Source organism: Zea mays, chromosome 6 (assembly GCF_902167145.1).
Source record: "Zea mays cultivar B73 chromosome 6, Zm-B73-REFERENCE-NAM-5.0, whole genome shotgun sequence".
NCBI lineage: Eukaryota > Viridiplantae > Streptophyta > Magnoliopsida > Poales > Poaceae > Zea > Zea mays.
This window is the reverse complement of record NC_050101.1, coordinates 68,364,276-68,436,364: the sequence shown is the minus strand read 5'-3', so window position 1 is coordinate 68,436,364 and position 72,089 is coordinate 68,364,276. Positions and strand designations below refer to the sequence as shown.

The 72,089-nt window shown below is 48.4% G+C and overlaps 1 protein-coding gene across 1 annotated transcript; it reads right to left on the bottom strand.

Moving 5' to 3' along the window:
• Window positions 1-15,968: 15,968 nt before the first annotated feature.
• Window positions 15,969-71,671, bottom strand: LOC103629388 (uncharacterized). The gene is made up of 13 exons (XM_008650525.4): window positions 71,136-71,671; window positions 66,463-66,531; window positions 66,258-66,359; window positions 57,402-57,467; window positions 56,604-56,747; window positions 56,045-56,092; window positions 55,324-55,430; window positions 52,281-52,355; window positions 18,174-18,225; window positions 17,468-18,045; window positions 16,993-17,199; window positions 16,777-16,897; window positions 15,969-16,419 (listed from the first exon to the last, which is right to left on the bottom strand). Exons 1-13 carry the CDS (start codon window positions 71,529-71,531, stop codon window positions 16,351-16,353), a joined length of 2,034 nt encoding a protein of 677 aa, XP_008648747.1. The 5' UTR covers window positions 71,532-71,671; the 3' UTR covers window positions 15,969-16,350.
• Window positions 71,672-72,089: the final 418 nt, after the last annotated feature.

The window sequence follows — 72,089 nt, the reverse complement described above, 5'->3', positions numbered from 1 at the left end:
AGTCTGGTGGACCAAGACAGAGCTGACTTAGGCTGAACAAAGCCATCTTTAATTCCAACTTGATTTTTCCTGTTTCCAGCACTTAGACACAATACATTAGTCTCTAAATAATGTACTAAGTCTGAGAAACATACCTTTATACTTGATTTGTACTTTGTCCATCTTTTAACACTAGGCACTTGTGTTGGACACTAAATCACCAAAATACTTAGAAATGGCCCAAGGGCACATTTCCCTTTCAGAGGAGGGCGCGGGCGTGCCTGGGCTGGAAACAACCTGGGCCAGGGGGGAGAGAAGTTTTTATTTTTCTTTTTTTCCTTTCTATAATCTCTTTTCTCAAGGAAGTGATGACCTTGCGCGTGGATGGGCTGCAGATGGGCGGAGTGTATCTACATGTGATTTTCTAGGTGCAAAATAAATTATTTTTATTTGCTACTAGGTGAAAGTAATTATGTGAGGTGCTTCTAACAATCATCAACCATGCATATGAGCAAGTTTCAAAAAAAGAATGACATGATGCTAGGGTTTAAGGGGTTAGGCAACTAGGGTTCCTATACTAACCTTGGTAGTAAAAATCAGGGTGCTACATCCATAGTAGGAATGTGCATTTGGCATAGTTCCTACCCGAAATTCATCGAGGTGTCGCGGACGATCCGCTAGGAGGGTCCAGACAGTTGGCCGGGAGGGTTCGAACGGTCCGTAGGCATGTGGTATTTTCAAAAAAAACTCTTGTCCTGGATATGCCATTTTGAGGGTTGATCTTCCTTGAAGAAATTCTAAGTACCTAAATTCATAACTTATCAAACTAGTTAGCTTGATTGGTTGTGTTGGTCATCAATTACCAAAACAAGTGTGGAAATGCTTTTTGGGTCTATTTTCCTTTCAATCTCCCCCTTTTTGGTGATTGATGGCAACACAACCAAATCAAATATGAAGTAAGGAATTTTAACTAGTTTGCAGTTTAGACAAGTGTTCATAAGTTACTGAAATGAAAGCAGTTCTAAGACAGTATCTGGGTATAGTTAAAATTTTGGACCACATTTGTACCACATAGTTCATTTTTGCAAATATTTTGATAAAATCTTTTAAAATTCATTTGCATATGGTTAAAGGTATAAGTACAAAATTTTCAAAAGCTTTTCTAAGTTTGAAAGATTCTTCCCCTTTTCAAATGCTTTTCCTTTGGCCAAATAAAAGCTCCCCCTGAATAAATTCTCCTCCTTTGGCATAAATAGCTTTTCTCCTCTTAGCTATCAAGAGGGTTTTCGCAAATGCAATAGTACCAATTTGGAAGATTAAAAAGTTTTAAAAACAGGGTGGTGGTGCGGTTCGTTTGATTTGGCCCTAGTAATTTCTCCACCTTCGGCATTAAGCACCAAAAATGAAGAAATCTAGAGGCCTTTAACAAGAAATATATGAATGTAAGTACATGAGTTGGGCAAAGAGTGTTTGATATCAAACAAATATGCAGTGGAAGTGCTCCCTTTGCCTACAACTCCTATTTCCCTTTCAATCTAAGACTAGGTACATAAATAGACTTGGAGACACATTAGTCTTAGCTTTGGCACAAGAAGAATAGGAAATATGCATTTGTACCAAATGAAAGAGATAAACAAGATCAAAGGCATAATGAATAAGCATAGTGTGCAATTGAAAGGGAATTAGGCTTACACCTAGTCCCTAATTAATTTTGGTGGTTGAATTGCCCAACACAAACAATTGGACTAACTAAGTTTGCCCAAGTTTATAGATTACACAGGTGTAAAAGGTTCACACTCAGCCAATAAAAAGACCAAGTTTTGGATTCAACAAAGGAGCATAGTGGGAACCGAAGGCCCTCTGGTCTAAGAGCACCGGACTGTCCGGTGTACACCGGACAGTGTCCGGTGCACCAGAGGACTCCAGCTCCAACTCGCCACCTTCGGGAATTTGCAGAGGCGCTCGCGCTATAATTCACCGGACTGTCCGGTGTACACCGGACAGTGTCCGGTGCGCCAAGGAGGAGCAGCCTCAGGAACTCGCCAGCTTCGGGAAACTCCAACGGCTAGTCCGCTATAATTCACCGGACTGTCCGGTGTGCACCGGACTGTCCGGTGCGACTCCGGAGCAACGGTCGTCTCCGCGCCAACGGCTACCTGCGGCGCATTAAATGCGCGCGCAGCGCGCGCAGGTGTCAGGCGCGCCCATTCCGGCACACCGGACAAGGAACAGTAGGTGTCCGGTGTGCACCGGACACCCAGGCGGGCCCACAAGTCAGAAGCTCCAACGGCTAGAATCCAACGGCAGTGATGACGTGGCAGGGGCACCGGACTGTCCGGTGTGCACCGGACTGTCCGGTGCGCCATCGAACAGACAGCCTCCCAACGGCCACATTTGGTGGTTGGGGCTATAAATACCCCAACCACCCCACCATTCATTGCATCCAAGTTTTCCACTTCCCAACTACTACAAGAGCTCTAGCATTCAATTCTAGACACACCAAAGAGATCAAATCCTCTCCAATTTCCACACAACGCCATAGTGACTAGAGAAAGTGATTTGCTTGTGTTCTTTCGAGCTCTTGCGCTTGGATTGCTTTCTTCTTTCTTGATCCTTCTTTGCAATCAAACTCACTTGTAATTGAGGCAAGAGACACCAATCTTGTGGTGGTCCTTGCGGGAACTTTGTGTTCCAAGTGATTGAGAAGAGAAAGCTCACTCGATCCGTGGATCGTTTGAGAGAGGGAAGGGTTGAAAGAGACCCGGCCTTTGTGGCCTCCTCAACGGGGAGTAGGTTTGCAAGAACCGAACCTCGGTAAAACAAATCTCCGTGTCTCACTTACTTATTCGCTTGGGATTTGTTTTGCGCCCTCTCTCGCGGACTCGTTTCTTTACTACTAACGCTAACCCGGCTTGTAGTTGTGTTTATATTTGTAAATTTCAGTTTCGCCCTATTCACCCCCCCCCCCCCCTCTAGGCGACTATCAGCAATATTTCAATCTAGGTTCTGAAAATCTAAGACATTCAGTTCAGTCCTAAGCTCATAAAACTCTTTTCATCTAGGGGCTTGGTGAAGATATTGGATAATTGTTTGTGGGTGCTAACATGGTCAATAACGATATCTCCCCTTTGCGAGTGGTCTCTCAGAAAGTGGTACTGGACGTCTATGTGCTTAGTGTGGTTGTGTTCAATGAGATTATCCGCCATGCGGATAGCACTCTCATTATCACATAGGAGAGGGACTTTGCTCAATTTATAGCCATAGTCCATAAGAGTTTGCTTCATCTAGAGTAGTTGTGCACAATAATGCCCTGTAACAATGTATTTGGCCTTGACGGTGGATAGAGCTACTGAGTTTTGTTTCTTTGAAGCCCAAGACACTATGACTCTCTTTCGACACTAACAAGTCCCTGATGTGCTCTTTCTGTCTACTTTGCATCCTACATAAACAATATCCTAATACCCAATTAGATCAAAGGTAGATCCCTTAGGGTACCATAGCCCAAAGTTAGTAGGATGAACTAAGTATCTTAAGATTCTCTTCATGGCCCTTAGGTGGCATTCTTTAGGGTTGGCTTAGAATCTTGCAGACATGCATACAGAAAGCATAATATCTGATCTAGAGGCACATAAGCAAAGTTGTTAATCAAGCCAATTGGTTGATGATCCTTAACAGTAGCAGCATCCAATTTCTTTACTACTAACGCTAACCCAGCTTGTAGTTGTGTTTATATTTGTAAATTTCAGTTTCGCCCTATTCACCCCCCCCCCCTCTAGGCGACTATCAATTGGTATCGGAGCCCGGTGCTTCATTAGAGCCTAACCGCTCGAAGTGATGTCGGGAGATCACGCCAAGAAGGAGATGGAGACCGGCGAAAAGCCCACTACAAGCAACGGGAGCACTTCATCGGAAGAGTCCCGCACCAAACGGAGGGAGAAGAAGAAGAGCTCCTCCAACAAAGGGAAGGAGAAGAAATCTTCTTCTCACCACAAAGAGAAGAAGGAAAAATCCTCTTCTCACAAGCCGCATCGGAGTGGGGACCAACAAAAGAGGATGAGGAAAGTGGTCTACTACGAGACCGACACTTCATCAACATCAACCTCCGGCTCCGACGCACCCTCCGTAACTTCTAAACGCCAAGAGCGTAAGAAGTTTAGTAAGATCCCCCTACACTACCCTCACATTTCTAAACATGCACCTTTACTTTCCGTCCCATTAGGCAAACCACCAACTTTTGATGGTGAAGATTATGCTAGGTGGAGTGATTTAATGCGATTTCATCTAACCTCACTCCACAAAAGTATATGGGATGTTGTTGAGTTTGGTGCACAGGTACCATCGGTAGGGGATAAGGACTATGATGAGGATGAGGTGGCCCAAATCGAGCACTTCAACTCTCAAGCGACAACGATACTCCTCGCCTCTTTAAGTAGAGAGGAGTATAACAAAGTGCAAGGGTTGAAAAGAGCCAAGGAAGTTTGGGATGTGCTCAAAACCGCGCACGAGGGAGATGAGCTCACCAAGATCACCAAGCGGGAAACGATCGAGGGGGAGCTCGGTCGGTTCCGGCTTCGCAAAGGGGAGGAGCCACAACACATGTACAACCGGCTTAAGACCTTGGTGAACCAAGTGCGCAACCTCGGGAGCATAAAGTGGGACGACCATGAGGTGGTTAAGGTTATTCTAAGATCACTTATTTTCCTTAACCCTACTCAAGTTCAATTAATTCGTGGTAATCCTAGATATACAAAAATGACCCCCGAGGAAGTTATCGGGCATTTTGTAAGTTTTGAGTGCATGATCGAAGGCTCGAGAAAGATCAACGAGCTTGACGAACCCACCACATCCGAAGCTCAACCCGTCGCATTCAAGGCGACGGAAGAAAAGAAGGAGGAGGCTACACCAAGTCGACAACCAATAGACGCCTCCAAGCTCGACAATGAGGAAATGGCGCTCGTCATCAAGAGCTTCCGCCAAATCCTCAAGCAAAGGAGGGGGAAAGACTACAAGTCCCGCTCCAAGAAGGTTTGCTACAAATGTGGTAAGCCCGGTCATTTTATTGCTAAATGTCCCATATCTAGTGACAGTGACCGAGGCGACGACAAGAAGGGGAGAAGAAAGGAGAAGAAGAAGTACTACAAGAAGAAGGGCGGCGATGCCCATATTTGTCGGGAGTGGGACTCCGACGAAAGCTCAAGCGACTCCTCCGACGACGAGGACGCCGCCAACATCGCCGTCACCAAGGGACTTCTCTTCCCCAACGTCGGCCACAAGTGCCTCATGGCAAAGGACGGTAAAAAAAAGGTTAAATCTAACTCCTCCACTAAATATGAATCTTCTAGTGATGATAATGCTAGTGATGAGGAGGATAGTTTGCGTTCCCTTTTTGCCAACCTTAACATAGCTCAAAAGGAAAAATTAAATGAATTAGTCAGTGCTATTCATGAAAAGGATGACCTTTTGGATTCCCAAGAGGATTGTCTAATTAAAAAAAACAAGAAACATGTTAAGGTTAAAAAGGCTTATGCTCTAGAAATTGAGAAATGTGAAAAATTATCTAGTGAGCTAAGCACTTGCCGTGAGATGATTGACAACCTTAGACATGAAAATGCTAGTTTAAATGCTAAGGTTGATTCACATGTTTGTAATGTTTCAATTCCTAATCCTAGAAATAATAATGATGATTTGCTTGCTAGGATTGAAGAATTAAACATTTCTCTTGCTAGCCTTAGAGTAGAAAATGAAAATTTAATTGCTAAGGCTAAAGAACTAGATGTTTGCAATGCTACCATTTCCAATCTTAGAGATAAAAATGATATTCTTCATGCTAAGATTGTTGAACTTAATTCTTGCAAACCCTCTACATCTATTGTTGAGCATGTATCTATTTGTACTAGATGTAGAGATGTTGATGTTAATGCTATTCATGATCATATGGTTTTAATTAAACAACAAAATGATCATATAGCAAAATTAGATGCTAAAATTGCTGAGCACAACTTAGAAAATGAGAAATTTAAATTTGCTCGTAGCATGCTTTATAATGGGAGACGCCCGGGCATTAAGGATGGCATTGGCTTCCAAAGGGGAGACAATGTCAAAATTAGTGCCCCTCCTAAGAGATTGTCCAACTTTGTTAAGGGCAAGGCTCCCATGCCTCAGGATAACGAGGGTTACATTTTATACCCTGCCGGGTATCCCGAGAGCAAAATTAGGAGAATTCATTCTAGGAAGTCTCACTCTGGCCCAAATCATGTTTTTATGTATAAGGGTGAGACATCTAGTTCTAGGCAACCAACCCGTGCTAAGTTGCCTAAGAAAACTCCTAGTGCATCAAATGATCATGACATTTCATTTAAAACTTTTGATGCATCTTATGTTTTAACTAACAAATCCGGCAAAATAGTTGCCAAATATGTTGGGGGCAAGCACAAGGGGTCAAAGACTTGTGTTTGGGTACCCAAAGTTCTTATGTCTAATGCCAAAGGACCCAAAACCATTTGGGTACCTAAAGTCAAGAACTAAACTTGTTTTGTAGGTCTATGCATCCGGGGGCTCAAGTTGGATACTCGACAGCGGGTGCACAAACCACATGACAGGGGAGAAAAGGATGTTCTCCTCATACGAGAAAAACCAAGATCCCCAAAGAGCGATCACATTCGGGGATGGAAATCAAGGTTTGGTCAAAGGTTTGGGTAAAATTGCTATATCTCCTGACCATTCCATTTCCAATGTTTTTCTTGTTGATTCTTTAGATTACAATTTGCTTTCCGTATCTCAATTATGTCAAATGGGTTACAACTGTCTTTTTACAGATATTGGTGTCACTGTCTTTAGAAGAAGTGATGATTCAATAGCATTTAAGGGAGTGTTAGAGGGTCAGCTGTACTTGGTAGATTTTGATAGAGCTGAGCTCGACACTTGCTTAATTGCTAAGACTAACATGGGTTGGCTCTGGCACCGCCGACTAGCCCATGTTGGGATGAAGAATCTTCATAAGCTTCTAAAGGGAGAACACATTTTAGGATTAACAAATGTTCATTTTGAGAAAGACAGGGTTTGTAGCGCATGCCAAGCAGGAAAGCAAGTTGGCACTCATCATCCGCATAAGAACATAATGACGACCGACAGACCACTGGAGCTCCTACACATGGATCTATTCGGCCCGATCGCTTACATAAGCATCGGCGGGAGTAAGTACTGTCTAGTTATTGTGGATGATTATTCTCGCTTCACTTGGGTATTCTTTTCACAGGAAAAATCTCAAACCCAAGAGACCTTAAAGGGATTCTTGAGACGGGCTCAAAATGAGTTCGGCTTAAGGATCAAGAAAATAAGGAGCGACAACGGGACGGAGTTCAAGAATTCTCAAATTGAAGGCTTCCTTGAGGAGGAGGGCATCAAGCATGAGTTCTCTTCTCCCTACACGCCACAACAAAATGGTGTAGTGGAGAGGAAGAATCGAACTCTATTGGACATGGCAAGAACCATGCTTGATGAGTACAAGACTTCGGATCGGTTTTGGGCGGAGGCGGTCAACACCGCTTGCTACGCCATCAACCGGTTGTATCTACACCGAATCCTCAAGAAGACATCATATGAACTCCTCACCGGTAAAAAGCCCAACATTTCATATTTTAGAGTTTTTGGTAGCAAATGCTTTATTCTTGTTAAAAGAGGTAGAAAATCTAAATTTGCTCCTAAAACTGTAGAAGGCTTTTTACTTGGTTATGACTCAAACACAAGGGCATATAGGGTCTTTAACAAGTCCACTGGACTAGTTGAAGTCTCATGTGACGTTGTGTTTGATGAAACAAATGGCTCTCAAGTAGAGCAAGTTGATCTTGATGAGATAGGTGATGAAGAGGCTCCGTGCATCGCGCTAAGGAACATGTCCATCGGGGATGTGTGTCCTAAGGAATCCAAAGAGCCTCCTAATGCACAAGATCAACCATCCTCCTCCACGCAAGCATCTCCACCGACTCAAAATGAGGAAGAGGCTCAAGTTGATGAAGAAGAAGATCAATCAAATGAGCCACCTCAAGATGACGGCATAGATCAAGGGGGAGATGCAAATGTTCAAGAAAAGGAGGATGAAGAGCAAAGGCCGCCACACCCAAGAGTCCACCAAGCAATTCAACGAGATCACCCCGTCGACACCATCCTCGGCGACATTCATAAGGGGGTAACTACTCGATCTCGTGTTGCTCATTTTTGTGAACATTACTCGTTTGTTTCCTCTATTGAGCCACACAGGGTAGAGGAAGCACTTCAAGATTCGGATTGGGTAGTGGCGATGCAAGAGGAGCTCAACAACTTCACGAGGAATGAGGTATGGCATTTAGTTCCACGTCCTAATCAAAATGTTGTAGGAACCAAATGGGTCTTCCGCAACAAGCAAGATGAGCATGGTGTGGTGACAAGGAACAAAGCTCGACTTGTGGCCAAGGGATACTCCCAAGTCGAAGGTTTGGATTTCGGTGAAACCTATGCACCCGTAGCTAGGCTTGAGTCAATTCGTATATTATTAGCCTATGCTACTTACAATGGCTTTAAGCTTTATCAAATGGACGTGAAAAGTGCCTTCCTCAATGGACCAATCAAGGAAGAGGTCTATGTTGAGCAACCTCCCGGCTTTGAAGACAGTGAGTATCCTAACCATGTCTATAAGCTCTCTAAGGCGCTTTATGGGCTCAAGCAAGCCCCAAGAGCATGGTATGAATGCCTTAGAGATTTTATTATTGCAAATGGATTCAAAGTCGGAAAAGCCGATCCTACACTCTTTACTAAAACTCTTGAAAATGACTTGTTTGTATGCCAAATTTATGTTGATGATATTATATTTGGGTCTACTAACGAGTCTACATGTGAAGAGTTTAGTAGGATCATGACACAAAAGTTCGAGATGTCTATGATGGGGGAGTTGAAGTATTTCTTAGGATTTCAAGTGAAGCAACTCCAAGAGGGCACCTTCATCAGCCAAACAAAGTACACTCAAGACATTCTAACCAAGTTTGGGATGAAGGATGCCAAGCCCATCAAAACACCCATGGGAACCAATGGGCATCTCGACCTCGACACGGGAGGTAAGTCCGTGGATCAAAAGGTATACCGGTCGATGATAGGTTCTTTACTCTATTTATGTGCATCTCGACCAGATATTATGCTTTCCGTATGCATGTGTGCAAGATTCCAAGCCGACCCTAAGGAAGCTCACCTTACGGCCGTAAAACGAATCTTGAGATATTTGGCTTATACTCCTAAGTTTGGGCTTTGGTACCCTCGGGGATCCACATTTGATTTGATTGGTTATTCGGATGCCGATTGGGCAGGGTGCAAAATCAATAGGAAGAGCACATCGGGGACTTGCCAGTTCTTGGGAAGATCCTTGGTGTCTTGGGCTTCAAAGAAACAAAATTCAGTCGCTCTTTCCACCGCCGAAGCCGAGTATATTGCCGCAGGCCATTGTTGCGCGCAATTGCTTTGGATGAGGCAAACCCTGCGGGACTACGGTTACAAATTAACCAAAGTCCCTTTGCTATGTGATAATGAAAGTGCAATCAAAATGGCCGACAATCCCGTCGAGCATAGCCGCACTAAACACATAGCCATTCGGTATCACTTTTTGAGGGATCACCAACAAAAGGGAGATATCGAGATTTCTTACATTAATACTAAAGATCAATTAGCCGATATCTTTACCAAGCCTCTTGATGAACAATCTTTTAACAAACTTAGGCATGAGCTCAATATTCTTGATTCTAGGAACTTCTTTTGTTAAAATTGCACACATTGCTCTTTTATATACCTTTGATCATGTCTCTTTTATGTGCTATGACTAATGTGTTTTCAAGTCTATTTCAAACCAAGTCATAGGCATATTGAAAGGGAATTGGAGTCTTCGGCGAAGACAAAGGCTTCCACTCCGTAACTCATACTTCGCCATCACTCCAAGCAACTCTCTATTCCTTGGGGAGAAATGAGCATCAAGGAAAAGGACTTCGTCTTTGGTATACTCTTAACTCATTCACTTATGACCAAAAGGGAAGAAAGCACTTCAAGGGCTCTAATGATTCCGTTTTTGGTGATTCATGCCAAAAAGGGGGAGAAATGAGCCCAAAGCAAAAGGACCGCACCACCACCAATTTCAAAAAAACTTAGTGTTAAATATTTTTCATTTGGTATCCTATTGTGTTCAAAAGGGGGTGAGGTAGTATTTCAAAAATGGTATATCAAAACCCTCTTGAACACTAAGAGGTGGATCTCATTTAGGGGGAGTTTTGTTTAGTCAAAAGAGAAGCATTTGAAACAGGGGGAGAAAATTTCAAATCTTGAAAATGTTTTGCAAATCTTATTCATTCACCTTTGACTATTTGCAAAAGAACTTTGAAAAGGATTTTACAAAAAGAGTTTGCAAAAACAAAACATGTGGTACAAACGTGGTCCAAAATGATATATAAGAAAGAAACAATTCATGCATATCTTGTAAGTATTTATATTGGCTCAATTCCAAGCAACCTTTACACTTACATTATGCAAACTAGTTCAATTATGCACTTCTATATTTGCTTTGGTTTGTGTTGGCATCAATCACCAAAAAGGGGGAGATTGAAAGGGAATTAGGCTTACACCTAGTCCCTAATTAATTTTGGTGGTTGAATTGCCCAACACAAACAATTGGACTAACTAAGTTTGCCCAAGTTTATAGATTACACAGGTGTAAAAGGTTCACACTCAGCCAATAAAAAGACCAAGTTTTGGATTCAACAAAGGAGCATAGTGGGAACCGAAGGCCCTCTGGTCTAAGAGCACCGGACTGTCCGGTGTACACCGGATAGTGTCCGGTGCACCAGAGGACTCCAGCTCCAACTCGCCACCTTCGGGAATTTGCAGAGGCGCTCGCGCTATAATTCACCGGACTGTCCGGTGTACACCGGACAGTGTCCGGTGCGCCAAGGAGGAGCAGCCTCAGGAACTCGCCAGCTTCGGGAAACTCCAACGGCTAGTCCGCTATAATTCACCGGACTGTCCGGTGCGACTCCGGAGCAACGGTCGTCTCCGCGCCAACGGCTACCTGCGGCGCATTAAATGCGCGCGCAGCGCGCGCAGGTGTCAGGCGCGCCCATTCCGGCACACCGGACAAGGAACAGTAGGTGTCCGGTGTGCACCGGACACCCAGGCGGGCCCACAAGTCAGAAGCTCCAACGGCTAGAATCCAACGGCAGTGATGACGTGGCAGGGGCACCGGACTGTCCGGTGCGCCATCGAACAGACAGCCTCCCAACGGCCACATTTGGTGGTTGGGGCTATAAATACCCCAACCACCCTACCATTCATTGCATCCAAGTTTTCCACTTCCCAACTACTACAAGAGCTCTAGCATTCAATTCTAGACACACCAAAGAGATCAAATCCTCTCCAATTTCCACACAACGCCATAGTGACTAGAGAAAGTGATTTGCTTGTGTTCTTTCGAGCTCTTGCGCTTGGATTGCTTTCTTCTTTCTTGATCCTTCTTTGCAATCAAACTCACTTGTAATTGAGGCAAGAGACACCAATCTTGTGGTGGTCCTTGCGGGAACTTTGTGTTCCAAGTGATTGAGAAGAGAAAGCTCACTCGATCCGTGGATCGTTTGAGAGAGGGAAGGGTTGAAAGAGACCCGGCCTTTGTGGCCTCCTCAACGGGGAGTAGGTTTGCAAGAACCGAACCTCGGTAAAACAAATCTCCGTGTCTCACTTACTTATTCGCTTGGGATTTGTTTTGCGCCCTCTCTCGCGGACTCGTTTCTTTACTACTAACGCTAACCCGGCTTGTAGTTGTGTTTATATTTGTAAATTTCAGTTTCGCCCTATTCACCCCCCCCCCCCCCCTCTAGGCGACTATCAGCAATATTTCAATCTAGGTTCTGAAAATCTAAGACATTCAGTTCAGTCCTAAGCTCATAAAACTCTTTTCATCTAGGGGCTTGGTGAAGATATTGGATAATTGTTTGTGGGTGCTAACATGGTCAATAACGATATCTCCCCTTTGCGAGTGGTCTCTCAGAAAGTGGTACTGGACGTCTATGTGCTTAGTGTGGTTGTGTTCAATGAGATTATCCGCCATGCGGATAGCACTCTCATTATCACATAGGAGAGGGACTTTGCTCAATTTATAGCCATAGTCCATAAGAGTTTGCTTCATCTAGAGTAGTTGTGCACAATAATGCCCTGTAACAATGTATTTGGCCTTGACGGTGGATAGAGCTACTGAGTTTTGTTTCTTTGAAGCCCAAGACACTATGACTCTCTTTCGACACTAACAAGTCCCTGATGTGCTCTTTCTGTCTACTTTGCATCCGACATAAACAATATCCTAATACCCAATTAGATCAAAGGTAGATCCCTTAGGGTACCATAGCCCAAAGTTAGTAGGATGAACTAAGTATCTTAAGATTCTCTTCATGGCCCTTAGGTGGCATTCTTTAGGGTTGGCTTGGAATCTTGCAGACATGCATACAGAAAGCATAATATCTGATCTAGAGGCACATAAGCAAAGTTGTTAATCAAGACAATTGGTTGATGATCCTTAACAGTAGCAGCATCCAATTTCTTGGGCATTAAAGTGATGAAAGCTGAGTTTAATAATCTGAACTTGAATACATGTCCTCTATAAATGGTAGCCATGACAAGGAGCACATCCCCTTTAATGGTTGTTTGCCCTTTACAGAGGCTCGCAGACAAGCTGTAGAGGCTTGCTAAGAATCTGCAATCTTGGAGTCATAGGAAGACAAGCAATATCAAGCGACAACTTCTACTTGCGAGGGAGATTATCCATAACTTAAATCTGCCCAAGATTCAAGATTGTTGTCTTCTCTTGAAATTTGGCTTCAGAGACAGCTTAAACGTCATATCTTGGGCTTGTCTTCCTTTGAGAGAACCAGGGCAAGGCTACGATCTGGTATGAGATGTCTCAAAGAGGGCAATGTCAATACTGCTTATTTCCAACACCATGCCACATATAGGAAGGAGAAAAACTTTATTGACAGTTTGAAGAAAGAGGACGTGTTCACTGATTAGAAGGATATGTGGTCTAGGATTTTTACACCAAGTTGTTGGGATCTGTGGGATAGCGTAACTTCACTCTTGATCTTCATTCCTTTCATAGGTCAGTTGTTGATCTTACCGAGTTAGACCTGATTATTAATTAGGAAGAAGTTTGGAACACCATCAGGTCCATGCCTTGAGATAAATCTCTCAGGCCAGATGGCTTTACAGGTAGATTCTACAAGATGGCTTCAGAAATTATCAAAGTAGATTTATGGTTGCTGTGAATAGACTGTTTTAGGGTGATGATAGTAGACTTTTTCTCCTCAATTCTGCATATATTACCCTTCTGCCCAAGAAAGTTGTCATGGAGGAGATAAAAGATTTTAGTCCCATAAGTCTGATCCATAGCTTCGCTCAGATCATCACTAAGCTAATGGCTAATCGGTTATTAGGGAAATTATTGCAGCTTGTGTCACCTAATCAAAGTGTGTTCATGAAACATGAATACATTTTGGATAACTTTGTTCTTGTGCAATACATGGCCTAAGCTTTGCACAGACAAAAGGAACCGAGAGTGCTCCTAAAGTTTGACATCACTAAGGCTTTTGATTCAGTTTCATGGCCTTTTCTGTTGGAGGTCTTATAACATCTTGGTTTTGGCACTTGGTGGTGTAATTTGTTGGCAAAGTTGTTGTGCTCTTCTACTACTAGAGTTTTGGTTAACGGTGAACCGAGAGTTGATTTATCCCCTATGCTCTTTGTGTGATTATGGATGTTCTAAATTCTCTAATCTTGAAAGCAGAGAGCTATGGTTTGTTACAGCCGTTGTTTCATCAAGGAATTGGACAGAGATTTCCTTATACACCGATGATGTGGTTCTTTTTATGCATCCGGTGAGGAGTGACTTAGAGACGGTTAAACAAGTTTTGAAGTTTTTTGGTGAAGCCTCAAGACTTGTTACTAATTTAGCAAAGAGCTCGATTACTCTAATTTGCTGCGATGATCAAGAGGTTTTGGCGTGCCAAGAGACGTTATCTTGTAATTTGGTGCAATTTCCTTGCAAGTACTTGGGCCTACTTTTGTCTATTAGAAAGCTCTCCGAGAGGGACCTCCTCCCTCTAGTTGAGAAGGTTTCGGATCGGTTGCCTGGTGGGAAAGCTACTCTTAAACACCCGATCAATAGGGCTACTCTTGTCAAATATGTCCTCTCGTCTATTCCAGTTTATCACTTTATTGCACTTCAATGCCCCAAATGGGTCATCAAAGCCATTGACACGATTAGCAGGGTTTCCTCTGGAAAGTCCACAAAGATGTCAAAGGGGGCACTGTTTAGTGGGTTGGCAGAAGGTGTATTTACCTTTGAATTTGGGTGGTTTAGGTATTCCAAATCTTGAAGTTATGTGCCGCTCTCTCAATATGAGATGTTGTTGTTAAAAGAAAATACAACATGAGTGGTCGTGGGCTTTCTTGGATGTCCAAGTTCATTCCAATGTTGCTACCCTTTTTGCTGGATCGGTTCAGTTAGTGGTGGGCAGTGGAACCGACACCAAATTTTGGATCGATCGCTGGTTACACGACAAAACAATTGCAGATTGGGCTCCTTCATTGTTTGCTGCTGTTAACAAGAAGGTTGTGAGGTCAAGAACTGTCTAGGAAGCAATTAAAGATAGCAGTTTGGTTCTTGACATTAGGGGGGAATTCCTCCTCTATTGCTTTCTCGGAATTCTTCCAGATCTGGGATCTTATCCGAGAGGTACGATTATTACCAGATGTTCCAGATCAGCATATATGGACGCCTTCCTCCTCATGCTCTTACTCGTTCAAGTCGGCAAATGATCGTTGTTGTTTCTTCTATCTTAACATATATAATGCGCAGTTCTCCTTTGCATTTTAGAAAAAAATAATCCCCAATAGCATTTATAGAAACACCCAATAAAACCATCAGGCCAAGGATATTGCCTTAATTGCCACCAAACCTCTTCCTTCGAGAAAGGCTCGTCAAGAGGAGAAAGGTCCTCCTGTTGATGATAGAAAGCAGGAATGTCAAAAGTAAAATCTCTCTTCAACATACCCCAGGTTGCTAAAAAATCGAACACCAACACACGTTTCGCTTGTTGGTAATAAACTAGATGATCATCCCCTTTAGAGCTTGTTCGGTTACACCAATCCATAGGGGGGATTGGAGGGGGATTGGAGAGGTTTAAATCTCCGCCTAGCCATTTTTGACTAAGAGAGGATTTAATCCCCTCTGAATTAGTGTAACCGAACATGCCCTTAGTATAACAATAAAATGGTGCGCATTCTAGCAATGGTGCGCTCTAGGGAGGCCAATCCAAAACAGTGTAGTCTCAATTTCTTTCTCAACCATTCTTCTCCTTGTGATAGATTAGGTGCCTCCAAGTTTAGTTACAGCGCATCAACAAAGCCGGACAGTTTTGGCCGAAAAATGTCAAAGTGAAAACGACCTTTACCCCCAGTTACATACCCTAAAACCAAGAATTAGCGGGCAGTGGTCCGAAATCCCAGAGGCTGCACTTTTCAGCATAGCTTTAGGAAAAATGTCTTCCCACTCCGAACAACAGAATACACGGTCCAGTCGCACCAGAGTTGGGTCGTCCCTCTCATTGGAACAAGTAGACTTACGCCCCACTAACGGTAATTCCTTGATCTCGCAATCATCAATAAGGTGCCAAAACCTCCCCATCATAGGTCTGTTGAGGTTAGCAATGGTGTTGTTCTCGACCTGTTATATTAGATTGAAGTATCCAACCAAAAGCCACATACCAGGACACAAGGCCTTCACATCCCTGAGCTCTTGATTCTTGAATGAACAGTAGCTTGTATTCATCATCTTGCGGTCCACAATAAACTCCCGTAAACCACCAATTTCTACCCTCTTCTTCCATAAAATGAAAAGATGCCAAAAACGAGTTTACCCGAGAGGAAATGGTAGCAAAAAATTTATCGAACTCTAAACCAAAGACAGAAGAAAAGAGGAATTGGTTCATGGTTTCCACTTTACTTTACTTAAGGCAGACAATATCAGCACTTAAAAGACAAAATAACATCCCTAACTGAATTACGCCAAGCTAGACCAGCAAGGATTCAATGGACACAAATAAAGACGACTAACCGAAAAACACCGCTCAATTAGCACCCAGCAAAAACTGCTGAGCCAAAAATGGCTGACAAAGCCACCTAGAACAGTTTGCTGTAGCTATCTTGAACTGCCTGATCAATACTCATTCTCACCGGCCAAATCCCAAACTCCGAATGACCCTATTCTACGCATCAGAGACGATTCCACCTTGGTGGACCTTCACAGGGCATATCATAGCGAACTCAGGGCTCATCACCATTTTTCAACAGCAAGTGCCCATCTTCTGTAGAAATGCAGATCTCCGTCACAACCTAAACGTAACCAAAGCATGTCAACTTAAAAGTTACTCATGCATGTCATAACTTCAAACATTAGAAATTGAAATACTACGAAACATGTTGCTAACAAAAAGCCACAACTACTCGTCCTTTTAAAGAAGCACTCCTGTCAAAGAGCACAAAATTATGATAGGATTGTGGCTGTTATGTTTCAAGTAATTTTCTGCTGCATCTTCAATAGTGATCAGATGGTATGACTAGATGAATCTGCATGGTAATATATTATGATTGTAACAAAATTACAGCTTTTATTAGTGCACCAAGTTAGCTGTTGAGCAATATAATATACACAATGGACCATCATTAAAAACAAGTGATTCCATTACACACCTGATGGTACTCTCTGTCAGTAATCTCTCTTTTTATATGTTTCGCAGCAGCAGCAACAACTTCCTGCTTAGTCAATGTTCCATTGGGTTCTTTGTGACGGAAGAGCAAAATAAATATGTTTCTGTAGCAAAAGATACATGAATAAATACACATAGAGCTCTGTAAATATCAAACTGGTATTCCATGCAATTTCAAATTCACTTTAGTGCATGTTACCGTAGAGCTCGCTTATCCTCATGCTTTGCAACAAAAACACTATGAACAGGAACAGCAACTAGATGTATTTTTCGATTCAGCTCATCATGAGGCAGCGATGCACAATTTTTTGCAGCATTGCACAGAGCTTGCAGTTTGGATCCATCCTTTCTATTGGAAGCATATTTTGCAGCCAACTGGCGCAAGTCTCTAACAACTGCCTGCATGCTGCAGTTAACAGACATATATCATTTTATATCCCATTTAACTGTTACTTGGCAGTTATCCAATATATAATGGCACATAAAGAGCTGTAACACGATATAAGATTAAATAAGATGCAGTATCAAAGGGGAGGGGGGGATCTATAGGAACTAAATAGAACTGACTGCATAAATATAATCGGTGATAAGAATACAAGATACCGGATCAACAAATATTTATGGTGAATCAGAAAAGGTAAAGAGCCAGGGTGACTGACTTTGTAGGAACTGACCTGCGAACTTTATTGGCAGTGAAAACAGTGCCCAAAACAGATCGCGCAAGGTCATCACTTCCTTGAGATGGGCCATCCCTGCCCTTGCTCATATTTGAATGAGGCCCTTTAGAAGCAACATTAGGTCTGGTTGAATTCATGGTCTTCTTTGCCAAAGTAGTGCTCATTTCTAGGGACTCACGGAGAGTGGTCTCCCGAGCAGACCAAGCACACTCTTGTTCATTGACTATATGCGGATAGCGTTTTATGAAAGACAAATCTGCCGATATAAATTTATGGTCCTTCAGAATTTGACGTCTTTTACACAATGGAGACAGTATCCAGTCTCTCATAGCACGATTGCCAATCAGATTGATAAATGGTTCCAGAATATTTGATGGGACGGGATCCCTTTTTGTAAACTCAAGAAGAATTCTATCCATGGGACCAGAATATACACCATCAAACAACAAAGAACTTTTGCAGACCCACAATCCACGCACCAAATATGCACACTCTGGAAGCATTTTCAAAATTTCAACCTCTGAACAGGTTGGAGCAAGGTCCTTCAGAGCATCAAATCGATTTACTCCTGAAACCTATTTTAATAAAGAGGTGAATATTAAAGAAAAAGGTACAAAACAAGTTCAACTATTGATTGGTGTTTCTTTTTCCTACATGATTAGAGCTACAAGCATTCGTTAAAATGGGAACATCTCAATCTAACCTCAGTAAACCATTTCTTGAGGCGTTCTTCCAGTGGTAGCAAAAGCATCTCCCTGTTATAAAAGCAGGTAAACAAATATGTAACATGGATCTCAAAATGCATTATAAAGTTCAAGTAGTGACAACAATCCAAGAAAGAAGTGGAAGAAAAGGCAATCACTAAAAAAGAAGGAATTTTAAACATAGCTGTTCAAGAAATGCAAATACAAACATTTCAAGCAAGACAGTTTTCTTGCAAAATATTGGCTGTAGCATATTAAGCTCGGTCTAGAACAACGCAAGAGATCTGTGAGTCATTTTATTAAGAAGAAAGATAAGGGGCTACCAAAATGTGAGCCCCCAGTACAACGGTTGGTTATGACCTAAGCGCCTATATGATGTGTTTGTTGGGCACTGACACGTGCGCAGGCGCACTGTCAGGTGGACCCAAACACTCAAAGACAATAGGAGAGAACTCAGGCACACGACAAGATAGACAGTAGGGAATTGTAGTTTCTCGTTATGCGTGTCCCATCCCGCTACAGGATGGGGTATTTATAGGCCCGTCCGGGGGTAGGTGGTCCAAAGTACGGTCCTACCCCTGTCTACCTATTATATCCAGGGAATATTCCATGTAACGTTGTAATTACAATGTCGTTCATACATCAGACGGCGCACACCAAACAACACACCCGCACGCCACACTGAGAGGTGGGCCCCTAGAGATGTCTTTTGGTGGACCGATGATGCACGGGATCGGTCCATAGCCTTCGCGCTCTTGAGCCCTCGCATCGTGGCTCCCTTCTCTATGCTTGGCCAAATGAGGGCATTCCTTCAGTCGGCGTACTGGCAGAGGCCCTTGCTGCTGCCGACCTATTGCGGTCGCCCACTAGATCGAAGGCCCCTTCGCCCGTGGACCCCTCGTCGGCGGTCGCCCCCAGAATCGAAGACTCCTTCGCAGTGACCCTGAGTATGGTTAGTACAATACAAAAAGTATGGCCTTCCCTCTGTGATCAAGACTGTATTTGGTCTCCACCCAACAGTGCTCAAGGCCATCAAACCAACAAAACAAAAAAAACCCACAGGCTAGACAACCATCACCCAAACCACTACCAACTAATTTCCAAGGTTGAACTAGCGTGCTAGGAGCTCTTGAAGGGCACTAGCACCTGCCCTACACCAAATAGTGTAAGTGAGTTGGAAGCGTATATTGATTGATATGTGAGAGACGGTACAGGTACATGTATATATAGGGGAGGAAGGTGAGAGGTAAAAGGAAGCCTTCTACACCAAAGGAAAGATCCTAGACTAGAATTAGATCCTCAATCAGAGGGATTGAGATCCTCCCCTAATTCTCTCTATCTATATCTGTGTCAAGACTTCCATACAAGCCGGTCGGCAGATATACCAGGCGATAGGCCCTGCTGCACTTTCTAACACCCCCCCCCCCCCCCGCAGTGTTAGCGTCCGTGGAGCAAACGTTAAGACTGGTCCGAAATTCAGTGAAGATGTCAGCAAACTGGCAAGTCGTCGGGACATGTAGCACACGAACAACACCGAGGGCAACCTTTTCTCGGACAAAGTGAAGATCAATTTCCACATGTTGGTACGTTGATGTTGAACAGGATCTGAGGACATATAAACATCGTTGATGTTGTCACAGTATACCAATGAAGTCTTGGGTAGGGGAACATGTAGCTCTGCCAACAACTGACGCAACCAGGAGACTTCAGCAATTGCATTGGCAAGGACACGGTACTTAGCTTCGGCACTGGAGCGTGAGACGTGTTCTGGCGCTTGGAGGACCAAGAGACGAGATTAGCACCAAGAAAGACAGCATACCTCCGAGTGTCTGGACAGCCAGCCCAATCAGCATCAGAGTAAACCACAAGTTCCATCTGCGAAGAGGGGCTTAAATGAAGACCCAACTGAAGAGTGCCTCTGACGTAGCGCAGGATACGCTTAAGGGCTGCCAAATGGGGTTCCCGAGGATCGTGCATATGGAGACAGACTTGTTGAACGGCATATGCAATATCTGGACGGGTGAAAGTGAGGTACTGTAGTGCTCCTGCAAGATTGCGAAACTCCGTGGGATCTCAGACAGGGTCACCATCAGCTGAGAGTTTGGGGTTGATATCAACAGGGGTTGTACAGGGCTTGCAGCCACTCATACCAACTCGCTCAAGTATCTCAATCATATACTGGCGTTGAGAAAGAAAAATGCCAGAAGCAGAATGTTGAACATGCATACCAAGAAAATGATGAAGAGGACCAAGATCTTTCAGTGAAAACTCCTGTTGGAGAGTAGTAATAGTGCGTCGTAGAAGAGACATGGATGAGGCAGTCAATACAATGTCATCCACGTAAAGAAGGTAAATCATAGTTGCACCCTTGTGATAGACGAAAAATGAAGTATCAGACTTGGCCTCAACAAATCCAAGTTGAATCAGGTGGGAGGCGAATCTGTTGTACCAGGCACGAGGAGCCTGTTTGAGCCCATAAAGTGACCGGTTGAGACGGCACACATAATCAGGATGAGTGGAATCTTCAAAACCAGTGGGCTGAACACAGTAAACAGTCTCTAACAAGGTCCCCTGAAGGAAAGCATTGTTGACATCAAGTTGGTGAATCGGCCAGCTATGCGAGAGAGCCAGGGAAAGAACAGTCCGGACTGTAGCTGGCTTGACCACTGGACTGAAAGTTTCTGAAAAATCAATACCAGGACGCTGAGTGAAGCCCCGAAGAACCCATCTTGCCTTGTAGCGCTCAAGAGAACCATCAGCTTTGAACTTATGTTTGAAGACCCACTTGCCAGTCACAACATTGCAATGCGGCGGGTGAGGCAGAAGATCCCAAGGGTAGTTACCAATAAGGGCAGAATATTCTTGTTCCATGCAGAGCGCCAATTGGGATCAGTAATGGCTGCTCGATATGTCCTCGGAATGGGGGACAATGTAGAGGCTTCAAATAGAGCTGGAAACCGAAGACCACTCTTGCCACGGGTCGTCATTCTGTGGTGGTTGACCACCGGATTGATAGGAACTGCACCAACAGGAATGGGGGGTGCAGGGGCAGTCGTCAGAGGAGGCGCTGGAGCAGTAACAGTAGGCGAGCGAAGGGAGTACACCCGCCTGCAGAAACGACCAGCAGGGGCCGTTGTTCCATGGACGGCGGGGGCTGCAGAAGGTCGAGCATGTGGCCCAGGTAGTAGTGTTGTTGGTGACGATGCGCCTGGGAGACCAGCCATGCGGACAGGAGACTGCAGCACCGGGGCTGGTGGCGGTACCGGGCCTGACGACTGGCCAATAGGGCCAGCCAGCGCTGCAGGTGGCTGAAGCACCGGTGCGTGGGTCGGCTCGGACCCGGCCTCTGGTGGAGTAGGTGGCTCAACCGGTGAGGAAGCCACCGGTGGGGGTGGCAGCGCCATACAAGTACCTGAGAAAGAAGACACAGGCAACAGCCCGAAAGGAGCTGTAACCGGGTTAGAGTGATCATCGAGGAAGGCGAAGGCCACAGGTGTGGGTGGATTGGAATCCTCAGAAAAGGGAAACGAGGTTTCATCAAAAACCACATGACGGGAGATGATGGTACGATTGGACTGGCGATCAAGACATTGTTAGCCTTTGTGGTGGCGAGAATAGCCAAGAAAGACACAGGGCTGAGCGAGGAGATAGTTTATGTGGATGGTGGCAGAAAGGTTGGGGTAGCATTGACAGCCAAAAACACGAAGGTGCTCATAGGATGGGTTGTGGCCGAAGAGAGCAAAGTGTGGTGTAGAAACGGCAAGTGTTTTGGTGGGAAATATGTTGAGAAGATATGTTTCGGTGCCAAGAGCCGTGGCCCAAAAACTGGGGGGAAGACTAGACTGAATGAGGAGGGTGCAAATGATATTGTTAATGGAACGGATAACACGTTCAACCTTGCCATTTTGAGCTGAAGTGTAGGGGCAAGACATGCGCAGATGGACTCCATGGGAGAAGTTGCGGGCTTGGAGGTTGTCGAATTCGCAACCATTGTCGCACTGGATGCCCTGGATGGTGACACCGAACTGCGTACGAACGTAGGCAAAGAAATTGGTTAGGGTGGAGAGGGTGTCAGATTTGAGGCGTAAAGGAAATGTCCATAAATAGTGGGAGTAGTCATCCAAAATAACAAGATAGTATTTGTGGCCAGACACACTGGTGATGGGAGATGTCCAAAGGTCGCAGTGAATTAACTGAAAGTTACAGGTAGCGCGGAAGGAAGAGGTAGGAAATGGTAGACGGACATGTTGACCGAGTTGACAAGCATGACATGGATGAGTACTAGTATTTTTATTACAAGGAATTGCGGATGACTGCGCTAGATGAGATAAAACGGCGTGACCGGGATGTCCAAGTCGTTGATGCCATAAGGTAGACGCAAGGAGAGTAGAAGACGGGAGCCGCAGGGGGTACAACGGACCAGAGTTGTTACATCTGAAGATCTCGCGCCGAGTGGGTAGATCCTTCACAAAACAGCCAAAAGGATCAAATTCAACAGAACGATTATTATCGGTGGTAAATTGACGGACATAAATCAAATCCTTAATGAGGGATGGGGAAACCAAAACATTGTGAAGGGAAAGATTATAGGGAAGATGGGTGGTGCCAGTGGAGGTGACAGGAATGAGATGACCATTACCAACGATAATATGGGCAGGAAGATGCTGGGAAGAAGAGGGGTGAGATATTATACCAGCATCAGATGTCATGTGACTGGAGGCACCAGTATCAAAATGCCATTCTTGTTGAGGTGGTTGCTGAAGAGTGACTATTTGGAAGTTGGCGGCGAGGGTGTGTTGATCCTAGACAGAGGGTGTGTTGATCCTAGACAGGTGCGGGCGAAGAAGGGACGGTGTAGGCAAGGGGCGGCCCATATGCCGCAGCAAGAACTGCCCACTGGCTAGGAGCCCCGGCGACGAGGGCATGTGGTGGTGGGGGCGATGCAGCAGGCGGACGAGGAGCCGAAGGTGGACGTTGGCCAGGCCACATGTAGATGGCCCCATCCAAGGGTTGTAGTAGTTGTAGTTGGAGGATGGTGCAGGGCCAATGATGACGCTGCTGTTGTTGTCGGAGGTTCTACCACCGCGCTTGCCTCGCTTGCCACGTTGTTCGTTGAGGTCGCAGATGATAAGAAGCGGAAATAGATATTATCAAGGAACGATGGCTGACGCTTCGGCTCCCTGCCCTGGCGGGGCATCTTCCCCCTCGGTACCCCACCCCGCCCCTTCAGTTCCCCTCCCCGCTCCCCTTCCCACCAGTCCCTCGCCGGTCATCACCCCGGTACCACCTCGTAGCTACCTGCCAGCGGCCTACAAGGTGCCTTCGGTGTTTCAGTTTCGGACATCGAGCGGCAGACTGCTCGTCCCTGCCGGTTGATACACAGAAGCAGTCAGTGTGGCAGCGTCTGGGCTACGTCAAGAAGCGTCCTCCGGCGAGACAGGAAACCTCCCAGAGAGCTCCGGCGAGGTTGAGGATACCTGTGCGGCCTCCGGTGTGGCAGAGGCTGTCTGGCATGGACGAGGCTTCTCCACTAGAGGGCGCGCGCAATGCCTCGATTTGGAGACGCCTTGCCACGTCGCATGACCATGCTGCGATGGAGACTACCCTGGATTCAGTGAAGCAGCCGCCCTTACAGCCCAAGCGTAAAAGAAGGCGCTCTAAGCGCGGGAAAGGGGATGCGGCGCAGGGTTCAGGGCACAGCCAGTCTACCCCTGCTGACATTGTTCCTAACATGTCGGCCATACCCTCTTGCGTTCTGGAATTATCAACGGACATGGCAAGGGAAGAAGTAGCACTCCGTCGAGCCTTATTTGTTACTGTTGTTGGAACCAGACCTATTGTTCTTGGCTCAAATGTGCTGGAGGAAGTGGCCCGTCGCTATTGTCTCAATATTGATGACATGTCTATTCATCAAACCATGCCGGAAGACTTCCTGCTATTCTTGCCGGATGAAGAAGTGGCGACAAGAGTGCTTAACGAAGAAAGGTCGTTCAGAGGCCCTATGTTCTTGCTCGTGTTCAAGCAGTGGACAAGATTTACACACGCTTCAGCTACGTCACTGCCTCACTTGTTGGATATTGAGATCCGTGGGATCCCAGCGCACGCGTGGGGTCTAACCACAGCCAAGAAGCTTCTCCACGACGCCTGTCACATTTTGGAGTTGCATCCCGCCTCTGCGAGCAAGTCTGATCTCTCCTCACTCAAGCTTCGGGCATGGTGTTTGGATCCGATGATGCTTCGCATGGATATGGACCTCCACATCGTTGAGCGGGGGCCATTAAATCAGGAGGCGAGATGCCTGACCTACAAGATTAGCATTGCTGTTCTTCCGGCTTCCCTTCAGTTTCTCTCGGAGAGGAGTCTGTCTCCTTCGAATGAGCTCCATGGTGAGGAGGACGAGGATGTTCGGGGTCTGTCCAACCCCCGGATCCGACAACTGGGTCCTTCTATGCAGCGTCAGTCTGTCCACCTTCGCCTCGGTTCCCATCAGAGTGCGGGCAGAAAACGGACTGCAGATGTGCATGGGGATATGGGTGAGGCGCCAGTTTTAGCTCTGGAAGATGGTGCTGCTTTCTGTGTTGGTGATGGGCCGTTGTCCTCCCCTAGACCTTCTTCGCCTCAGCGCACGAGTATGGCTGAGCCGCTAGAGAAGGCTGGGTTGAGCTCGCCCCGTTTTGCCACTCAAGCTCCAAGCATGACAACCTCGATGAACATTTTGGAAGATTTATCTCCGCGCTGCAATGATCATGATCCAGTTGTTTTCTATGCTGGTGATGGGCCGCTGACCTCCCCTAGACCTTCTTCGCCTCGGCGCAGGAGTATGGCTGGGCCGCGGGAGAAGGCTGGGTTGAGCTCGCCCCTTTCTGCCACTCAAGCTACAAGCAAGATGACCTCGAAGAACGTTTTGGAAGGTTTATCCCCCTGCTGCCATGTCCAGGAACCAGTTGATCCCCCTCCCATGTTGGTTTACTACCGTAAAAGATTGGTTCAAAGGCTTCCGTACACTCAGTTAGTGATGTCGCGGAAGTTGCGGCAGCTCTGCCTGCTCCATCTGCACCACTGCTGCAAGTCGCTACTGGGGACTCGACATTGTCAGTTTCTGCTCAATCTGCGGGGTTGGCTGGTTTGTCAGTTCAGGATGATGGGACAGCTGCAAATGAGTCACAATTTCTGATGCCTCAAAAGATAAGAGAATATTTTTTTCAAAAAGATTACTCGGCAAGCTTCAGCCCTGGTTTCGGCTCCAAGCCCCTGTCCTTGTCAAACTGGACAAAGTTTTTTGTTCAGTAGACTGGGAAATGATCTATCCCAATGTTCTCCTTCAGAGTTCTGCTTCTATTGACTCAGATCACTGTCCCTTGATCTTGGGCCTTCATGATAATATCTCTGGAAAAAGAAGATTTCATTTTGAAGCCTTCTGGACTAAATTGGAGGGGTTCAACGATGTTGTTCAGACCGCCTGGGATTCGGTTACTGGAGAGATGTGTCCTTTCCAATCCTTTTTCTGAAGTTAAAGAAGACAGCTAAAAGTCTTATTGTCTGGAGTTATAATCAGGTGGGACACATCAGGTTCCAATTAGCCTTGGCTAAGGAAATCCTTCATAGGTTGGAGATTGCCCAGGATGACAGGATCCTTTCCATGAATGAGCTATGGTTAAAGAATAAGTTAAAGAAGCATACCCTGCTGCTTTCGTCCTTGAGAAGGACCATGGCCAAGCTGTGATCCAGAATATCGTGGCTCAAGGATGGAGATGCGAACTCCAAGCTATTACATTTACAAGCCAGACACCGTAAAAGAACATTGTAACCTCTCTGAGGGATGGGGATGTCACCTTAACTGGGCATGATGAGAAGGCTGCAGCAGTTGATCTTTTTTTTCTTCAACCTGATTGGTACAAATGTGGGCAGAGATAGAATCATTGATTTAGATGCTCTTGATATTCCTAGTCATGATCTCTCTGAGTTGGATGCTCCTTTCTCTGAAAAAGAGGTTTGGGACACTATTGTAAGTCTCCCCCCTGATAAGGCACCTGGATCTGATGGTTTTACTGGACGATTCTACAGAGTCTGTTGGCACATAATCAAACATGATTTCATGAAAGTGGTGTCAGCAGTTTGGGGCAGAAAATTCAATAACTTTGACAAACTCAATTCAGCTTACATCACTCTGATCCCTAAAAAAGAGGATGCTGCCCAGGTTAAGGATTTTAGGCCTATTAGTTTGGTTCATAGTGTTGCTAAGTTGATCACTAAAATCCTTGCCAATCGTTTGGCTGCTAGGCTTCATGAGATGGTCTCTCCCAATCAAAGTGCTTTCATAAAGGGCCGATTTATTCAAGATAACTTCATGTTGGTACAACAGACCTCGCGGCTACTTCTGTAAGTAGAGGGACTCTAACTCTCATCAAGAGGATGACACTATGAGTTGGGGCAATTTTTCTGTTTATTTCCTCAAACACTACACAATGCCATACCCTTAGAGGGGTTGGGGACACATATTTATAGCCCTAGGGGCTGCACTACCACACCTTCTCACACACACTACACAACAGGATTGTCCTCTAGATGCTAAAGAGACTACAGAGGACAGTCAAAAGCGACTGTTGTCCTCTAGATGCTAAAGCGACTACAGAGGACAGTCAAAAAACGACTGTTGTCCTCTAGATGCTAAAGAGACTACAGAGGACAGTCAAGCTGTCCTCTAGATGCTAAAGGACTACAGAGGACAGTCAAAAGCAGGTTGTCCTCTAGATGCTCAAGACTTATTCCATCATTCTCCCCCTAAGTCTTGGGCGTCGTCTTGTGAGAAAGTTGGGCCATCCCGGACCTGGAGCAAAGCTCAACAAACTTGATCTTCCCAAGGGGCTTGGTGAGCAGGTCTGCAAGCTGATCCTTGGTGCTGATGTAGCGCGCCTTGATGCTCCCTTCTGCCAAGCAGTCTCGGATGAAGTGGTATCTCAGCCGGATGTGCTTGCTCCGTTCATGGAACACGGGGTTCTTGGCCAATGCCAGAGCGGACTGACTGTCCACCCTGAGTTCCACCGCTCCAGTGTCTCTCCCGAGGAGATCACCGAGCAGTCGAGCCAGCCAGAGAGCCTGAGTCGAAACAGTGGACGCCGCTATGTACTCGGCCTCGCAGCTGGACATGGCCACCACCTGCTGCTTGACCGACTGCCAGCTGATGGGGCACTTGCCGAGGAAGAAGAGGATCCCGCTTGTGCTCTTGTTGGTGTCGATGTCGCCGGCGTGGTCGCTATCGCTGTACCCGACAAGGTGTGCCTCCCCAGGGCACCTCGGGTAGTAGAGACCGTGGTCGAGAGTCCCCGCAACAGAGAGGATGATCCTCTTCACAGCCTGCTCATGCTCCGTCGTCGGTCGCTGCAAGAACCGACTAATGTAGCCGACGGAGTATGCCAAGTCAGGCCGTGTGTGGACGAGGTAGCGAAGGCTCCCCACAAGACGCCGGTACTGAGTAGCATCCACCTCCTCCGTCGTGTTGTCGCGACTCAGCTTTAGCCTCTCCTCCATCGGAGTGAGAGCTGGGTTGAAGTCGGTGAGCCCAGCCAGCTCAACAATGCGCCTGGCATAGGCGGTCTGGCGAAGTGTGATCCCGGAGTCTCCCTGGTGCACCTCAAGCCCCAGCTAGAAGGAGAGATGCCCCAGGTCACTCATTTGGAAGGTGGCCTTCATCTCTTCCTTGAACGCTGCCACCTCTGCATCCTTGGCGCCGGTGATCACCAAGTCGTCGACGTAGACACCCACCAGCAGGCCATTTTCTCCATTGCCCCGCCGATAGATGGCCGCCTCGTGCGAGCTTGGCATGAAGCCCATCCTCTTGAGCGTGGAATCCAGCTTGACATTCCACGCCCTTGGTGCCTGTCGCAAGTCGTAGAGAGCCTTGCGCAGGCGCAACACCTTGCCCTCCTTGCCAGGGATCGCAAAACCTGGCGGCTGGTGTACATAGACCTTCTCCTTTAAGTCGCCGTTAAGAAACGCCGACTTGACATCCATGTGATGAACATGCCAGCCCTTCAGGGCTGCCAGCGCGAGGAGGAGTCGCACGGATTCCATCCGTGCTACAGGGGCGAAGGCATCGTCGAAGTCGATCCCCTCCTACTGCAAGAAACCGCGTGCCACCAAGCGAGCCTTATGCTTGACGATGGCGCCGGCTTCATCCCTCTTCAGTTTGAACACCCACTTAAGGGTGATCGCGCGATGACCATGAGGGAGATCAGCGAGCTCCCAAGTGCGATTCGTCTCAACCGCGTCCATCTCCGACTGCATCGCGGCACGCCAAGCCGCATGTTTCTCGGCCTCCGCGAAAGACCGAGGCTCACCATCGTCGCATGCAAGATGCAACTCTCCTGCCAGAATGCGAGACGCAGGGCTTGGCACCGACGGTCGATGAGAAGGCCCTCCACCCTTCGATACCGCAACGGCTCGCCGTCGTAGCACGCGTCGACGCGCTCCTCGTCGCGGGACAGAGGGGTCACGAGCTCCACTGGGTCGTGCTCGACACGAGCTGGTGTCGGAGAGGACGTTCCCGGAGAGGGTACCGTCGGTGCTGGAGTGCGTGGTGGCGAAGAGCTCGCTGTAGCCGGAGTCGTGGCTGGAGTGCGTGGTGGTGAAGAGCTCGTTGTAGCAAGAGCTGGAGAGTTTGGCGCTGGAGTCGGTGGAGACTTGGGGGCTGGGGTAGACCTGCTCGGAGAAGAGTTGCCTACTCCCCCAGCTCCCTCAAAGTGGACGTACTCGATGGTGAAGTCGTACGTCGGAGTCGTGCCGTCGTCCACCGCCTTGTCCCACGCCCATCCTCGCCCTTCATCGAACACTACGTCGCGCGTCGTGCGCACACGCTGTGTTCTTGGGTCAAGGATGTGGTAGGCCTTCGAGCCCTCCGCGTAGCCAATGAACACCCCCGGGGTGCTCCTATCGTCGAGCTTGCTGATGTGGCCAAGCTCCTTGGTGAATGCGAGGCAGCCGAAGACCCGTAGGTGAGAGACCGCCGGCTTGCGCCCATGCCAAGCCTCGTACGGTGTCATCCCGTTGAGAGCCTTGGTGGGCGAGCGGTTGAGGATGTAAACCGCTGTCACCACCGCCTCTCCCCAGAAGACAGTTGGCATTCCTCTCTGCTTGAGGAGAGGCCGAGCCATCCCCACAACCGTCTGGTTGCGCCGCTCGACGACGTCGTTCTGCTGCGGGCTGTACGGCTCGGAGTAGTGGCGCTGAACGCCCTCATCCGCGCAGTACGACGCGAACTCAGCCGCCGTGAATTCGCCGTCGTTGTCGGTGCGCAGCACGCGCAGCTTGCGGCCGCACTCCGCCTCCGTAGCGACCTGCACACGCCTGATGGCGTTCGCAGCCTCTCCCTTGGCTGGTGTCACCGGGCCACACAAGTCCCCATGCACGAGCTCAAGCCTCTCCTTGGCTCGGAAGCTCGACTGCTGGGGAAAGGGGAGCCGTCTCTGCTTTGTCAACACGCAGACATCGCAGAATTGCTCCACATGGTCAAGGCACGGCAGGCCTCGTACCATCTCCTTGGCACTGAGCCGCTTCAGGGCCTCGAAGTTAAGGTTCCCGAAGCGCTCGTGCCACTGTCATGCCCCGTCGTCTCGACGAGCAGCAAGACAGCAAGGTTGTGCCACCTTCACATTGAGGATGTATAGCCGATTTGGACTCCTGCGTACCTTGGCAAGAAGGCGACGAGAGGGATCCCAAATCCTCATGACTCCGTGCTCGACCTCCACGCGTGAACCGTTCTCATCCAGCTGTCCCAAGCTGATGATAGAGTTCCTCAACGCGGGGATGTAGTAGACTCCGGTGAGCAGCCTGTGCTCACCAGACGCGACGGTGAAGACGACTGAGCCGGCGCCCTTGATCTCTACGCCGGAGGCGTCCCCAAACTTGACGGAGCCTCGGACGCTAGAGTCAAGCTCGGTGAAGAACTCCCGTCGACCGGTCATGTGATGAGTGGCGCCGGTGTAGAGGCACCATCCTTCGATCATGTCCTTGTTGGAGCCGTCGCCGAGGAAAGCGCGTGCTTTCGACTCATCAAGGTGGAGGAGTGCCGCTGCGGCCGGTGCCGCTGGAGATGGCTCGATGCTTGCATGTGCCAGGAGCAGGGCCTCCTCCTCCGCCTCCGCCTGTGCGACGTTGGCCTGGCCACGTCGTGGCTGCCGACAATCCCTGGCCCAGTGGCCAAGCTTGCCGCAGTTGTGGCAGCCGGCGTCTCGTGCCGGCTTCTTGTTGCCGACGGCGCCACCTTGGGCACCTCCACGTGCACCACCCTCAGCATGTCCTCGCGCCCCGGCCTAGGCGCCTCCACGCGCCTTGCGTGGCTTGCCGCGTTTGCGGCCTCGTGTCGAGGAGGACTCCCCCTTCTTGTCACCCTGGCAGGCCTCCCACTGCTCCCGAGTGAGATGTAGCTTCCCGCCGATAGTGATAGGCCCAGAGAGAGCCTGTGGTTCGTCGCCGTCGACCACCTTGAGGCGACCAATCGCCTCTTCGATCGTCATCGTGGAGAGGTCTAGCAGAGACTCGATCGAGCGAGCAATTTGCCTGTACTTCTCGGGGATGCAACGGAAGAGCTTCTCAACAGCTCTCTCCTCATCGTAGGTGTCGTCGCCGAACTGCACCATCTTCTGCAACAGAGTGTCCCTGACAATGGCCGAACAGCTCTCGACGTAGTTGGTCTTGGTGAGGGTAGGCCACCCACCGCCGGGACCGATGTCCCTGACAATGGCCTGGGCCATGCGGCGACCATGGTACCGATCCGGGGAGGGAGAACCGCGCCGCCTGTAGAGGCCGCGATCTCCGTCGACTCGGTCGCCGCCGCCGGGAGCACCGCCGGCGCGTCTACGCCCGTCTGGGATGCCGCCGCGTGCGCCCCCGCCTAGAGCGCCGTCAGCGCGTCGGCGCCTATCCGGGCTACCGCCACGCGCGCCCCCATGAGGATGCGCGGCTGCCCACTATGCCGCCTGCTTTCGCGCTGCTTCCCTCGCCAGCCTGAGCTCTTCGTCGGTGTTGTCGTCGACAGAAGCAGAGCTGCCAGCTCTACTGCCGCGCAGAACCTCGAGCTCTGTTGCCGCCGCACGTGCAGCATCCGCCGCCTCCGCTGCTTCTACTTCCGCTCTCGCCGCTGCCAGTTCCGCCGCCGCCAACCGTGCTGCCCTCGCCGCTGTCACTGCAGCCGCTGCTGCTGCTCGCTCGCGTTCTTGTGCCGCGGCGACCTCGGCCTCCTGCTGGCGCCGCGCACTCGAAGTGGCCGAGCGTAGGGACATGGTGGGCTAGTGAGGGGTCGCTGCGTGTGGAAGAGGTTGTCTCAGACGAAAGGCTGCTCGTCTGAGCAGGCGAGGAAGGAACAGTTGGAGCTCTTGCTGCCGACTGAGTGTGGGGAGAGGCGCGGGAAGGAGATGAGCATGAGATGTTTAGGCTGCAGGATAGTTTGGCTTTGATACCAATTCTAAGTAGAGGGACTCTAACTCTCATCAAGAGGATGACACTATGAGTTGGGGCAATTTTTCTGTTTATTTCCTCAAACACTACACAATGCCATACCCTTAGAGGGGTTGGGGACACATATTTATAGCCCTAGGGGCTGCACTACCACACCTTCTCACACACACTACACAACAGGATTGTCCTCTAGATGCTAAAGAGACTACAGAGGACAGTCAAAAGCGACTGTTGTCCTCTAGATGCTAAAGCGACTACAGAGGACAGTCAAAAAGCGACTGTTGTCCTCTAGATGCTAAAGAGACTACAGAGGACAGTCAAGCTGTCCTCTAGATGCTAAAGGACTACAGAGGACAGTCAAAAGCAGGTTGTCCTCTAGATGCTCAAGACTTATTCCATCAACTTCATCATCAGAAAAAGGCCAGTCTTCTCTTAAAGTTGGATATCACTAAGGTTTTCGATTCGGTCTCCTGGCCTTTTCTTATTGATGTCATGAAACACATCGGTTTTGGTCAAATTTGGAGGGATATTATTTGTGGGCTGCTCTCCTCTTCTTCCACTAAAGTGCTTCTTAACGGTTTCCCCGGAAAGTGCATTATCCATCGGAGGGGTCTTAGGCAAGGAGACCCACTGTCTCCCATGCTTTTTATTCTTGCCATGGACATTCTAGGTTTGTTATTTGCTAGAGCAGAAGATGCAGGTCTTTTACAACCTTTGCCACCATCTCAGAGATTGCACCGGGTCTCTATGTATGCTGACGATGTGGCATTATTCCTGCACCCGGTGGCGGATGATATCCTTGCAGCTTTGGAGATTTTACATTTGTTTAGTGCCTCCTCGGGCCTTTAGAATAATGAAAGCAAGTCCAATATCTATCCTATCCAATGCTCTGTGGAGGATATTACGGTTACTCAAAATCTGCTGCCTTGTGCGCTGTCAGTGTTTCCCTGTCAGTATCTTGGTCTTCCTCTCTCCCTAGTCAAGCTTACTAAAGACCAAGTACAACCTTTTGTGGATAGAATTGCAAGGCAGCTCCCTAACTGGAAGGCGGATCTATTGACAAGAGCGGGTAGAAGGATCCAGGTTAAGCATGTTTTGACTGGTATGATGGTCTATTTAGCAATGGCTATCGATTTCCCTTCCGGGGCCTGGGATGCCATTAACAAAATCAGAAAAGGCTTTCTTTGGAGAGATCGCAAAGAGGCCAAGGGTGGTCATTGTCTTGTGTCCTGGGGGAGAGTTTGTCGCCCGCTCAGGCTCGGTGGCCTGGGCATCTCCAGTCTGCCCGAGATGTGTTGGGCTCTTCGGATGAGATGGTTGTGGTTGCACAAAACTGATCCAACTCGTCCTTGGGCGCAACTCCCTTTTCATGTGCCGTATAAGGTCCGGGCCTTCTTCTCCACTGTTCTAGTTTCAGAAGTTGGCAACGGTGCCAACACCCTTTTTTGGACTGACAAATGGATCTCAGGGCAGAGAATTCGTGATATTGCTCCAAGGATTTTCCAGTGTATTCCCAAGAGGATCACAAAAAGAAGAACTGTGCAAGAGGCTCTACTAAATAGAAGATGGATCTCAGATATTAAGGGGGCCCTCTCAGTGGGAGTTTTGGTGGATTACCTTCAGATTTGGAACCTTATGTCTGGGATAGTGCTGCAGCCTACTATTGAAGACAAACATATTTTTAGTATTGCCCCAGACGGTATCTATTCAGCAAAAGTGGTTTACGAGGGATTCTTCATGGGATCTACCTTTTTCAGCCACTATTCCAGGGTGTGGAGGACTTGGGCCCCGCCTAAATGCAGATTTTTTCTTTGGCTTGTGGCGCACAACAGGTGTTGGACCGCTGACAGATTAGCTAGAAGAGGGCTGGACCACCCTCCAATATGCCCTCTGTGTGATCAAAAGAAGGAAACCTTAGACCATCTCCTGGTTTCCTATGTTTTCTCAAGGATTTTCTGGTTTCAGCTTCTGAGGACTTTCGACCTTCATAGGCTCATCCCTCAGTTTGCTTCGACCTCCTTCATGAGCTGGTGGGAGGAAGCTTCTTCTTCGGTCAGTGGTTTGGTTAGAAAGGGGCTGAATTCTCTAGTTGTGTTGGGTGCTTACATTATTTGGAACCATCGCAACAGATGTGTCTTTGATAACTGGATTCCTAATGTGACTTTAGCCATTAGGATGGCTATGGAGGAAAGATGGATGTGGGAAATGGCTGGCGCTAAAGGGCTTTCCTATCTGTATGCCCCCCTTCTTGAGGTTTAGCCTCGGAGGACGTTTTTCTTCAGTAGTTTGTTGTTGTTCTTAGATGGACTATTTTGGTTTTTTAGTTTTTCGACCTCCGTAAGGAAGTCGGTCATTTTGTATCTGGTCTACTTAGACCTTATTTTTTCTTCTTTTTTTCTCGAACGCGCAAGAGACATGCGCATCTTTTCATTAAGAAGGAAGAGAAAAAGGATCCAAAATGGATCAGTACAGGAAGACCCCCATTACGGTGGTCGAAAACAAAGAAACAAAAATACATCCATAAATAAAAGGAACCAGAAACTACTTTGACCTAAAGACCTGGGATTGGGGCTGTTAAGAGATCTAAGTTTGTGGCCCCTCCTAACACCCACAGGTCCCTTTCCTCCTCGGTTCTCTTGATGGCTTCATTAAGGCAGGGAGAAAGGCCGTAAAAAACACAGGCGTTTCGGTGTTTCCACAATATCCAGAGGCCGAGACTGATAAGCGAGTTTAGTCCTTTTCTGGCAATTCCATGCAACTGATCACTACATCTTTTCCACCAGAGCATGGTATTCTCTTCATAGACATAAGGAGTGAAATTCTGGAGGTTAACCTTTGTCAGCAGCTTGAACCAGTAATTCCTTGCAAACACACAGCTCACGAGGAGATGGTCAATGGTTTCCATTTCCTAGTCACAAAGGGGGCACTGATCAGGGTGATCAAGCCCCCTCCTCTGAAGTCTGTCAGCTGTCCAACACCTCTGCAGCGCTACAAGCCATAGGAAAAATTTGCATTTGGGGGGGGGGGGGGACCAGGAGTGCCAAACCCTGTCACAATGCTCAAAGTATGTTGACCCAATAAATAAACTCTCGTAGGCTACTTTGGCAGAGTATTTGCCATTATGGGCAAACCTAAAAATGTGTTTGTCCTCTCTATGTGGGTTTATGTTTACTGTGATAATAGCATCCCAAAGATCAGTTCTCCTTATACTTTGGCAGACCTTATTTTTTCTTCTTAATATAATGAGGCGTAGTTCTCCTGTGTTTTTCGAAAAAAAAAGGTCGCTGATGATGTTTAGGACAAGAATCTTGTCGGAGACCGGCTCGCCAAGGTCGTGAAGATCCTCAGCAAGCTTTTTGTAGCGGTGGCAGTACTCAGCAGCAAAAAGATCGCCATGAGTGAAGGAGCGGAAGGCTTGGTCAGCGTAGAGGGTGCATGTCGTGCGGTTCCCGAGGAACTGGGACTCGATGGCGAGCCACAAGACGCGAGCAGTGGCGTCGCGCTCAGAGATCGTGTCGGCGAGGTTGTCGGTGATGGTACCGTTGATCCAAGTCAAAACAACGGCGTTCATGTGAACCCAGTCGGGCAAGTGGTGGACGACATCGAAAAGCACATGGCACTCCAGAGAGAATTTGGTGAGGGTGAGGAAGAACTCACGCCACCGAGAGTAGAAGGTAGAGTTGACGTCGAGGAGGAGTGGTACAAGGGCGCAGATGTTCTGCACGGCGACGGCTTGAGCGTGCAGGTTGAGAAGAGCGGTCGCTTCGTGTTGGAGAAGGACGGCAGAAAGCTAAGCAGTGGAGTCAACAGGAGTGCCATCGGGGATGATGTCGTCGACTTGAGGAGGAGGTAGGGCCGCCGCTGCGCGCTCGTGGGCAGCACGAGCGAGGGCCGCGTGGATCCGGGTGTCGGCGGCGTCACGCTCGCGCTGAGCGAGGACGGCTTCCTGCTCTGCAGCGGCGGCGCGAGCCAAAGCCGCCTCACGGGCAGCCAGGGCCGCTCGCTCAGAGTTAGCAGAGGCTTCGCTGTCAGGGTCGACGATGACTGGAGAGGTTGGCTGGAGGTCGGCCATGGGGAAGAAGCAGCGCCGTAGGAAGAGGAGGCGCGCTGGGGTGGAGGGCAGGAATCAAGGCCTAGGCGTCTGATACAATGTAAGTGAGTTGGAAGCGTATATTGATTGATATGTGAGAGACAATACAGATACATGTATATTTAGGGGAGGAAGGTGAGAGGTAAAAGGAAGCCTAGAATAACAGCAGAGGGAAAGATCCTAGACTAGAATCAGATCCTCAATCAGAGGGATTTAGATCCTCCCCTAATTCTCTCTATCTATATCTATGTCAAGACTTCCATACAGGCCAGCCGGCAGATATGCCAGGTGACAGGCCCTGCTGCACTTTCTAACAAATAGCACCTTCATAAGCAGCTTCCTGAATAACAGCAGGAACAGAAGGCCTTCTCCCCTCAAAGACCCAAGTGTTTCGGTGCTTCCAAATTTCCCATGTAACCAAAATAATTATAGAATTGAGACCTTTTCGATGCTTTAGGAGCTGCCCTAACAGCTCTTCTCCAGCATAGGAATTTGTCATTGGGCTGAGGTGAGAGTCGACCTGTCATGTGGGGCCGCACCTACACGCGGGCCCGCGACGCCAGGAGGGCTGAGGCTAGGGCGTTTAAGGAAGGCGCCAGCAGCAGCACTACCAAGGAAGGTCCATCCAAGGAAAGTGGCTAGATTAGTGGCCAAATTGGTAGGCCTTAATTAGAGGGGAGTTGATTTCCAAATAAGTCATTTCCTAAATTAGGGTTTCCAAATAAGTCATTTCCTAAATTAGAAGTTACCTAGTTGGTCGGGCCAGTGGCCTATTTATATGGAACCATGAGGCAGTGAAAGGAATAAGAAAGACATCAGCTTTATCTCCCATCTCCCTACACTCTCTCTAAAGCCTACGGCTGAGGATTACCTCGCCGGAGAAGACGGACAGCGGGTACGAGTTACGTAGCCGCGGTCCAGCTGCTCGAGGGGTTAACGCCCTTGACAACCTGGTATCACGATCCCGGCGATCCTCTTCCCAGTCCACCACTACGCCAGCCGCAGCACCAACATCACCGACGTCCTCTGTGGCGTCTTGCGTTCCAGCCATGGGCGATTCCAACGACTTCAAGGCCTTTGCCGAGGCTCTCAAGTCCCTGCAGGCGTCCGTCGCGGCCAACGCCCAAGCCATCGCCAGCCTCACAGCCGACCGCACGTCCGCCTCCGGCCACAAGATCGGCTACGGCGAGCACCATGGGGACCGGCCACCGAGGTTCCAAAAGCTGGACTTTCCCCGGTACGATGGTAAAACCGATCCTCTCATCTTCATCAACCGCTGCGAATCCTACTTCCATCAGCAGCGCATCATGGAGGAGGAGAAGGTCTGGATGGCATCCTACAACTTGGAGCACGGGGCGCAGATGTGGTATATCCAGGTCCAGACGGACGAGGGTACTCCATCGTGGCGCAGGTTCAAGGAGTTGCTCAATCTGCGCTACGGTCCTCCTCTCCGCGCTGCGCCTCTCTTCGAGCTGGCTGATTGCCGCCGCACGGGGTCTGTCGCGGACTATCAGGACCGCTTCCAGGCGCTCCTTCCTCGTGCAGGACCCCTCGACGAGGCACAACGGGTCCAACTGTTCACGGGGGGTCTCCGTCCCCCGCTCAGCCTTGACGTCCAGGTACACAACCCGCAGTCCTTGGCGGCTGCCATGAGCCTGGCGCGCCAGCTGGAGCTTCGGGAACAATATACATCGCCGCCTCCCAAGGGCGCCACCCGTGGTCTGCTGCCAACCCCTGCACCGCGACTAGCTCTGCCTGCCCCGCCGGCTGAGAAGGCAGCCACGCCCGCGGTCATGGCAGATGGGCGCAAACGCCTATCCATGCAGGAGCAAGAGGAGCGCCGTCGGCAAGGCCTCTGCTTTAACTGCAACGAGCGCTACACACGGGGGCACAACCGCGTCTGTACGCGGATCTTCTACATCAACGGCGTCGAGTTGGACACCGCCGACGAGTCCGCCACAGGGGAGGACCCCGACACGGAGACACCGGTGTTCTCCCTTCACGCCGTCGCAGGGGTACTCGTCGGCAATACGGTACAACTGCAGGTGATCGTCGGCGCCGCTACTTTCGTCGCGCTCATCGACACAGGCTCCACACACAGCTTCATCGGGGAAACGGCTGCGCGACGCTCCGGGCTGACCATCGAGCCGCGGCCTCGACTCACGGCAACGGTGGCCAATGGGGAGCGTGTGGCCTGCCCGGGCGTTCTTCGCAACGCTCCGATCGACGTGGGCGGCATGGTATTCGGCGTCGACCTCTTCGTAATGCCCTTAGCGGGATACGATGTCGTCCTCGGCACGCACTGGATGGCCACGCTCGGGCCCATTGTATGGGACTTCACCGCCCGAACCATGGCATTCCAGTGGGAGGGTCGGGACGTCTGCTGGCGCGGTGTAGCACCTCCATCCACGCCGACTCTCCTAGCCGTCACAACCAACGACACCCTCATCGACGGGCTGCTACACGCCTTCGCCGATGTCTTCACCGAGCCGAGCGGCCTACCTCCAGCACGCGGCCACGAGCACCACATCGTCCTCAAGCCAGGCTCCTCCCCGGTGGCGGTGCGACCGTACAGGTACCCGGCGGCGCACAAGGACGAACTTGAGCGGCAGTGCGCCGCCATGATCGACCAGGGCATCGTCCGCCGCAGTGACTCGGCGTTCTCTTCCCCGGTCATCCTTGTCAAGAAGCTGGACGGGTCGTGGCGCTTCTGCGTCGACTACCGCGCGTTGAACGCGCTCACTGTCAAGGACGCGTTTCCGATTCCGGTCGTCGACGAGCTCCTCGACGAGCTCCATGGTGCACGCCTCTTCACCAAGCTGGACCTGCGGTCGGGGTATCACCAAGTGCGGATGCGGCAGGAGGACGTCCATAAAACGGCGTTCCGCACCCACGACGGCCTCTACGAGTTCCTGGTGATGCCGTTCGGGCTGTGCAACGCCCCAGCCACATTCCAGGCTTTGATGAATGACGTCCTGCGCACCTACCTCCGCCGGTTTGTGCTTGTCTTCTTTGACGACATCTTGATATACAGCACCTCATGGGCGGACCACCTCCGGCACCTCCGCGTCGTCCTCACCACCCTGCGCCAGCACCGACTCTTTGTCAAGAGGTCCAAGTGCTCCTTTGGTGTTGACTCCGTCGCCTACCTCGGCCACATCATTTCAGCGGCTGGTGTCGCTATGGATCCCGCGAAGGTCCAGGCCATCCACGACTGGCCCCAACCTCGTTCGGCGCGCGCCGTGCGGGGCTTCCTCGGTCTGGCAGGCTACTATCGCAAGTTCGTCCACAACTACGGCGCCATTGCAGCACCCCTCACAGCACTCCTGAAGAAAGAGGGGTTCGTGTGGTCCGACGAGGCAAGCGCCGCTTTTCGTGCCCTCAAAAGGGCAGTGACGACAGCACCGGTGTTGACATTACCGGACTTCACCAAGCCCTTCATCGTGGAGTGCGACGCGTCCACCTATGGCTTCGGGGCGGTGCTCATACAGGAGGCTCATCCGCTCGCCTTCTTCAGTCGACCGGTGGCGCCCCGCCATCGCTCCCTAGCGGCCTATGAGCGCGAACTCATCGGGCTCGTGCTTGCCGTACGGCATTGGAGGCCGTACCTATGGGGGCGACGCTTCGTCGTCAAGACAGACCACTACAGCCTCAAGTACCTCCTCGATCAGCGCCTGGCGACCATTCCACAGCATCATTGGGTGGGTAAGCTCCTCGGGTTCGACTTCTCCGTCGAGTACAAGTCAGGAGCAACGAACACGGTGGCCGACGCGCTCTCACGCCGCGACACCGAAGAGGACGGCACGGGGACTCTCCAGGCAATCTCAGCTCCCCGCTTCGACTTCATCAGCCGCCTCCGACACGCCCAGGCTACTGAGCCCGCTCTGGCTGCCATCCACGACGAAGTCAGGGCGGGCACACGCACTGATCCATGGGCGGTGGTCGACGACATGGTTCTCTATGACAGGCGCCTATACATCCCACCGGCCTCGCCACTTCTGCAGGAGATTGTGGCGGCTGTCCATAACGATGGACATGAGGGCGTCCAGCGCACACTACACCGCCTCCGTCGTGACTTCCATTTTCCCAACATGCGGAGTCTGGTGCAGGACTTCGTCCGGGCATGTCCCACTTGTCAGCGGTACAAGTCGGAGCATCTTCACCCGGCAGGTCTCCTCATGCCACTACCGATTCCAACCGTCGTTTGGGCAGACATCGGCCTCGACTTCATTGAAGCACTTCCCCGTGTCAACGGGAAGTCGGTGATCCTCTCCGTCGTCGACCGCTTCAGCAAGTATTGCCACTTCATCGCCCTCGGCCACCCATACACCGCCGAGTCGGTGGCGCAGGCCTTCTTCGCCGACATTGTACGCCTCCATGGTGTGCCGCAATCCATGGTGTCCGACCGCGACCCGGTGTTCACCTCGATGTTCTGGCGTGAGCTCATGCGGCTCATGGGCACTAAGCTGCACATGTCGTCCGCCTTCCACCCACAGTCCGACGGCCAGACGGAGGCGGCCAACCGCGTCATCATTATGTACCTCCGCTGTTTCACAGGCGACCGTCCTCGACAATGGCTTCGCTGGCTGCCGTGGGCCGAATACGTGTACAACACGGCATACCAGTCCTCGCTCCGGGAGACGCCATTCCGGGTGGTGTATGGTCGTGACCCGCCCTCCATCCGCTCTTATGAGCCTGGTGAAACAAGGGTGGATGCGGTCGCACGCAACATGGAGGAACGCGAGGCATTCCTGGCCGATGTGCGCTATCGCCTCGAGCAAGCCCAAGCGGTGAAGAAACGTCACTACGACAAGCAACACCGGCCAGTGACATATGCAGTCGGCGACTGGGCACTCCTTCGACTTCGCCAGCGAGCTCCATCCTCACTGCCACAACAGACATCGGGCAAACTCAAGACCCGCTTCCTCGGACCCTACCGTGTCATCGAGCTCATCAACAATGTCGCCGTTCGCCTGGAGCTACCACCACAGGCCCGCATTCATGACGTCTTCCACGTGGGCACCCTGAAGAAGTTTGTAGGGGCACCTCCATCCGCCCCACCGCCCCTACCCGACATCCATCATGGGGCGATTGTTCCAGAGCCGGCTCGGGTGGAACGCGCTCGCCTGGCACGGGGTGTTCAACAGGTGCTGGTCCAGTGGAGGGGCGAACCAGACACTTCGGCGACCTGGGAGGACCTCGACCAGTTTCGCGCTACATACCCAGATTTTCAGCTCGAGGACGAGCTGGACCTCGAGGGGGGGAGAGATGTCATGTGGGGCCGCACCTACACGCGGGCCCGCGACGCCAGGAGGGCTGAGGCTAGGGCGTTTAAGGAAGGCGCCAGCAGCAGCACTACCAAGGAAGGTCCATCCAAGGAAAGTGGCTAGATTAGTGGCCAAATTGGTAGGCCTTAATTAGAGGGGAGTTGATTTCCAAATAAGTCATTTCCTAAATTAGGGTTTCCAAATAAGTCATTTCCTAAATTAGAAGTTACCTAGTTGGTCGGGCCAGTGGCCCATTTATATGGAACCATGAGGCAGTGAAAGGAATAAGAAAGACATCAGCTTTATCTCCCATCTCCCTACACTCTCTCTAAAGCCTACGGCTGAGGATTACCTCGCCGGAGAAGACGGACAGCGGGTACGAGTTACGTAGCCGCGGTCCAGCTGCTCGAGGGGTTAACGCCCTTGACACGACCACTACATACTAATGAATAAATGAGTCCATACTTCTCTAGCAAAAACACATGTGATTAGGCAATGGTGAATGGTTTCTTCAGCCTGATCACAAAGAGGACAAGCTGCAGGATGAGCCAGCCCACTTTTAGCAATATTATCCGCTGTCCATCACCAATTCTCGACAACCAACCAGATGAAGAATTTGGATTTTAAAGGGGCCCAAGTCTTCCATATAAATTTCCAGGGTCTAAATTTCACAGCACCAATAAAGAAGGCCCCATATGCCGATTTGCTAGAGTATGTTCCCTGGCTATTTAGACGCCAAATATGCTGATCTTGAATGTGGTCTCAAAATAAGGTGGGTTTCATAGCAAGCCTTGTGACATCAGTAACAAAAATTTCCCACTGCAGTGGTAAAATAGCAGTATAGCACTACATAATTCATCAGTCCATGAAACAGTTTCATAAGTATCAAAAAACTAAGACATTAACACAAATATTATTCAACTAATATGTCCGATGCCAGAATTCAAATAACAGTAAATCTAGTGTTACTGATGTCAAGTAGTTAACCTATAGCCCAAAGAATTGATTAATCGCATGAGCACAAACAGTAGCGTAGGCAATTTTTTAACGTCCACTATTATCGAATAGTTGTGAAATCATATTATGATGGCGTGTCATGACCCATCAGTCGAGTTGAGATCATTTCAGCAATCAGTAAAGGAGACACATTTTCATGAGCAGATGGCAATGGGGGCAGATCGGTCTATTCTCCAGTCTAGATCTATCAACTCTTCATTCCACCTCCTTCAAGTTGTTTCCATGTCGTCTCATCAAGGTTCTCTTACTTGAAGCAAGCCCCCCATGCCTGGTACACTGGATTGCTGCATAGCTGCACTCACTTGGCTTTGTTGCGGCCAAGTTTGATCCTTCACTGTTTGTGTTCCGTCATAGTGCTACACGTTGCTCTATGTGAATGATATTGTGCTCACTGCATCTTCTGTTGCTCTCCTGCAGCATATCATCACTGCAATGCAGAATGAGTTCATTTGAGTTCGATAATGCGAGCTCTCGCACATTCTTCCTCACCCACGACATTCATCTTCTTCGCATGTCTTCCATCCCTACACCTCCTTGCAGAACGATCACACTAAGCGTATCATCCGTGACATCAATCAATACTATTCTAGCTGCAATTCTACATGGTATCAGCAGACCAAACCCATTTCCTGGCCGGTTCCCTGCTCGGCACGCAGCCCTAGGCGCCACCTTGCTTCCCTCTGGTGTGCTGCCCTCAACGCTACCCCCCTGGTCCTCTTCCGCTACCCTGGAGGTCTACCACCCAGGCACCGCCGCCCCTCTACCCTCGAACTCGGCGCCGGTACTTTCCCTCGCTGGCGCGAACAGTTCCTACTCACCCTCGGCAAGTACTCTTAGTAGGACCACGTCCTCCGGGGCCTTCCTGTCCCGGACTCGCCCTGCGCCGTCCGCTCCTGGCTCTACAACACTCTCTCTGACGACCTCCAAGACATTGTTAGACGCCACGGGGACTGCGGCATCACCGCTCACGACACCTGGCTCGCCATCGAGAGCCAATCCCTCGAAATCGAGAGGCCCGCGCTCTCATCCTCGACGCCAAACTCCGCACCATCGTCCAACGTGACCTTTCCATCGCGAACTTCTGCAAGCGCCTCAAGACGACGATCGATGATCTTGCAGACTTAGTCACTTAGGCGAACCTGTCTCCGATCGCTCACTCGTCCTCAACCTGATTTCTGGACTCAACGAGCACTTCGCCTCGATGGGTCGTAATCTCCAACGCGGGCCTCCCTTCCCCACCTTCCTCGAACACTGCGATGAACTCGCCCTCGAGGAGCTCACCATGGGGCGTCGTCAGCCCTCCACCTCGCTCCGGCGGCTCTACCCTGCACTCCTCCGGGGGCACCGGCTCTGGGGGCGGCAAAGGCGGTGGCCCTGGGGCTTCCTCGTCCAACAAGGGCGGACGTGGAGGCCGCAGTCAAGGCGGCAAGCTCGGCAATTGGGATGAGCGCAAGGGTGGCGGCTACAAGCCTGCTGTAGGCAACTCAAACAGTCTGTGGCCCACGTACTACGATCACTGGCTCATCGTACCATGGTCTCATCCACCAGCGCCACGGCACCACCAGGCGCTTCTTGCACAGCAGCAGCAGGCACTGCTAGCCCAGCACCAGCAGCCACAAGGTCCCCTCCCTTTAGCCTACTATGGTGGTCATCTTCAAGGGGCACCCCTACCCTCACTTGGTGTTTTTGCACCACCAGGCTTCTACACTCCGCCGACCACTCCGCCGTCTGGATTTTCTACTTCCTAGGATCAACAGTCGCTCACCTTGACGTTCAGCACCATAACTCTCCAGCAGCCTCAGTCTACCAACTGGTACTTCAACTTAGGTGCTACCTCTCACATGACCTCTGATCCTCATTCACTTACTCATCCAGCTACTTCGCGATATCATGTTCCTTCTTCCATTATTGTTGGTGATGGCTCCTTACTCCCTGTTACTACAGCAAGGAACACTTCCCTCACCAATTCTCCATCTCTTAATAACGTTCTAGTCTCACCTAGGCTTATTAAGAATCTTATTTATGTTCGTCGGTTCACTATTGACAACAATTGTGTTGTTGAATTTGACCCTTCTAGTTGTTCTGTGAAGGATCTAACGTCCCGGCGAGAGATTCTCAGGTGCAATAGCTTCGAGCCACTATACCCCATGCAGCTTCCCAGTGCTCATGCCCTCAGCATTGATTCCACCTCCTCGCTCTGGCACCATCGTCTAGGTCATGCAGGGCCTGATGTCATGTCAAAAGTCGCCCATCTCATTCCTTTCAGCAATAAAGAACCTAGTACTTTGTGTCATGCTTGTCAGCTTGGGCTTACACTCGTCTTCCATTTCAGTCATCATCATCTCGTGTGTCTAGTCCCTTTGAACTTGTACTCTGTGATTTGTGGACTTCCCCGGTCGTTAGTGTTTCAGGTTTCAAATACTATCTTGTTATAATTGATTTTTCACATTATTCGTGGATGCCCCACGCCTTAAATCTGACACCTTCGACACTCTTAGTTTCATTGACTTTGTGCATACACAGTACGGCGTCACCATAAAGGCACTCCAATGCGACAATGGTCGCGAGTTCGATAATGCGAGCTCTCGCACCTTCTTCCTCACCCACGGCATTTATCTTCGCATGTCTTGTCCCTACACCTCCTCGCAAAACAGCTGCGCTGAGCGTATCATCCGCGACATCAATCAATACTATTCTAGCTACATTTCTACACTTTGGATGCAAGTTCAGCATCATGTCGATGGATTATTCCATCTAGCAGTGTCAAATATATGTTGGATATTCTAGAGCGTGCTGATATGGCTGCTAGTAAACCTTGTTCCACTCATGTGGCCAGTTGTGCCAAGTTGCATGATGTGGATGGTGCTCCAGTCAGTGATGCTCAAAACTTTCGCAGACTAGCAAGTGCTCTTCAATATCTCACATTCACCTATCCAGTGCAGAGGCTAAGTACCATGGTGTGGTCAAGGCCTCAGGTTGCACCATTCTCCGTTGTGAGCTCCACTCTCCAATACGTCATGCCATCTTGGTGTACTGTGACAACATCAATGTCGTCTACATGTCTACCTACTCGATTCAACACCAACACACCAAATTGTGAGATCTCCAACAACGACAGCGGAATTCCAGAAATCAGTAGAGATAGAAGGGAACAAGGGATAGGCAGCAACGTGAAGAACACGTTGATCAAAGAGTAGCTAGAGGAATATAATTTTGTTACATTTTTCATAACCCCATCTCTCATGCACTCACGCCTTTATGCAACCAGGCAACACGCTGGCATCTTATCCCCCATAGGCCACGCACACGTTACATGGAGTTCACCCACTCCGGGCCCAACAGCCTCTGGTTCAACTTACACTCACGTGTACCTCTCCTTGGCCCAGCTGGCTCCTCTTTCTCCTTTGAACGGCCCACATTGTCCAGTTTGGCTCCCGCGCCTTCAGGTTCAGCAGCTTGTGGCGCCCTGCTGGTAGCATCCCCCCGGCGACGAGAACCTGCTTGCCCCCAAGCAGGTGCATTGGGAAATGTTTGCTTCAATGTCTCGAGATCTTCCCAAGTTACCAACGACGATGACAATCCTGACCACTTGATAAGCCCTTGAGCCACACCATTGGCATTCATCCGATGTTGTAACACTTGTGCAGGGATTTGTAGACCTTCCAAAGCAACTGGTAATCCAACAACCGCGACAGTAGAAGGAATAGCTTTCTTCAATTGAGAAACATGAAAAACGGGATGTATATTAGAGGAAGAAGGCAACTCCAACTTGTAAGCAACAGACCCGACTTTGGACACCACTGGAAATGGTCCAAAGAACTTAAATGCCAACTTCTGATTTGCTCTTGGAGCTAACGAAGACTGCACATACAGCTGTAACTTGAGATACATTGTATCCCCCACCTCAAACACCCTCTCTAAACGGTTCTTATCGGCCTGTACCTTCATACGGTGTTGGGCGCGAGCCAAATGCTGTTGAACCAATTCAGTCATTACTGCCTTCTCCTAGATCCAATCGGCCAAAGCAGGAACTGGACAAACTACCTGAGCATCGATTCCAAAGTGTTTTGGCTGATACCCATATAACACTTCAAAAGGAGAATAGCCCACAAAAGAGTGCAAGGAACAATTGTACCAGTACTCAGCCAAGTATATCCACTGACACCACTTATGAGGACAAGCACTCACAAAGCAACGCAAAAATGTTTCCATGCATTGATTGACTCTTTCAGTTTGACCATCCGACTGGGGATGGTATGCGCTGCTCATTTGTTGGGACACCCCAGCAAGAGAAAACAGATGCTTCCATAGCTGACTAGTGAAAATACGGTCTCTGTCAGAAATGATGACTACAGGCAACCCATGCAATCTGTAAATTTGTTGCATAAAGACTTGTGCTACTGAAGCTGCTGAAAAAGGATGTTTCAAGGGCACAAAGTGGCTATACTTAGAGAACTTATCCACAACAACCATCACACAGTTTTTCCCAGCAGATAGAGGTAACCCTTCCACAAAATCCATACAAATTGTTTGCCAAGCTCCAGCTGGTATAGGTAGTGGCTGCAATTTTTTTCTCGAAAGCGCAGGGGAACTGCGCCTTTAATTATATTAAGAAGAGGAAAAACATAATACATAGTGGCTGCAATAACCCGGGATATTTGCTTCGATCAGGTTTTGCTTGTTGGCAAATGGAACAAGTGGTCACAAAATCTTTCACTGTTTTCTTGAGACCAGGCCAGGCGAACAACTGCTTCACCCTGTGATAAGTCACCGGAAAACCTGAATGGCCACCAATAGGTGAACTATGCATTGCTGCTAAAACTTGTGTATGCAACCCAGTGTTATTACCAAGCCAAATCTTGCCCTTGTAGCGAAGTAATCCCTCTCGAAACTCAAAATTGGGAGCAGCATCAGGATCAAGAGTTAGTTTAGCAATCAAAACTTTAGCTGCTTCATCCTTCCAATATCCCTCACTGACATCATGACACCATGTCGGCTGCAGGACAGACATAGAATGGCACAATACTTCTTCATGGGGTCGCCTAGAAAGGGCATCAACCACCCGATTCTGAGCCCCCCGGTTTGTACACCACTCTGTATTGTAATCCCAGTAGCTTGGTAAAAACTTTCTGCTGCCAGGGTGTGTGTAGCCTTTGGTCATTCAAGTGTGTCAAACTCTTTTGGTCAGTGAAAATAACAAACTCATCATGGAGTAGATATGGTCTCCAGTGATCCACAGCAATAAGGATGGCCAAATACTCCTTTTCATAGGTTGATAGACCTTGCGTTTTAGGTCCTAAGGCTTTGCTAATGAAGGCCAAAGGGTGACCTTGCTGTAACAAGACAGCTCCCACACCATTTCTACAGGCATCCGTTTCAATACAGAAAGTGTGATTAAAATTGGGTAGTGCCAGAACAGGAGCAGCACACAAAGCTGCCTTGACTGCCAGAAAAGAAGATCCCTGTTCTTGGGACCAAACAAATAGACTCCCTTTCTTCAATAAGGCAGTAAGAGGTTGAGTAATCACAGCAAAATGTCGCACAAACTTCCGGTAGTAGCCCGCAAGCCCCAAAAAACTTCTTAATTCTTTCACATTAACAGGACTAGGCCAAGACTGGATAGCTTCCACTTTTGCACTATCAGTGGCCACTCCTTCCTCACTGATAATATGGCCCAAATAGGAAATTGATCTCTGGGCAAAATGGCACTTGGACAATTTAACATGCCACTGATCCTTTTGAAGTAATAGGAAAACAGCTTCCAAATGAGAAATGTGTTCCGGAAGAGTACGACTATAGACCAATATGTCATCAAAAAAAACTAAAACACATTTCCTTAAAAGGGATGAAAGGGTGGTATTCATAGCCCCTTGGAAGGTACCTGGAGCTCCAGAAAGCCCAAAAGGCATCACTACAAATTCAAAGTGCCCACTGTGCGTTTGAAATGCCGTCTTCAATTCCTCACCTTGCCTCAACCTCACCTGATGGTAACCCGATATCAAGTCCAAGGTTGAAAACCAACTGGCCCCGGCCAACTCATCGATCAGTTGATCGAACACCGGTATAGGGAATTTGCTCTTCACAGTTAAGGCATTGAGGTAGCGGTAGTCCACACAAAATCGATACGTTCCATCCTTTTTTCGGACTAACAGCACCGGTGAGCTAAATGAAGATGAACTAGGCCTGATGAGTCCTTGCTGCATCATATCACTCACTTGTTTCTCAATTTCGTCTTTCAAAGATGGAGGATAGCGATAGGGTCTAATGTTGACCGGCTGAGCTCCTGCTACCAACGGAATCGAATGATCACATGATCTAACAGGTGGTAAAGCCACTGGGGCAGAAAAAACCACAGCAAACTTGTGTAACAAGGCTGATATTTCAGGCAACAAGGCAGGAGCTGCAGAAGTTATCACTGGATGAGACACCTGAGATATGTGAATCAAGACTTCCTCAAACTGTGTATGGTCTGAACCCAGCAAGACAATAGGAGAGTTGTGATAAGTAATTTTTTTCTCGAATATGCAGGAGAGCTGCATATCATTATATTTAAGAAGAAAAAAGTCGGACCGAAGCCCTTACAAACCATAACACTGAGGTTTAAACTCCTCAAAAAACAGATAAAAACAACAAACCCTTGAACAGAAATTAGCCGTGAGGAAGGTTAGCTGCTAGGAAAATAAGCCCCTTAGCCCCTGCCATCTCCCACAACCTTCGCTCTTCTCCAACCTGCTCCAGAACAGCAGCAACACTCGGACTGCCGCCCTCGAAGACACACTGATTGCGGTGCTTCCATAAGATCCATGCACCAAGCAAAACAAGGGAGTTAATCCCCATCTTCATTTGTCCAGCTGCCATTTCACTTATTGTCCTCCACCAGTCCAGGAAACTGTCATTTTCTGGTTGAGGGGACAGAGTATGCAGTCCAAATTGTCTCAACAAAAGGAACCAGCACTCCCTTGAGAAAACACAAGAGACCAGAAGATGGTCTATTGTTTCACTTTCTTGTTCACAAAGAGGGCAACTATCAGGGTGATCCAATCCTCTTTTTGCAAGACGATCAGCTGTCCAACACCTTTTTTGAGCAACTAACCACATAAAAAACCGACATTTAGGAGGCGCCCAGGTTTTCCATATCCTCTCGTACGGTTCAAAAGGAATCGAGCCAATGAATAACCCCTCGTAGGCAGATTTCGCTGAATATTTTCCATTGGCAGCCAGCCTAAAAATGTGCTTATCTTCAACATTCGGCCTTAATTCAGCAGTTAACAATAAGTTCCAAAGGTGAAGATAATCAATAATTGCCCCCACAGATAGGGCCCCTCGAATATCCGACATCCATGCTCTTCCAGTAATAGCTTCTTGCACTGTCCTTGTATTGATTTTTCTTTTCGGAACAACTTGAAGAAGTCTTGGCGCAATATCTGCCACCCTCTGTCCTTGAATCCATCGATCCTTCCAAAAAAGAGTATTAGCACCATTCCCAACTTCCGTTTGCATCACCATACTGAAGAAGGCCTGGACCTTGTCCGGAACTCGGATAGTCCAGGATGACCAAGGTCGGTTAGGGTCCGTTTTTTGCAGCCATAACCAACGCATCCGCAGCGCCCAACTCAGCTCCTTAATGCTTGAAATACCAAGACCACCCAAATCAAGAGGCCGACAAACTTTGCTCCAAGAAACAAGGCAATGCCCCCCATTTATCTCTTTGCGACCTCTCCAAAGAAAGCCTCTTCGGATTTTATCGATTGCTTTTGTGATATAAGTTGGGAGATCAATTGCCATTGCTAAGTAGATGAGCATCCCAGTAAGCACAAACCGCACTTGAATTGTTCTCCCAGCCCTTGTCATCAAGTCTGCCTTCCATCCAGGAAGCTGATTTGCAAATTTGTCGATAATTGGCTGCACCTGATCCTTGGTTATCTTTCGCAGCATTAATGGAAGTCCAAGATATTTATAGGGGAAGGACGAAATTCCACACGGCAGCAAACCTTGCACAACTGCAATGTCACTCTCGTCGCAACGAATGGGATATACATTAGATTTCTGGATATACATTAGATTTCTGGATATACATTAGATTTCTGGACATTACCCTTAGCACGCCGATAAGCTCTTAATGCTTTCATGTGATCTTCAACTGATTTAGATGGTTGGACAGGACACTGATTCTCTTTGCCCAAACTGGGTCGATCCACAGCTAACGGTGAAGGTAATGGATGAGGCCCCTTCGGTTTTGTCTTGTACCAAGGAGGTGTACTGAACTTGCGGTAATCCTGGTGACGAACAGAATCTGTTACCTCTTCCTGCAACAGGGCCAGCGTACACGCTGTGTCCAAATCACCAGGTCGTTGCATCATCACCACAGCACGGACCTCATCACACAATCCATCCACAAATCGCGTTGTGAAATACAACGGATCATGCACAGATTCATAAGCAGCTAACTGATCCATCAATGTACAAAACCGATCAATATAATCAGCTACAGACCCCGTTTGCCGGATGCGAAACAGGTGACGCAAAAGCATCTGATGCTGATTTTTACCAAACCTGTCCAACAGCAGTTTACAGAAAAATGACCAAGGAACTTCTACATAACGATGTTGTACTGCTTGAAACCAACAAGCCACAGGGGGAGTCATATGCATGGACGCCACCCTCACCCACTCATCCGGATCCACAGAATACATATCAAAGTATGATTGACATCGAGAGATCCACAAACGAGGGTTCTCACCTTCAAACGCCGGAAACGGTAGCTTAGGCAATTTGCCGAGCGATCGCAGCCCAGAATCAGCACCCCTCGGTCGTTGATGCCCCATATCCATATAATCTGTAGGCGAACGGGTGTGCTGTGGTACCTGGGAGAAGGCCAAACGGGGCGAACCCTTGGTTGGATCTGGCAGGTAAGTGAGCACAGAGCCGAAGCCGTGTTCCTTGAACTTGAACTCCTCCTGATGGCCCAGCAAACCAATCCCTCCTGGTTTCTGCAGCAAACCCGGTTCGACGGAACCCTCCCTAGAAGTCCGATCCCAAAGTTTGTTGAACTTACGCAGTTCGAGCTTGACGTCGTCCATGGCGGCGCCGACCTTGGGGCGCCAGGCCACCAACTCGGCCCCTGCTGATTCCAACTCGCACAGACGAGACTCCTTTCCAGCGGCAATTTCAGATAACTTGCGCTCCTACTTCAGATCCATGGCAGCAAACTTTTTCTCCATCTCTTCTAGAATCAACTTGGTATTCGGATCCATTGCACCTTGACGACGTTGCAACCGAGTGAAATAGGTATGATCAGGATCCATAGCGAACGATGCCCAGAATCGGTACCTCTGATACCAGATGTGAGATCTCCAACAACGACAGCGGAATTCCAGAAATCGGTAGAGATAGAAGGGAACAGGGGACAGGCGGCAACGTGAAGAACACGTTGATCAGAGAGTAGCTAGAGGAATATAATTCTGTTACATTTTTCATAACCCCATCTCTTATGCACTCACTCCTTTATGCAGCAAGGCAACACGCCGGCATCTCATCCCCCATAGGCCACGCACACGTTACATGGAGTTCACCCACTCCGGGCCCAACAGCCTCTGGTTCAACTTACGCTCACGTGTACCTCTCCTTGGCTCAGCTGGCTCCTCTTTCTCCTTTGAACGGCCCACATTGTCCAGTTTGGCTCCCGCGCCTTCAGGTTCAGCAGCTTGTGGCGCCCTGCTGGTAACACAAATATATTGAATGTTCTTCATTTTGTTTAGAAGCATGTCGCCCTTGGTGCATTTAAGGTTCTGCGTGTTTCAATGTCCACACGGTATGCTAACATCTTCACCAAAGGGCTTCCATCAAACGTCTTCTAGGAATACATCGTGGATTCGACGCTATGACTGTGTGTTGGGGGGAGGGGGGTAGACAGCTTCATAGGCCCATGTATGTTTAAGGTGCATGGGCATTGAGCCTGTTAGGGTACTTCAGTAGATTGGTCCTCATCTTGTTAGGCAATGATATCCGACAGTGGCGATGATTCTATAAAGCAACCATAGGACTTATCCTATCCTATATATGTACATTTACCCATGTTCTCTAATCAATCTACAGTCTTCCCTACCATACCTTTCCTTACGATGACGAATCAATTGGTTGATAAATCAACTAATGAAAAATAGCACAGAAAATGGTAGCCTTTTCAACAAATCATAGATGAAAAGGAAAGAAACACTCCAGAAGATAAATATTATCATCACCAAAGCCAAAGGAGAATAGAAAAATGATGCACACTGCACCTTATTGCTTGGAATTTGTTGATACGCTTTCTGCTAGTAGAGGCCCCAGGACACAAGGACGTCAAATAACAAGAGCTGAACAAAAAGACAGGATCAGTTTTTAACGAGGTAGGTAGAAAGAATGTTCAAAAAACTTCAAATCACCCCTGACATTGACGATAACACAGCAAAAAAGGAGAAATAAGATGCTGACAAAATCAAGTTGAATACTCATGCGGTCATATAAAATTGTAGATATTGCAATTATGGTAGTAAGTTGTTGCATTATTATCTTTTTCATTGCAAAGCATATTGTTTGGGTGGACATAGTAAAGGGAGGCTTGAAGGGTTGGAATACTTATAATTATCTGGAGCACATGAAACTTAACAATCCATGTGACCGAACCATGAGGTAGGACAGTGTCTGACTATAATTAATATTGCTACTTTTTGTTAATCCGGATATTTTATACTTTCAACTCTTGTTGCTTATCAAAACCTAGCATACTCCAAGCCTATTTTAGATAAAAAGATCATTACACACACTGTTTTATAGTATGTTACTTTAATATTATTAATGTTGACAGATGTGTATTCAATGCTCCTCATCCATTTTTTTTCGAACACGCAGGAGAGCTGCGTATCATTGTATTAAGAAGAAGGGTCTAAAAATTAGACCAAATACAAACACAACAGAAAAAAGAAATAAAAAGAAAAAGAGAAAGAAAAAGGAGAAGAAAGAAAGCAAACAAGGCCATCCTGCCCCCACAATCTAAACTTAACCAACAGCCTTCCCATATGAGGTTAACTACTGAACTCACTCCTAGATCCCTACATGACACCTGAAATGGGAGCTGTAATAAGGGCAAGATGTTTGGCCCCCGCAAAATTCCAAATAATAATTTCTTCTTCAGCTCTTCTGATAGCACCCTCCATGCTAGGTGTAGCTCTACCAAAAACACATCCATTTTTGTGGTTCCAGAGAGTCCAAAGCCCAAGGGTAATCAAAGAATTGAGCCCCTTTTTAGCAATCCCCTGTAACTGCTCACTGCTTCTGCTCCACCACTCCATCATTTTAGTTTCTCCCACCACAGGAGTAAAGGCAGATAAGTTGACCTGTCCCAGCAGCTGAAACCAAAAACTCCTAGCAAAAACACACCCCACCAAAATGTGATCTATGGTTTCTTGCTCTTGGTCATAACTGCGGAAACCGAAAACTATAAATCTCAACATTGCATGCTTATCTTTTGCCTTTAATGGAGCACTCCAGTGAAGTGTTTTCAAGTCGTCCGATCACGATTAGTCGGACTAATCGGTGGACTGGCAACGACTAGGGTCACCGAGGCGACTAGTCCGACTAGAATTTTGGTCATCCGACTAGTCACGACTAGTCGTCCGATTAGGGAGAGGACGACTAGTTTAGGTCTGTAGTTCTAGATGGGCCTTTTCAGTTGGGTTTAACTGGGCCATTGCTTTGTGCCTTTGTGGGCTTTCTAGGTTTGACACTAAACAACACAGAGCCAAAGAGTCACCATCTTGTAATCTTGATGCTTGTTGTTGCTATATTATGTGTTGTAAAATGTAAATTATATATACTATATCCTATTACTATATACTACATATATGTGTCCAGAAACATGTGGATGACTAAATGGACGACCAGCTCGACTAGGGTCGATTAGTCGACCTGGTCAACGACTAATCGCGACTAATCGACCGGTCGGTCCCTATACGACTAGGTTCGACTAGACGACTTGAAAACATTGCTCCAATGAGCAATTCCTGTGTTAAGGCCCGTTTGGCAGAGCTTCCACGCTGAATATAGGAGTCCTACCAAACATTTTTTACAATCTCTACTACTTATTAAGGCTGCAAGAGTAGCCTGCCATTCCTGGTTCTGCTATTCCCTGTTCAGCCATTCACATTCTCTGTTCTCCCCTTTTCATTCCCATTCCCCGTCCTCTCTCAGGCGCTGGCTGCCGTTCCCATTCCCTTCCTTTCCCATTCCCCGTCCTCTCTCTCGCGCCCACTGCCATTCCCATTCCCTCCCTTTTCCATTCCCATGGTTCTTCTACCGACCGATAAAATGGCCAAAAAAGGGACCCTTATAGGGATCGAACTCTGGCCAACACACAGCCAACAAAACCTGCCCCTTCTAACCAATAGCACTATTGTTCTTTCTTGTTGTACTAAGGAGCTTTCATCTATTTACTAGGTGAACGTCTGTGCGTTGCTACGGAGTGAACATGTTATGATAAGATATATTGAAATTTAAAAAATTCTAATTTTCATTTTATGTTTTTGTTATCATATTTTAAAGTTAAGAATTTTTACATAAGTCTTACACATCGAACAAATCCACCATGTACATTAAAATGCAATGTTTATCGACCCACTCAATTAATCTGCTTTTGTAACCTAAAGTAACCAAAATTGGGCAATGATCAGCAACCACCTTGTGCTAAGGTAGAAAAATAACAAGCAGAAATTTATAATACATGATATCATGTATTGCATCTGAGTACAAGCACATGTAGGTCCACCAAATAGGTTTGTTACAAGGAAACAAAAAGAAGAACTTTAAAAGATGATAACAAAAACATAAAATGGAAATTATATTTTTTAAATTTCAATATATCTTGTCATAACATGATCACTCCGTAGCAACGCACGGGTATCCACCTAGTGAAGTGATTATATGCCAATTTTGTGAAGTGGTTCGGTGAAATGAACTAGGGGCTTGAGACCTAAAAAAGTAGCTTCTCCTGATTCAATCCACGCATAGAATCACTGTGTGCATAGAGTTTATCCTAGAGAATCACTTCATCTTACTAATATATTTAGTGAGGCTTCCTATGTTTATATATGATACTTTTCATGGTAAAAAGACGCATTTTGGCCATGACAATGTAAGAAAACTCTTAGGAGTGGAGTACTATGTGCTCTAGTGTGCACATACATCCATTTATAAAAGGGAAAGGTCGGCAAAGACGACTGCAGTACAACTACAGAACCACTTTTTTAGAAGACAAATGGTAATGATAAAAAAACGCTGAAGACTCACGAGCTCATTGTGAAATCAATAGGCACACCCTCATTTGCTATCATCTTATCATGGTACTTAGTTGCAGTATTGCTTCCTGCTGGTTGGTAGATGAGAGAAATCCATGGCTGCAACAACGGAAGCATGTCAAGAACCACTTTAAAGTTTAAGTGGAATAAAGGTACATAATAAGCACCCGAAAATACTATAAAACTTTTGTCAAGTTATAAAGCAATAATCACTAAAAGCAAACTTGACTGACATAATTAATGTCACAAATTTACAAGACAAAACAATCAGCAGATATGATAAAATAGAACATAACAGTACCAAAAACTGATCCTGAAAACTAGCTAAATTATGTTGGTCTCCAGCATCGCTGCACAAGTGAGAGCACCTCACACTCACACACACTTCGGCTGGGCTGAAGGTACAAGATGGGGGAGAGACACAAGCACAAACACACTGAACAAATGTAGGAACTGAACTGGCTTCTGTTTGCAATTGAGAGTATATACAACTATATGCTCTACCAACTACAACTGTTGCATACATAGCAACCATACATGGCTGAGATCAGCCACTCTGCTACAGTGGCTAGGAATGACTAGAGAGTTGGCCTAGTGTCAACTTCTAATTTGCAGACAAAAAAAAACAAGATCAGGAAGCAGCTTATCTCACACACTAGCACAACAAATTTCTAAGAAATATAGGAAATGAAAACTATAACATTATTTCAAACCTCAGAATCTTCTGCTCGGTCCTTGGAATCTTCAGGGCGCTCATTTCCCTGTAAGCACAAGGCATGATGTCATGAGTAGACCCCATAGCACAAGAAACTACATTCAACCTACTAATAGTGATACTCCTTTTATAAGTAACTCAAAATAATCACAACAGAAAGTATAGCAGCCACTCAAGCAAAATAATGGACAGATCAACATTAAAAACATAATGCTGTCATTACTCATTAGCAAGGGAAATTGGTATTATTTTTAAAAAATATTAGTGAAACCAGGGAATAACGACCATATTCTGCTGCTGTATTAGTTTATTCTCCGTTGCAGAAAAAAAAAAACAAGTTATGAGTAACCCTTATGCCATGCAAACATAAGATCCGGCTCATAATTACAGGCAATTAGACTCCAGATGTTTTAAATAAATAATCAACCCAGGTATTAGACAATGCTGAATAAGGGCTACAATGCAGAAGAAAACATCTAACCAGTGGATTTCGTAACTTAAGTCAGTAAACCTCAAGAGCAACAACTAGTACTAAATATGACGGAGTGTTGCAGCACCTTATGAGATGAATCCATCGAGGTACTAGCTCCCCCATTCATTTCCCGGGGTTGTGAAGCCTGCCTAGTATGTGCTCGGCCAGAAATAATATGTGACATTGATGGTCGCATTTGCACCACTGCATCAATATGATTCAAATGGACCTGTAAAATAAGGCAAGAAATTGAACCCCAAGAACATGATACAAAATAAACATCTAATGCTAGTAATTAACCAATGTTTCCTAGTAGGCTACTAGGCTACCGGCCAGCAAGTTCTCTCTAATGGCAAACTAATAATCAAAATGGATTCAACTTTTGGGTTACAATTGCTAGACATAAATGACAAGCTAGTTAGGCCACAAACCCAGTATCGCTAGAACTGTGGGGGTACCTTGAGGGAAAGGGAGTGTTTAGGGGAATAGAGTCAACCAGAAGTAACAAACAAGTACTGGCCATATCCCAACAACAAAATATTTTAGCATGTGTATGGGCATAATTATATTTCAACATGGGTATGGGGCTATGGGCACAATATAAAATGTGTAAGAACTTAAAAGCAATCATAAGTTACATAACCCAGGGGCTTATTACTTTTTTTCATATTGGATAGGAAGGCAGCACCTTAATACGCAGGCAAGAAGCTAGATTGTCCCTGAAATATACTAATAGAGCCAAAATAAGCAGTATCAAACATTTAGGACATTTATAATTTACGTCACTATTTCTGCCACATATATCCTAAATGTGCAATGCCACAATTCCCTAGGCTACAGTAGCCAGCAAAAACAAAAGAACACATAAGCTGTCATTACTTACCAAGTTGCCATTAAGAACTCCAACCGCGTAATTAGTAACATCAACTGCCTTGGATGACGATAGTGTCTTTTTAACAACACAAAATAAGGACAAAAAACAATATCAATGAGACATGAACAACATTAGCAAGAAAATTATTTGCATGGGAACAGAACTATTATTACCCAATTAAGATACCATCACAAGTGTTAAAGAAGAACCTTATTTTAACTTAACTAGTAGAACTACAGTTTATAATGATTTTTTTCTCGAACGCGCAAGAAAATTGCATGACATTTCATTTAGGGAAGAGAAGATAGTACAACACAAGGGTATGAAACCCCCAAAAAAGGACCACACCACACACACAACCTGGCTAGGGTTGGGAACCACTCAAGGTCGTATCCCTACACATCTTTTGAAGCCCTATTGCATTTGCGAGAAAATTGAGTCCTTTTGCATTGGTCCAACAAGAGCCTTGTTTGTTCCTTCCCACCATTCATCAAAGGAAGAAGTGTCATGTTGGGGAGAAAGGTTCTGGAGGCCGACTGTTATGAGAATGTTGAACCAAGCTTGCCGATAGAAAATGTTAGAGAATCTGCTACATATGGAAGGGCCTGAGCCTGGCAACCCTGTGCCGGTCGGCCACTACTATTATAGATAGAGGAAATTAGGGAGAGGAGTCTGGATCTGATTGATCCTGTATATTATTAGCTTCCATAGACATAGGGGTTTCCTTTTACCTCTCTTCCTCCTCTCCAATATATATGTACACAGTCTGCCCTCATTCAATATACAATAGTTCTTCCTCAATCCTGCTCACTCACATGGTATCACAGACCTAGGTCTACCGACCGATCCTTTCCCCTTTTTTTCGCTTCCGCCTCAGCGCGCGCCCACCACTCGGCGCTGCCATGTCCGGCCTCCCTGCGTCGCCCCTCGACGCTGTCTCCGGCTCCGACGTGCTTCAGCACCCCAACATCGCCGACACTTCCTCAGGCGCCGATCTTCGCGCCGCCAAGGAAGAGGACGAGCGACGAGCTCTGTCCGCCCGTCAGGCTGCCCTTGCGCGCGCGGCTGATGCCGACCACGAGGCCGCGCTTGCCCAGCAGGAACGCGACGCAGCTGAAGCCCGCGTTTGCGCTACCCAAGAGCGCGCCACCAGGGAGCGCGCTACTGCTGCTCCTCCCCAGCCGGAGGAGGACACTCGTTCGTCTGGCACTCACGTTGACGACGACATCCCACCTGCAACTCGGCATGCTGCTCTTCTCCACCATGAGGCAGCCGCGCTGCTAAATCTCCACGCCCAGGTTGTTGCAGTAACCAACATCCGGGCTCTTGTCCCTCTACTCCTTGACACCAACTCCACTTTTTACGCCCGCTGGTCCGAATCTTTCTTTCTCACCCTCACCAAATTTTCTCTGGAATGCCACGTCCTCTCCGATTCTGTTTCGAGTCACCTGATTGGATTCGCATGAATGCCGTCGTCCGCACTTGGCTTCTTGGCACCCTTACCGATGCCCTCGCTGACATCATCTCTCAGCGCGGCACCTCTACCCGCACCCTCTGCTATCTATAGAGTCCCAGTTCCTAGGAAACCGCACCACACGTGCTCTCTATGCCGACCAAGAATTCCGCTCCTTCTCCCAAGGCGATCTCCCGGTCGCCGAATACTGTCGCCGCTACAAAAAACTCGTCGAAGATCTGCGTGATCTCGGCGAACCTGTTTCTGATCGGACTTTAGTCCTCAACATTGTCAGAGGCCTTAACGAGCGCTTCCAGGCTCTTGGTCTCCATTGTAAGTAGAGGGACTCTAACTCTCATCAAGAGGATGACACTATGAGTTGGGGCAATTTTCTGTTTATTTTCTCAAACACTACACAATGCCATACCCATCTAAGGGTTGGAGACCCGTATTTATAGCCCTAGAGGCTGCACTACCACACCTTCTCACACACTACACAACAGGATTGTCCTATAGATGCTAAAGAGACTACAGAGGACAGTCAAAAGCGACTGCTGTCCTCTAGATGCTAAAGAGACTACAGAGGACAGTCAAGCTGTCCTCTAGATGCTAAAGGACTACAGAGGACAGTCAAAAGCGACTGTTGTCCTCTAGATGCTCAAGGACTACAGAGGACAGTCAAAAGCGATTGTTGTCCTCTAGATGCTCAAGACTTATTTCATCATTCTCCCCCTAAGTCTTGGGCGTCGTCTTGTGAGAAAGTTGGGCCATCCCAGACCTGGAGCAAAGCTCAACAAACTTGATCTTCCCAAGGGGCTTGGTGAGCAGGTCTGCAAGCTGATCCTTGGTGTTGATGTAGCGCGCCTTGATGCTCCCTTCTGCCAAGCAGTCTCGGATGAAGTGGTATCTCAGTCGGATGTGCTTGCTCCGTTCATGGAATACGGGGTTCTTGGCCAATGCCAGAGCGGACTGGCTGTCCACCCGGAGTTCCACCGCTCCAGTGTCTCTCCCGAGGAGATCACCGAGCAGTCGAGCCAGCCAGAGCGCCTGAGTCAAAGCAGTGGACGCCGCTATGTACTCAGCCTCGCAGCTGGACATGGCCACCACCTGCTGCTTCACCGACTGCCAGCTAATGAGGCACTTGCCGAGGAAGAAGAGGATCCTGCTTGTGCTCTTGCTAGTGTCGATGTCACCGGCGTGGTCGCTGTCGCTGTACCCGACAAGGAGTGCCTCCCCAGGGCACCTCGGGTAGTAGAGACCGTGGTCGAGAGTCCCCGCAACATAGAGGATGATCCTCTTCACACCCTGCTCATGCTCCGTCGTCGGTCGCTGCAAGAACCGACTAACGTAGCCGACGGAGTATGCCAAGTCAGGCCGTGTGTGGACGAGGTAGTGAAGGCTCCCCACAAGACGCCGGTACTGTGTAGCATCCACCTCCTCCGTCGTGCTGTCGCGACTCAGCTTCAGCCTCTCCTCCATCGGAGTGAGAGCTGGGTTGCAGTCGGTGAGCCCAGCCAGCTCAACAATGCGCTTGGCGTAGGCGGTCTGGCGAAGTGTGATCTCGGAGTCTCCCTGGTGCACCTCAATCCCCAGGTAGAAAGAGAGATGCCCCAGGTCACTCATTTGGAAGGTGGCCTTCATCTCTTCCTTGAACGCTGCCACCTCTGCATCCTTGGCGCCGATGATCACCAAATCGTCGACGTAGACACCCACCAGCAGGGCATTTTCTCCATTGCCCCGCCGATAGATGGCCGCCTCGTGCGGGCTTGGCATGAATCCCATCCTCTTGAGCGTGGAATCCAGCTTGGCATTCCACGCCCTCGGTGCCTGTCGCAAGCCGTAGAGGGCCTTGCGCAGGCGCAACACCTTGCCTTCCTTGCCAGGGATCGCAAAACCTGGTTGCTGGTGTACGTAGACTTCTTCCTTTAAGTCGCCGTTAAGAAACGCCGACTTGACATCCATGTGATGAACGTGCCATCCCTGCTGGGCTGACAGCGCAAGGAGTCGCACGGATTCCATCCGTGCCACGGGGGCGAAAGCATCGTCGAAGTCGATCCCCTCCTGCTGTAGGAAACCGCGTGCCACCAAGCGAGCCTTGTGCTTGACGATGGCGCCGGCTTCATCCCTCTTCAGTTTGAACACCCACTTAAGGGTGATCGCGCGATGACCATGAGGGAGGTCAGCGAGCTCCCAAGTGCGGTTCGTCTCAACCGCGTCCATCTCCGACTGCATCGCGGCACGCCAAGCCGCATGTTTCTCGGCCTCCGCGAAAGACCGAGGCTCACCATCGTCGCATGCAAGATGCAACTCTCCTGCCAGAATGCGGGACGCAGGGCCCGGCACCGACGGGTCGATGAGAAGGCCCTCTACCCTTCGATACCGCAACGGCTCGTCGTCGTAGCACGCGTCGATGCGCTCCTCGTCACGGGAGAGCGGGGTCACGAGCTCCATTGGGTCGTGCTCGACACGAGCTGGTGTCGGAGAGGACGTTCCCGGAGAGGGTACCGTCGGTGCTGGAGTACGTGGTGGCGAAGAGCTTGCTGTAGCCGGAGTCGTGGCTGGAGTGCGTGGTGGTGAAGAGCTCGTTGTAGCAGGAGCTGGAGAGCGTGGCGCTGGAGTCGGTGGAGACTTGGGGGCTGGGGTAGACCTGCTCGGAGAAGAGTTGCCTACTACCCCAGCTCCCTCAAAGTGGACGTACTCGACGGTGAAGTCGTCGTACGTCGGAGTCGTGTCGTCGTCCACCGCCTTGTCCCACGTCCATCCTCGCCCTTCGTCGAACACTACGTCGCGCGTCGTGCGCACACGCTGTGTTCCTGGGTCAAGGATGCGGTAGGCCTTCGAGCCCTCTGCGTAGCCAATGAACACCCTCGGGGTGCTCCTATCGTCGAGCTTGCTGATGTGGCCAAGCTCCTTGGTGAACGCGAGGCAGCCGAAGACCCGTAGGTGAGAGACCGCCGGCTTGCGCCCATGCCAATCCTCGTACGGTGTCATCCCGTTGAGAGCCTTGGTGGGCGAGCGGTTGAGGATGTAAACCGCTGTCACCACCGCCTCTCCCCAGAAGACTGCTGGCATTCCTCTCTGCTTGAGGAGAGCCCGAGCCATCCCCACAACCGTCTGGTTGCGCCGCTCGACGACGCTGTTCTGCTGCGGGCTGTACGGCGCGGAGTAGTGGCGCTGAACACCCTCATCCGCGCAGTACGACGCAAACTCAGCCGCCGTGAATTCGTCGCCGTTGTCGGTGCGCAGCACGCGCAGCTTGCAGCCGCACTCCGCCTCCGCAGCGACCTGCACACGCCTGATGGCGTTCGCAGCCTCTCCCTTGCTGCCAAGGATCATCACCCACATATAACGGGAGAGATCGTCGACGAGCAGCAAGAAGTAGCGTCGTCCTCCTGGTGTGGCTGGTGTCACCGGGCCACACAAGTCCCCATGCACGAGCTCGAGCCTCTCCTTGGCTCGAAAGCTCGACTGCTGGGGAAAGGGGAGCCGTCTCTGCTTTGTCAACACGCAGACATCGCAGAATTGCTCCACATGGTCAAGGCACGGCAGGCCTCGTACCATCTCCTTGGCACTGAGCCGCTTCAGTGCCTCGAAGTTAAGGTGCCCGAAGCGCTCGTGCCACTGCCATGCCCCGTCGTCTCGACGAGCAGCAAGGCAGCAAGGTTGTGCCACCTTCACATTGAGGATGTATAGCCGATTTGGACTCCTGCGTACCTTGGCAAGAAGGCGACGAGAGGGGTCCCAGATCCTCATGACTCCGTGCTCGACCTCCACGCGCGAACCGTTCTCATCCAGCTGTCCCAAGCTGATGATAGAGTTCCTCAACGCGGGGATGTAGTAGACTCCAGTGAGCAGCCTGTGCTCACCAGATGCGGCGGTGAAGACGACTGAGCCGGCGCCCTTGATCTCTACGCCGGAGGCGTCCCCAAACTTGACGGAGCCGCGGACGCTAGAGTCAAGCTCGGTGAAGAACTCCCGTCGACCAGTCATGTGATGAGTGGCGCCGGTGTCGAGGCACCATCCTTCGATCATGTCCTTGTTGGAGCCGTCGCCGAGGAAAGTGCGTGCTTTCGACTCATCAAGGTGGAGGAGTGCCGCTGCGGCCGGTGCCGCTGGAGATGGCTCGATGCTTGCATGTGCCAGGAGCAGGGCCTCCTCCTCCGCCTCCGCCTGTGCGACGTTGGCCTGGCCACGTCGTGGCTGCCGACACTCCCTGGCCCAGTGGCCAAGCTTGCCGCAGTTGTGGCAGTCGTCGTCTCGTGTCGGCTTCTTGTTGCCGACAGCGCCGCCTTGGGCACCTCCACGTGCACCACCCTCAGCATGTCCTCGCGCCCCGGCCTGGGCGCCTCCACGCGCCTTGTGCGGCTTGCCGCGTTTGCGGCCTCGTGTCGAGGACTCCCCCTTCTTCTTGTCACCCTGGCAGGCCTCCCACTGCTCCCGAGTGAGATGTAGCTTCCCGCCGATAGTGATAGGCCCAGAGAGAGCCTGTGGTTCGTCGCCGTCGACCACCTTGAGGCGACCAATCGCCTCTTCGATCGTCATCGTGGAGAGGTCTAGCAAAGACTCGATCGAGCGAGCAATCTGCCTGTACTTCTCGGGGATGCAACGGAAGAGCTTCTCAACAGCTCTCTCCTCATCGTAGGTGTCGTCGCCGAACTGCACCATCTTCTGCAACAGAGTGTTGAGGCGGAGAGCAAAGTCATTAACATCCTCACCTGGCTTGAAGGCCAGGTTCTCCCACTCCTTGCGAAGTGCCTGCAGTGTGGTCTTGCGGGCACGGTCGCTGCCGATGCGGGTCGCAGCGATGGCGTCCCAGGCCTCCTTGGCAGTCCGCTTCTGGGAAAGCGAAAACTGCATCTCGGGCGGGACTGCAGCAATGAGGGCATCCAGCGCCCGCCGATCCTCGTGGTAGTCGACGTCGTCGTAACGAACTGCTTCCCACATGTGGCGAACCTGGAGCCGTACCCTCATCACTGCGGCCCACTCGACGTAGTTGGTCTTGGTGAGGGTAGGCCACCCACCACCGGGACCGATGTCCCTGACAATGGCCTGGGCCATGCGGCGACCATGGTACCGATCCGGGGAGGGAGAACCGCGCCGCCTGTAGAGGCCGCGATCTCCGTCGACTCGGTCGCCGCCGCCGGGAGCACCGCCGGCGTGTCTACGCCCATCTGGGCTGCCGCCGCGTGCGCCCCCGCCTGGAGCGCCGTCAGCGCGTCGACGCCTATCCGGGCTGCCGCCACGCGCGCACTCATGGGGATGCGCGACTGCCCACTGTGATGCCTGCTCTCGCGCTGTTTCCCTCGCCAGCCTGAGCTCTTCGTCGGTCTTGTCGTCGACAGAAGCAGAGCTGCCAGCTCTACTGCCGCGCAGAACCTCGAGCTCTGTTGCCGCCGCACGTGCAGCATCCGCCGCCTCCGCTGCTTCTACTTCCGCTCTCGCCGCTGCCAGTTCCGCCACCGCCAATCGTGCTGCCCTTGCCGCTGTCGCTGCAACCGCTGCTGTTGCTCGCTCGCGTTCTTGTGCCGCGGCGACCTCGACCTCCTGCTGGCGCCGCGCACTCGAAGTGGCCGAGCGTAGGGACATGGTGGGCTAGTGAGGGGTCGCTGCGTGTGGAAGAGGATGTCTCAGACGAAAGGCTGCTCGTCTGAGCAGGGGAGGAAGGAACAGTTGGAGCTCTTGCTGCCGACTGAGTGTGGGGAGAGGCGCGGGAAGGAGATGAGCACGAGATGTTTAGGCTGCAGGATAGTTTGGCTCCGATACCAATTGTAAGTAGAGGGACTCTAACTCTCATCAAGAGGATGACACTATGAGTTGGGGCAATTTTCTGTTTATTTCCTCAAATACTACATAATGTCATACCCTTAGAGGGGTTGGGGACACATATTTATAGCCCTAGGGGCTGCACTACCACACCTTCTCACACAAACTACACAACAGGATTGTCCTCTAGATGCTAAAGAGACTACAGAGGACAGTCAAAAGCGACTGTTGTCCTCTAGATGCTAAAGCGACTACAGAGGACAGTCAAAAAACGACTGCTGTCCTCTAGATGCTAAAGAGACTACAGAGGACAGTCAAGCTGTTCTCTAGATGCTAAAGGACTACAGAGGACAGGCAAAAGCAGGCTGTCCTCTAGATGCTCAAGACTTATTCCATCATGGGCTACATCAATACCTAGAGTTATGGGATGCTTTAAGAGGAGTGGTGCTTACTCAAGAGGTTGATAGACATGTGTGGATTCATACTTCCTCTGGGCAGTTCTCTTCCAAATCTTGCTACAAGGCTTTTTTTCATGGGTTCGATTACCTTTGAACCATGGAAGAGGTTACATAAGTATTGGGCTCCACCCAAATGCAAATTTTTTCTATGGTTGGCAATAAGGAATAGGTGTTGGGCAGCTAATAGACTGCAGAAGAGAGGGTTGGATCATCCTGAGGTCTATCTTTTATGTGATCAGGAGCCGGAGAATATCCAACATCTCCTTTGCCAGTGCATTTTTGCTAGGCATTTTTGGCATTTCATTCTATCGCCGTTGGGGTTTCATAATCTTTCTCCTACTTCTAATGAGATATCCTTTGCTGAGTGGTGGAGAGAGGTGTGTAAGCAAGTGCACAAATCCAAAAGAAGAGGCTTTAACAATGTCATCATAATGGGGACTTGGTGTTTACGGCTTCATCGTAATAAGGCGGTTTTCAATGGTGTCAGACCTTCCATAAGCAGAATTAAAAGAGTTTTCTTGGATGAGTTACAATGTTGGGGTCTAGCCGGTGCCAAGCATCTTGAGGGCTTAGGCCTAGGTATTGCCATTCTTAGGTCTAGGGAGTAGTGCAGGTGTATCCGTGTATGTGTGTGTGTGGAGCCTGTTGGCACTTGTGTTGTTTGTCTCCTTTCGTTTACTGTTGTTTTCCATGCGCAGAAGGAAGCTGGGGCACTGTGCACAGCAGGAGGTTGGTGGGTCTGTTGTTCTGCCTTTTGAGCATTGTACTTTGGTCTACTTTGGACTCTTTTCTTCTCTTAATTTAATGATGCGCAGCGCGTTCAAGAAAAAAATTGCACCGAGCACAAAGCAAAGGGTACATACGAAATGGTAAAAACATCAAGTTTTCATAAGGTCATAAAGACCAAAACCAAGGTGCACAAGTGAACTAGTGAAATGATAATCAATCAAGACACAACCAAGGAGAAATCTAAGGTTCATCAAGAAAAGTAGAAAACATCAATCATGATAGCGCCCAAGCATTGAACATAAAAATAGGATAATGTCATTGACACTAATCAAATTCAACCAGTAAGCAAACATGATTCTTCAACTCTGCCTGAGGGTGCCACAGATATTTAAATTCCACCTTGAAGGTCATAAGTACATTTAAAGCCCATCATGTGATTTTTCAAGATCAAAAAAGAGTCACCTGTTTTGTCAGCCTCAAAGGTGCCTCTTGGTCATAATTTTCACTCTGTGTATTGATACTCAAATCAACTTCAACTTCTGAACTCAATGGCTTCACACGAACCTGATATATTCATAATCCTTTATCAATTTATTAAGATAAATATATGTTCAATAATAGAGGTTTGCAGCAGCAAAAAAACACATGCAGTTAATTGGGTATGCACCTCTTCACATATCTCATGTAACTCATATGGGCGCCAACATGGCCTCAGGGGGTACTGCATAATGTACAGCTGTAGTATAGATAACAAAAAAAACAATTTCCAGTCAAATGTTGATAGGATTTAGGAAAACAATATATACTATAGGACTTAAGTTCAATTCAAACATGAAGAAGCAAACACATGCTACGCTAAATGTTTGGGGCAGAAAAACAAACCAACCTGCCATGGTCAGTTATTAACTTTTAAAACTGGCCCTACTTGTTCAGCTAACTTTCTATATGCAGCAGTTTAGTGAGAGTACATTCTTACTTTACCAAAATCTAGAAGAAACAGCAGGAATAGATTAATTAACACTTAAAAGCCCTCTTGTAACATGTTTGTGCAATGCCATTGATTCTGAATAAATACTAAATGGGTATGCAAAGATAATTCAATAGCTGAATAAAATGTAATAATCTACAAACAGCATGGTCGACCAAAAACAAGAACAAGAAAGAAAACATTGAACTTAATTACAAGAATGTACAATGCCTAGCATAGAACGACAAAAAAGCAAAACAAAATATACCTTCCTGCAAAATCACATAATTGTGCTTCTATAGCTTATAAACAGCAGAACTACTTTACGTTCACCCAATACATCAACAACATCAACATAGCCTTTTGGTCCCAAGCAAGTTGGGATAGGCTAGAGTTGAAACCCAACAAGATGTCACCAAAAGGGGAAAGAGAGAGAAAGGGGAGGAAAAAGCTTTTGAGAGCACTAAAAGGAAAAAATGCCTAATCACGGTTCGGGCACGTGGATAGCTTCTTTCCAAACACTTCTATCTAAACACAACTCCATTAGGATATTCCATTCCTTCAAGTCCCTTTTGATTGCCTCCTCCCATGTCAAGTTTGGTCGACCTCTACCTCTCTTCACATTATTGTCCCGTCTTATGATGCCTCTATGCACTGGTGTCTCTGGGGGTCTCCGTTGGACATGCCCAAACCATCTCAACCAGTGTTGAATAAGCTTTTCTTCAATTGGCGCTACTCCTAGACGATCACGTATGTCATCGTTTCTCACTCGGTCCAATCTTGTGCGCCCACATATTCAACGCAACATACGCATCTCTGTCACACTTAGTTGTTGAATATGTCGTCTCTTAGTAGGCCAACATTCAACCCTATATAACATAGCAAGCCTAATCACTGTCCTGTAGAACTTGCCTTTCAACTTCTATGGCACTCTCTTGTCGTATAGAACTCCCGATGATTGACGTCATTTCATCCAACCCGCTTTGATTCTATGGCTAACATCTTTATCAATATCACCATCTCTCTGTAGCATCAATCCCAAACAACGGAAGGTGTCCTTCTTTGGTACTACCTGGCCTCCCAAACTTACATATCCATTCTCACTAATTGTAGTACCGAAGTCACATCTCATATACTCTATTTTGGTCCTGCTAATTCTGAATCCTTTTGACTCTAGAGACTGACGCCATAACTCTAGCTTTCTATTTACTCCTTCCCGGCTTTCATCTACTAGAACTACATCGTCAGCGGAAAGCATACACCAAGGGATATCTCCTTGTATATCCCTTGTGACCTCATCTATCACTAAGGCAAATAGATAAGGGCTTAAAGTTGAACCTTGATGTAGTCCTATGTTAATCGGGAAAACATTTGTATCACCGTCAGTTTTCGACACTAATCACAACCTTGTCATATGTCCTTGATGAGCGTAACATACTTTGTTGGGACTTTATGCTTATCCAATGCCCACCACATGAGATTCCTAGGTATTTTATCATACGCCTTTTTCAAGTCGATAAAAACCATGTGCAAGTCCTTCTGCTCCTTATATCGCTCCATAACCTGCCTTATTAAGAAAATTGCTTCCATGGTTGACCTTCCATGCATAAATCCAAATTGGTTCATGGTGATATGTGTCATTCCTCTCAAGCGAAGCTCAATAACTCTCTCCAATAGCTTCATAGTGTGCCTCATGAGCTTAATCCCTAGATAGTTGGTACAACTTTGAATATCTCCCTTGTTCTTGAAGATTGGTACTAACGTACTCCTCCACTCATCGGGCATCCTGTTTGATCAAAAAAATATGGTTGAACAACTTGGTTAGCCAAACGATAGCAATATCACCAAGGCATTTCCACACCTCTATTAGGATACCATCTGGGCCCATCGCCTTGTCCCCTTTCATCCTCTTTAAAGCTTCTTTGACCTCTGATTCTTGGATTCTGCGTACAAAGCATCTATTTAAATCATCAAAGGAGTCATCCAATTGGATGTCCATAGTCTCATTCTCACCATTGAAAAGATTGTCAAAATACCTCTGCCACCTCTGTTTGATGTATTGTCCTTTCAGTTTCACCAAGAGTTGATCCATCTCATTCTTAATGCATTTAACTTGGTTGAGGTCCCTCGTCTTCCTTTCTCGAATCCTAGCTATCTTATAGACATCTTTCTCCCCTTCCTTTGTACTTAGTCTTCGGTAAAGATCATCATAGGCTCGACCTTTTGCCTCACTCACAGCTCGCTTTGCAGTCTTCTTTGCCACCTTATACCTCTCTATGTTGATCGCGCTTCTGTCATGGAACAAGCTCCTGTAACATTCTTTCTTCTCCTTTATTGCCTTTTGAACATCCTCGGTCCACCACCAAGTATACTTAGATTCACTGCTGCTCCCTTTGGTCACTCCAAACACCTCTAACGCCACCTTCCTAATACAAGTTGCCATCTTCACCTACATGTTGTTTGCATCTTCTTCTTCGGACCAAGCGCCCTCCACAAAAACTCTTTCCCTAAAAACTTTGGATGTCTCCCCTTTGAGTTTCCACCACTTCGTCCTCGCAATTTTGGCTTGTTTAACCCTATGGGTACTGATCCGAAAACGGAAGTCAGCCACCACAAGATTATGTTGGGGCACAACACTCTCTCCAGGTATCACCTTACAATCCAAACAAGCTTGTTTATCTTCTCTCCTTGTGAGCACGAAGTCGATCTGGCTCGAACGATGACCACTGCTGAAAGTCACCAAATGAGAATCTCTCTTTTTGAAGAAAGTGTTGGCTATCACTAAGTTGTAGGCTAAAGCAAAGACCAAAATATCCTCTCCTTGATTGCTACTACCATACCCGAAACCTCCATGAGCCAGCTCATAACCTATATTTGTTGAACCTACATGACCATTGAGATCTCCTCCTATGAAAAGCTTCTCATTGGTGGGTACGGCTCTGACCATGCCATCTAAGTCTTCCCAGAATTTCCTCTTCTCGCTCTCACTGAGACCAACTTGAGGGGCATATGCACTTGTAACGTTCACCCAATAGCATCAACTAAAATCTAGAAAGAACTAGAAGAGAACAAAATTATCCCTGCGCGTCACATTTCATAATCATGAATTGTAAAGGTCCAAACAGCTAATTAAACAAAATCTGATTAAACCCAACATCTAAAAAAACTCCTAAAGTAGAAACACACTCTAGTTCAGTCAAACAAAGATACGGCAATACTAAATGCACGGATGCGCTGTATCACTTCAGACATATCCAGCATCATGTTTGACGGTCACATTAAGGGCTTGTTTGGTTTCTAGGGACTAATTTTTAGTCCCCCTATTTTAGTCCATTTAGTCCGTAAATTGCCAAACACAGAGACTAAAAGAGATTCTTTAGTTTCTGTGTTTGGCAATTTAGGGACTACAAATTAATCTCTAGAAACCAAACAGGCCCATATTTCCAACAATCCGCCACCATAGTACTTAAAAACTAAATTAAGGGCATGTTTGGTTGCTTTAGTCCAGGGACAAAGTTTAGTTAGAGGACTAAAGTTTAGTTCCTACCCTATTTGGTTCTAGGAACTAAAAGTTTTCAGAACGCATTAAATAAATCATAAGAAGACCAAAATACCCATTGCATTCTCCCATCATTAGTGTAACTGAAATAAACGAGGGGCAAAAGGTGAAATTAATATGGTTTAGTCCCTTTTAGTCACCCCTGGACTAGATACTAAAGCAGTTTAGTGCCTATTTTAGTCCCACCGTTTAGTAATTCAGGGACTAAATGAAACTAAAATGGAGAGACTAATCTTTAGTCCCTCAGACCAAACGGGGCCTTGCCCAAAACCGAATAGACCAATCCAATTCAATCCACTTAGTCTGACACGCTCCAATCTGAAGGGTACTCAATGAACATGTCAGCCGTCCTGATCGGCCACTAGTGACAAGGGAAGAGCAGGAAACGAGCGACCGAGCGACGACTTCGGCAGCAACTCGACCCAGACGCCAACGTCCACCACGGCCCAACACGAAATACGCCGGGCTTCAGTGGGCAGTGTAGGCCCAGACCCGGTTGTAATAGCAGTAGTATTATAATCGGCACGAACGGAGACAGATAAAAACAACTTAGTTGTTCGGAGTATCGGACACTTTGGCGGCGGTCTGCGAACGCTGGACCGGACCGATAATCCATCTACCCGAGTTCCCGTCCGTGAGTTAATCAATTTGTCTTGAGAAATTTCAGAAACCAATCTAATGCTTAGCCAAATTCAATAACATGCACAACCGAGATTAAGCAAAGCAAAGATAGGAGACAAGGCGCATCAATAGAACATGCGGCGCTCTCTGAATGTTGCAGTCGCACAGATGAGGGGGTCCGCGGGTACATTACCTGGGTGTCGTCTTCGAAGGGCTTGGGGTTGAAGTACACATCGATCTCGCGCAACACGAAGTCCTCCTCCACCGCCCCCTCCCCATGTCCAGGAGCGTCCACCGCCCCGTCGACCTCCATCGTGTCCTCCGGTGGCGGCGCGGGGTTGGCATCGGGCTCCGGCATCGGAACCGCCTCTGGCTCTGGCTCCGGCTCCGGCTTGGGTACGGCAACTGGTACGGGTCTGGGAGGCTCAGCCTTCGGCCTGGGCTTCCCCTTGGCCTTGGGACGGAAGCGGGTGGAAGGCGCGCCGCCCGCGGCGGCGGATGTAGCGGCCGTGGCGTCGAGGGAAGCTAGGTCGGCCATGTCGACGTCTGCGTCAAGCGACGGGGGCTTGTCGTTGTCGCCGGTGGCCATCGCCGCCGCGGGATGCTAGTTTCGTAGGTATGGGGAGGCGGCGATGCCTACGGTTTCGTGAGCAGGGGTGTGCGATGGGTACCCAAAACCTCAACTGACGGGTATGGGAAATATGTTAATGGAAAATATCCTCGACCTATTGGGTACATGGTTAACAGCATGTCGCATAACCGTGGATAAAATATACTCGTAACCGTAAAAGTATTATTATTTAATAAATTTTATCTTAGTTAAAATAAAATCTTTATTTGGTTATTGTTTTTTTAACTATCAGGTTGTGTAATCACTAGGTGCGTGACCGTGCGGTGCGACGGCATATAAATTATTCGATAAATATTAGTGCACAATTATTACATGAAAACGAACAACATATATATCATCAACCCCATGTCTCACAAATTAACACTAATGATATGAAATTTGTGTGCAGTTTAAATAGTGATAAAATACATTGATATGCAATAATATTATATATTATTCTATACTTTTATTAGCATCACCAAAAGTGGACGTTTACATATCTTAAAAGATATATAAGATTGTACATGTGCTTTGTCA

Bases quoted from the DNA above. Each gene is read 5' to 3' on its own strand.
- LOC103629388 (XM_008650525.4), bottom strand. From the start codon at position 71,531: ATGGCCACCGGCGACAACGACAAGCCCCCGTCGCTTGACGCAGACGTC. The intron at 56,093-56,603 runs GTGCTGCAACAC...TTGTGCTTACAG, and splicing joins CGATGGATTCATCTCATAAG to GGAAATGAGCGCCCTGAAGA. The intron at 18,046-18,173 runs GTTAGATTGAGA...TTATTAAAATAG, and splicing joins TCAAGAAATGGTTTACTGAG to GTTTCAGGAGTAAATCGATT.